This window comes from Zingiber officinale, chromosome 9A, assembly GCF_018446385.1.
Source record: "Zingiber officinale cultivar Zhangliang chromosome 9A, Zo_v1.1, whole genome shotgun sequence".
NCBI classification, from domain to species: domain Eukaryota; kingdom Viridiplantae; phylum Streptophyta; class Magnoliopsida; order Zingiberales; family Zingiberaceae; genus Zingiber; species Zingiber officinale.
The window spans coordinates 47,049,650-47,121,738 of NC_056002.1; the positions used below are offsets into that span (position 1 = coordinate 47,049,650).

At 38.7% G+C, this 72,089-nt stretch overlaps 1 long non-coding RNA gene across 1 annotated transcript; it reads left to right on the top strand.

Moving 5' to 3' along the window:
• The first annotated feature begins 14,620 nt into the window (after window positions 1-14,620).
• On the top strand, window positions 14,621-32,413 carry LOC122021351. Its single transcript, XR_006122514.1, has 2 exons — window positions 14,621-14,678; window positions 32,210-32,413. It is a non-coding gene; the product is annotated as an uncharacterized LOC122021351 (long non-coding RNA).
• The last annotated feature ends 39,676 nt before the right edge of the window (window positions 32,414-72,089 follow it).

Consider the following 72,089-nt stretch of genomic DNA (forward strand, 5'->3'; position numbering starts at 1 on the left):
AGCCTCCCCACTGACAGCTCTTACCAGAAAGAACAGAAAATTTCAGTGGACAGAGGACTGTGAGAACAACTTCAGCGAGCTGAAAAGAAGACTGACCAGTGCACCCACTCTAGCTCTACCAGAGGACACATACAACTTTGACATTTATAGTGATGCCTCTAAATTGGGATTAGGAGCAGTACTGATGCAAGATGGCAAGGTAATCGCCTACGCCTCCAGAAAACTCAAGGACTATGAAAGGAATTACCCTACTTATGATCTTGAGCTTGCAGCAGTCGTGTTCGCTCTCAAAATTTGGAGACATTACTTGTATGGAGCTCAGTGCAGAGTGTATACAAATCATCAGAGCCTGAAGTACTTCTTCACTCAGAAGGATCTGAATATGCGACAACGTAGATGGCTTGAGCTAGTCAAAGACTACGATATAGACATCCTCTACCACCCAGGGAAAGCCAATAAGGTAGCAGACGTACTTAGCAGAAAGTCCAGTGCTACCTTACTATCTCTAGCAGCCATGTCACCACCCCTACAGAAAGAGATCACAGATTTCAATTTTGAACTCATAGTTGGGCAGCTCTCTACTATGACATTAGAGTCTACCTTGCTTGGTGACATCCAGACAGCTCAGGAACAGGATCCTGAAATTCAGAAAATCAAGCAAGGGATAGCAGAATCAGAAAGTGGAGAATTCAGAGTATCCGATAGTGGGGTGTTGTATTTTGGCGATAGACTTTGTGTTCCAGATCAGGAGGAACTACGAAGAAAGATCCTAGATGAGGCACACAGGACTCCTTATGCGATGCATCCGGGTTCTACCAAAATGTATGAAGACTTAAGAAAACGTTTTTGGTGGCCTGGGATGAGAAGGGACATCGCCAGATATGTCAGCACCTGCCTAACTTGCGAGAGGGTTAAGGCAGAACATCAGAGACCAGGAGGAGTTTTGCAGCCTATTCAGATCCCAGAATGGAAGTGGGAAGACATTTCTATGGATTTCATAGTGGGATTACCCAGAACCACGAATGGTTTTGATACCATCTGGGTAATAGTCGACAGGTTGACTAAATCAGCCCACTTCTTAGCTATCAGGATATCCTACTCCATGGAGCAGCTAGCACAGTTGTATCTCAAGGAGATCGTTAGATTACATGGAGTCCCACGAACCATTATTTCAGACAGGGACAGTAGGTTCACATCACACTTCTGGAAGTGTGTACAGTCAGCTTTGGGCACTAAGTTAAAGTTTAGCACAACCTTCCATCCTTAGACAGATGGTCAGACGGAGCGAGTAAATCAGGTACTCGAAGATATGGTCCGGGCATGTGCCCTAGATTTCAAAGGAAGTTGGTGCAAATATCTGAGCTTAGCAGAATTTGCATACAACAACAGCTATCAGGCCACTATCGGCATGGCACCTTACGAGGCTCTCTATGGGCGGAGGTGTAGATCTCCAATCTGCTGGTATGAGAGTGGTGAACAGAAAGAACTAGAACTTCAGATAGATCTAGTAGAAGACACCACAGCAGCTATACAGCAGATCCGCCAGAGGATAGAGACAGCTCAAAGCCGCCAGAAAAGCTATGCTGATACACGGCGCAGACCCTTAGAGTTTTCAGTTGGGGATTCAGTGTTCCTCAGAGTAGCTCCCATGAAGGGAGTAATGCGTTTTGGGAAGAAGGGCAAACTAAGTCCCAGATATGTGGGACCATACCTTATCACTAGAAGAGTTGGCAAGGTAGCATATGAGCTAGAGCTACCACAGGAGATGTCAGCCATTCATAAGGTATTTCATGTCTCTATGCTGAAGAAGCATATCCCAGATGCCACCCAGATGATTGAGCCCCAGTCGGTACCAGTCCGCGAAGACCTTAGCTATGATAGTCGGCCTATTCAGATAATAGACCGAGCAGTTAAGAAATTGCGGAATAATGAGGTACCATTAGTAAAAGTCATTTGGCAAAATCACTTAGCAGAAGAGGCAACTTGGGAGACAGAAGCTAGTATGAGGCAGAAGTACCCAGTGTTATTCTAAGTTCGAGGATGAACTTTTTATAAGGTATGGGGGATTGTAATGCCCGAAAATTCTCAAAATAATTATTAGAAATATCCTAGTATTTTTCTGGAATTTTAGGATATTTTTACAGAATTTTTAGAGTAGCGGAGGTAGCAAAAATAAATGGAATCGTAAAATAGCCTACGCGGGAATTGAACCTGAGACCTATTGGATCCTACGATTTATAGCGGACTCCAGTAACCAAGTGAACCCAGCAGGGCCGTGCTGAAAGGAAAGGGGAACAATTATATTTATATTTGAGTTGGGTGAATTTAACCACTTGATAAAAATAGGAAGTTATTAAGTGGGGTTGGATTTTATTCGTGACCTTCCTCCTCCTCACCCTAACCTCACGCCGCCCCCTCCCTCTCCTCCTCCTTCTCTCGGCGCACCAAGCCTAAGGGCTCTAGGAGCACCTTCCGGCGACGACTCCGACACGAGGACGCTTCCCTTCGCGAGAGGAACACGTAGACGCGAGGGAACAGTCGAGAAGATCGTCTCCACCGGAAATCTAACAATTAGAATCGTAAGAAAATTAGAGCAGAAGGTAAGAAACCTCTCACCTGCAGTATAAGTAGCTTCCGTATAAATTTTTATGCTTCAATTTAGTAGTATGTAGACTTTCGGTACAAAGGATGCGAACTAGTGCATACCAAGTGTTCGATTAAATTATTAGCACAGTTAAAATGCAACTTAGACATTTTATTAGCTTAGATAAATGCAATAGAAGCATTTTTACAACTTATTTAGTCTTGCTACAGCCCTTATGGGACTAGATGTCCAATGGGTGGGCTCCCACAGTCGCCTCTAGGTTCAGACAACCTAGCTCTAGTTTCAGATAACCTAGAAAGAGCAAGACAAGCAATAATTAGCTATGTTCAGTATTTTACTTTCTCAGTGGCACTGTACTGGATTAGATATCCATTGGGTTGGGCTCCCACAGTCGTCCCTAGGTTCAGATAACCTAGTAACCCTGCTATATTCGGGACTTACAAACCCGGGTCTAGTTAGGGATACGCGCATAGTAAGTACAGTTGTCGGGCCCAAACAGCAGCATGATTATTATTTTAATCTACTTATGAATATAGTTTTCAAACATCACAAAATAGTTATGTGAGTTTAGTACAGCTTTAGCATCAGATTAGTATTAGCTTAACTCAGCTTTTGTATCAGTTTAGTTTCTGTTGATACAACATGATAGTTTATGCTTAGCTCTTATTGTCATGATCAGTTGCTTAGTCCTATGTGTTGTATGTCATGCCATGCTTAGCATTTTCAGTATGTTTTTTTCCAAATAGCATGTTTTTAAAACATAAATTGCATCGTGTGCATGTTTTAGTGAGGTAGATGGTTTCTTACTAAGCTCTCAAGCTTACAGATACTATTTTCCTTATACTGCAGATAAAGGTAAAGGGAAGATGGACTAGCGGAGGCTGGAGGTCAATGCAATGATGAAGATGTGTGTGGATGGAACTTGGAACAAAGATCTTAGGGAATTGCAGCAAGTTTTGTTTTGAACATTAGAATTGTTAGCATTTTATTATTCCGCACCTTAGTATGTTAAATGCCATGAACTAGTACATTATGCACTCTACCATGCTTAGAACATTGGTTATGTGATGTTAGAATGTTTCCCAGTTGTTTTAGAACTTGTATGTGTGATTGAGGCACGAAACAGTGCTGAAATCAGACTTCTGGTACGAAATCAGAAACCCCAATCGATCGGCCGATCGATTGGAGGCTTCTCAATCGATCGGCCGATCGATTGAGAAGTTCATACCGCGAACAGTAAGCTCCTGGATCGATCAGCCGATCGATCCGGATGCCTTCTGTCGCGAACAGAAAGCCCTGGGATCGATCACTGGATCGATTGGCCAGTCTGGATTGATCAGCCGATCGATCCAGAATATTGCCCGAGCACAGTAGCGTGCTGGATCGATCACTAGATCGATCCAACCTAAGTTCCGCATACAGTAGCATGATGGGTCGATCGCTGGATCGATTAGATCATTCCAATCGATCCATGGATCGATTGGGAGGTCTGACAACAGCCGGAAGACCCTTAGTTCATTTCCTTGACCATGGGGGATGTAAAATATGTCATGAATAGTTTAGATTACACCCCTTAGCACATATAGAATAAAGAAATGATAAGAGCTTAGCAAAGTTTTAATTAGTACAGCTTCCGCATCTAGATTTAGTGATGGTCATGGATGTAGTTTAGTACAGCATAATGTGACGGTCCGGCCTTACAGCTTAGTTAGTAGAAGGCGGGTCGTTACACTTATATCAGGACACGTACACAACATAATGTATATTAAACTATTAATAGCACTGGCATATGGTTTTTTCTTCATTTCGGTTATTTTCTCAGGAGTCTTGGGATACATATTTTTGCTCAAAACAGCATCTCTCGCTATAGACGTCTGCCCAATGTTGCAATCTGATATTTTGAAGTGTTAGAGCATCTTAGTGATATAAGCTTCTTGAGATAAACTCAAAAGCCTTTTTGATCGTTCTCTAATGATTTTCACTTCTAAGATGTACTCTGCTTCTCCGATATCTATTATGTCAAATTATGATGAAAGTCAGGATTTATTTTCTATCACACACTTTATGTTACTTCCAGCTATTAGCATATCATCAACATATAATGATAAAATGACAAACTTTCCTTTTTCTTTTCTTAGGTAAATACAATGATCCTCATTGATCATTTTGAAACCATAAGACAAAATGACTTCATTAAATCTTATGTTTCATTCTCTTGATGTTTGCTTTAACCCATATATAGACTTCACAAGTCTACATAGTCTTTTCTCTTGGCATTCAGCAACGTAACCTTCTGGTTGTACCATATAGATTTCTTTGTCAAGATTACTATTAAGAAAAGTTGTTTCTGTTGGTGCGGTTAACACTAACGACCTAACTCATGTTTTGATAAATGACAAAGTAAGTTAAGTTAGGTTTGTTGTGATCTAACGATCTAACTAACTGTGCAAGAGAAGTTCAGATAGGTCGACGGACTGATCAGATATCTAGCAAGAAATCCAGCTAGGTCGATAGGCTGACCGGATAGCTGGTATGAAGTCCAAATAAGTCGACAGACTGACTGAATAGCTGACACGAAGTCTAGCTAGGTCAACGGGTTGACTGGATAGTTGGCATGAAGTCCAGACAGGTCGACGGGCTGACCGGATGTCTGGTAAAGCTGTAAGATAAGATAAGTCATTAGAGGGGAGTGACTTGGTGAGGACGTGTTCTCCATTTGAGAGAACTGTAGGTGTCAATCCAACTAAGATCCATTTTGGAAATCTAAGTTGAGATCGTGACTAGATTATGGTCTCGAGAATATAGAATCTAATTACTACTCTGTTTTCATTATATTTGTGTTAACTTTTGTTTTGACGGGTAGTATAATGTTTATCGCCTCAGACTAATCTTTTTCTTGCAAGAAAAAGCTTTTGCTAGAAAAAGTGGTCTGGGCGCCCGAAAGGGATCCAAGCGCCCGGAGCTGGTCCGAGCACCTGAAACGAATTCGGCCGCCCAAAACGCAAAAGTTTATCTCGTCGTAAACGTGGAGCGCACTAATTGGTTGGGCCGACGTCACAGTCCAACCACCCGGAAGGGATTCGGGCGCCCGGAGCTACCTATATAAAGAGCCCTCCACCTGGAGCAAAAAACATAACTTCATCTACGATTGCTCTCTTGTGCGCTGCTCCAAAGACGCTCTTGCGACGCTACGAAGCTCCTCTGACAACCTGCGACTCAGTTTTATTTTCCTTGTTGTCAGTACTTCTTTTATAGTTCGTGTACTAAATTGTGTAATACTTTTTTGTGAATTATTAGTGATTGCCCAACGAAAGCACTCTCATGTGCGGGCCTTAGAGTAGGAGTTGACGAAGGCTCCGAACCAAGTAAAATTGATTTGTTAGTGTTGCTTCAATTTTTCTCTTCCGCTACATACTCGATTTTATTTACGATTTTCGACGGTCGCTATTCGCCGCCCCTAGCAACTTTATGATCCAACAGTTTTTACATCCATTTGATGTAATTCCATGTCAAATTGTGCTACTATAGCTAGAATGACACGTATTGACACAAACTTCACAACTAGGGAGAATGTTTCTTCAAAATCAATATCATCCATTTAGGTATATTCTTTCGCAACTAATCAACCTTTGTATCTATTAATCGATCCATCTGTTTTCCTCTTTACTTTGAGAATCCACTTATTCCCAATAGCCCTTTGGCCCTGAGGAAGATTAACTAAATCCCAAACTTTATTCTTTCTCATTGATTCCATTTCCTTAGCCATTGCAATTTTCCATTTTTCTCTTACTGAGCTTCTCAAAGCTTCCTCAACTATTCGAGGTTCCTCATCATCAATTGGGAGAATCATCAATACCTCATTCTCAATGGAAAATTGAGAATAAACCTTCTCTGAGAAATAATCTGACAACTACTTTTTTTATAGATTAGATTGTTGAAAACTGACTCATTCAATGGCAAATTACTCCCACTAGGTTGACTAGATTCAGGCATCTCCTGATTTGTTGATAAAGGAACATTATCCTCCTCCTCCTCTATCTCATACAGAGAAATTGTCTTATCAACTTCACCTCGTGTCGGGAATTCAATTTTAAGAAAAGTAACATCTCTTGACTCTATTTTAGAGATGATTCCATCTTGTCGTTCACCAATGAAAACATAATCCTTAGAAGTCTCAGAATACCTTATAAAGATACACTTCTTACCTCTGGGTCCTAATTTTTCATATTCATGAGTCTTATCATGAACGTAGGCAGCTAACCCCCAAGTCTCAAATTACTCAAATCCGACTTTCTGCCTATCCAACGTTCATGTAGAATAGATGGAACTAACTTTGAAGGTACTTTGTTAAGTATATAGGCCACAACTAATAATGCATCTCCCCAATAGGAGATTGGCAAATTAGCATGCACCATCATAAATCTAACTATTTCAAGAAGAGCCATATTTCTTCTTTCAACAACCTCATTTTGTTGTGGTGTTCCAGGGATAATTAGTTGTCTAATAATCCTTTTCTCATTACACATTGTATTGAACTGATCAGACAAATATTCATCTCCATGGTCAGTGTACAAGGTTTTAACCTTATATTCTAATTGATTCTCAGCTTCGTTCAAGTAACGAATGAAGCAATCTAATGCTTTATATTTATGAGAAATCAAATACACATGACCAAAACGAGTGAAGTCATCAATAAATATAATGAAATAAGAACTCCCATTTCTAGCCTTTAGATTCATTGGACCACAAATATCTGAATGAATCAATTACAATGGTGATTCATCCCTAATAGCCTTACCAAATGATTTTATAGTTACCTTTCCAACAAGGCAATACTCACATATAGACAAGTTAATCTTAGCATGAGTACCTAAAAGACCCTCCTTAGCCAATCTGTTCATTTGTTCTTATCCTATATGTCCTAGTCTAGCATGCCAAATTTCATCATTAATATTAGCATTACTAGTAAGAGCAATGTTTGAAAAACAACCATCATTATTATTTGGTTCTACATCAAGAACCATAAAAATATTTATTACATAACCATGCTCAATTAACACAAAGTTAATTCGAAGTTCCACACAAAGGCTATAAAAATTTACACAATAATCTAAATCAAGAAGACAAATGACAGAAACCAGATTTCGTCGAATCCCAAGAGCATACAAGACATCATGTAGAAATAAGGTACACACACCACGTAGGTTGAGCTTATAAGTACCAATTCCTTTGACTTCAATTCTTACATTGTTTTCCACATATATCCATTTGTTATTATTTGGTTCTTACAGTTGAAGCAAGTCAAGTTACTTTTAGGTTTTTATCCATATTTCTTTCCTTTCTTTTTGATTTGGTTTTTAGCAGCAACAACACTAGCCTCCTTTTCTTTCTTAAATCATCTTTTCTTATTCTTGGAACCAGAACCTTCAGCTACAAAAGCTTAATCAGAAATCCTTGCATATTTAATCCTCTCCACCTCAAGTTCTACATGATGTGAGACATCAGTGAAAGTCTTGATACTCTCATTATGGGCAAGATTCTGTTTTATCATTTTTCAAGAATAAGGAAGGGAACGGATAATTGCTTGAACCTGTTGTTCATCGGTCAATGAATGACCAGCAGTCTTAAGCTCTCGAATCATGTTACCCATCTCCTTGAGATGTTGGGTCATGGTAACATTCGAGCATTTTTTATATCTATCAAACTTGATTGTTAGCTGATAGAGCTTACTCAAATTTATTCCACTGTACTTCTCTCTAAGGGCTTCTCAGACAGCATGAGCCGATGGTAATGACTCATACTCAAATATCAGGTCATCAACCATTGAACTAATCAATATTCCCTTAGCAATGGAGTCCTTCCTGTTGGTGCGGTTAGCACTAACGATCTAATTCAAGTTTTGATGAATAACAAAATAGGTTAAGTTAGTTTCGTTGTTATCTAACACTCTGATTGAGTGTGCAGGCGAAGCCCAGACAGGTCGACGGGCTGACCGGATGTTTGGCACGAAGTCCAACTAGGTCGACGGGATGATTGGATGCTGGCACGAAGTCCAGACGGGTCGACGGGCTGACCGGACGTCTGGTAGGTAAGTGAGGGTAAGTCACTGGAGGGGAGTGACTGTGAGGACGCATTCCCGGGTAGGGAACTTAAGCGCCGATCTAACTTAGAACCATTTTGAAACTCTAAGTTGAGATCTTGACTAGATTCCGGTCTTGGTGAGACGGAATCTAATTACTATTCTGCTTATCTATAAATTGTGCTAACATTCTATTTTGCAGGATATAATTTATACTTGCCTTGGACTAACGTTTTCTTGCAAGAAGGAGATTGCTGGAAAACAAGGGTCCGGGCGCCCGGTAGGGATCCGGGTGCCCGGAGGCAAGGTTTATCCCTATCGTCGCCTCGCCACATGGAGCTCGCTGACTGGCTCGGCTACGTTACATTCAGGGCGCCCTGAAGGGATCCGGGCACCCCAAACCTCCTATATAAGGAGGGTGAAGGCTGAAGCAAAGAATAACTAACGATATGCTCTCCTGTGCTCCTGCGACGCTGCGAAGACTCTCTGACAAGTGCTATTTCTTTTTCTATCTCTCTTTTCTCATTGTCGGTTTTGTCTTCTCTGAATAATTTCTGTACTTAATTTGTAATAATTATTCGAATTATTAGTGATTGCCCAACGAAAGCACTCAACGAGTGCGGGTCTTGGAGTAGGAGTCGCCGAAGGCTCCGAACAAAGTAAATCGACCCTTGTTAGCATTGTTGTTGTTTTCACTTTTCCGCTGCTTACTCGTTTAAAGTTTTAAATCGCTATTCACCCCCTCTAGCGAAACTCATCGATCCAACAAGTGGTATCAGACAAGGTACCGCTCTGATTTGGTGCAACCACCAATTAGACAAGGGGTGAAACTTGTTTCTTTCTTTTTTTTCGGTTTTCAGTTTCTCGTCACATTCCAAACTGGTATTGTTACCTTTTTGGAATCTTTTTCGTCACAATTAAACTGAATTGGAGCAACACCAATTTAGTTTTTAGTTTCCTTTTATTTTATTCCGCACTATTAATCCAAGACTGAGTCTTGGGATCTTTGTGTCTATTTGTTTACTTGTGTGCAGATTAAAATATCTCAAATTGAAGGCTTCAGCACAGTACGTCATCCCCTATTCAACGGGGATGATTTTCCGTACTGGAAGAAGCGGATGGAGGTCTACCTAAAGATTGATTTCGACCAATGGTTCAGCGTCACCAGAAGCTACAAGGTGCCGATCGACAACTCCGGAATTCCACTGGACCCGGAACAGTGGACTCCGGACATGAAGAAAAAATCGTCAATATACTTCAAAGAACTCAACACGCTACAATGTGGACTGACGAAGGAAGAGTTGAACCGAGTAGGACCACACCAGAATGCGAAAGAACTATAGGACAAGTTGATCGAGCGACGCCAAGGTAACTAAGCGCGACCTTCTATTAAATAAGCTTTTTAATATTAAAATGCAGGAAGGAGAAATGACGAGTCAACTACATGCAAGGATCAAAGACATCCTCAACGGGCCCCATGCAATAGGCCACCAAATGGAGAATCGCGATCCAATCAGGTATGCATTGAATGCCTTTCCACGTAATACCTTGTGGGCATCTATCGTGGATGCCTACAAGATTTCAAAAAATTTATCTAAGTTAAAAATAGACGAACTTTTTTGCAAATTTGAATTGCACGAGCAAACTAACGTTGGGACCGAGAAAGGTGTTGCCTTGTTTGCAGGTTCCTCCAAGGAAAGGACAAAAAACAAGCTTAAGGTTGAAGATGAGTCTGACCAGGGTTCTGAAGATGAAGAGTACCTGGTGAACCTGGTAAGGAAGATGTTCACCAGGAGGAAGAAGAGCTTCAGCAAGAAAGACCTGCAAAAGATCAAATCCCCAACCGAACTAAGGAATGTGACCTACTTTGGGTGCAACAAGAAGGGTCACTATAAGAACAAGTGCCCGAGATTGAAGAGTGACAAGACGAAGGCATCCAAGAAGAAAGCTCTCAAAGCAACCTGGGACGACTCCTCATCAGAAGAATTGGAGGCCGAAGATCAGAAGCACCAGAGTCACCTCGCGCTGATGGCCCTCGATGAAGAATCGGAGGACGAATCAGAAGACGGGTCCGAACCCAAATCGAGCCACGAGTCCGTACTCGTTTCCGAAGGTCCCGAAGAGGTATTCTTTAATTTGAATAAAAAATTCTTTAAAATTATTGCTTGTTTAAATAGGAAATTAGTTACAATAGAAAATGAAAATGAATTGCTCCTTGAAGAAAATCAAAACCTCAAGGAACAAATAAAAAATGCTAATCCAACTCAAGACTTAACACTTGAGGAGGAAAATTCAACATTAAAAATAGAGATTAATAAACTAAAAGATCTTCTATAAAAATTTACAACAAGATCTAAAAATTTAGACCTTATTTTAAATAATCAAAAAGAAATTTACAACAAAACCGGACTTGGCTACAAGTCAAGTTTGAATAAAACATTTAAATCACTAATAACCCAACATAAACAACAAAGTAAAGCGTGGGTTCCAAAAGCGTGCTTAACCACGCAAGTAGGAATTAACCAGTATTACATGTAACACCCCAAATTTCATGATTTGGAGTCCTAAAAGACCTTATTAAAATCTAGAAATGTTTTAGAAAAATTCTAGAGATTTTTAGAAATTTTTAGAATATTTTTATGCAATTTTTGGAGGTCGTTTGGTATTTTTACTAAACGAAAAAAAGTTTTGACAAAAAATGTCGAATCTCGAACCAGTGACTTTTGATTCGGTCAAAACCATCCTAACCAACTGTGCTAGCGGTCATTGCTGTTAAATTAGGAAGTGAAATATATTTAAGCTATAGTTAGAACGTTTAAAATAAATTGGAATAAAAAGTGCGCGGTGGAGGAATCGAAGCCTAAATCTTTGATTCGGTTAAAAGCAGGCTAACCAACTGGGCTAGCAATTGTTATTTGATTAAGTAAAGGAAGAATTTTATTTAAGTAATAGAAGTTAATAGCAAGAAATAATAGGGAGAAAATAGATTGCAGCCGGGATTCGAACCATTGCGCCGGGCCTTAAGTAGAACGCAGCCCACCAACAGACCAGCGAACTTTTCTTAACTAAATCTATATTGAAATATATTTAAGTAGTATTAGTTAACAGAAATATGAGAGTATTAAAAGGAGAACTTAGGTTTTAGCCGAAACCAAATTTCTCCTCCTCCCTCACGCGCGCGACGGTGATCGGCGGAACCGCAGAAAAGCTAGGGCTTTGTTCTCCGACGTCGGCGAAGCACTTTTTCCGGCCGGTCTTTACAAATTCGAGGTTCCCTAGTCGAAGAGAGCTCGTGGGCACGAGGAAGGGTTGAAATCTCGAGGTTTGAAGCTTCACCGAACCCTAGACCTCCTTCCTCCTCTCGGTTGTAAGTCCAAGCAAACAAGGGGTGAGTTGCTTCTCACCTGCAGTAGGAGTTGTTTCGAGCTTTGATTCGTTTTCATGGCTTTCGGATTCTTGTTTTCTTTTGGATTTCGAAGCAAGTTTGAGGGGTTTTGTTTTTGATGCTTACTGCCATGAACCCTAAAGAAAGAAGATTGGGAATTCATGTTTTCTGCCATGTACCTCATTCCAGTTGGTTAGATAGGGGAAAAAGAATGATGGGTTTAATTTGGATGATACTTGTCATGTTTCTTCTCTTGTTTTTGGTAGATAAGGACATTACCAGTGGATTAATCTGTGAGGAACTTGTTATATCTTCTTTTAGGATTTTCTAGAAATTTACTGGTAGTCATCAGTAGATTAGGATTAAATGACAGATGATTATGTTTCCTCATGTTAGCTTTTAGGTTCACAGATAGCTATCTGGTAGGGCAAAATGGGATTAATCTGAGAATTAGTGATGCTGTTAAGGAATCAAAGGCTTCTAACGTTTTAGATGGAAAGGAATGAATTTGGATTGTTTCATTAAGTATTTGGTTTAGGTATATTTGACTTCCCTACAGGCTTAAAAATGCTGAAAAAGGTAGCAGAGATTTGATTACAGTTCTATAATTAAAGAGGTATGTTTGAAGTTTTAATAGGCACGAAATTTCAAGAGGTATATGAACAGTTGGCTTCACATAAGGTGTGAAATAAGCTTTAGAGCAATTCTCACGACAAGAACAGCCACAAGGTGCATGAACAAGTTTATAGTGCAGTTTTAGTTTTAGTTTAAGCTTGTACGCAGAACTTCAATCATAGAGCAGATTTTGTAAGCTTATAGTGTAGTTTTATTAAGTATTAGTGTGCAGATTTGATTAAGGATTAGTGCAGATTTCATTGTGTTATTAGCTGGACATAAGCAGTTTCCTTTGCAAAATTTAAAGTGCAGATTTCATTGTGATGTTAGCTGGACATAAGCAGTTTCCTTTGCAGAATATTAAGTGCAGATTTAGTTTAGTTCTTTAGCAAATGCAGATTTCATTTATGCTATTAGTAGAGCACGAGCAGTATTTCTCATTGGCTATTGGAATGACATGAGCAGTCCTATTTTTATAACATGCAGATTTTTATAAGTATGTAGATTTTTGATAGGCTTAATATGCAGATTTTTGTTAAGCTTTGCTTGTAGATTTAGGTTGAGCTTTGTATACAGATTTTCAGTACGCAGGGTGTGTTCTAGTGCACACCAACTGCTTGATAAAATGCTTAGCTCAATATAATGCTACAGTAGGCATTTTAATAGCTCAGTTAATGTAGTAGAAGCATTTAAAATAACTTATTTAGTCTTGCTTCAGCTTATATGGGACTATGGTCCAATGGGTGGGCTCCCATAGTCGCCTCTAGGTTCAGATAACCTAGTTCTAGGTTCAGATAACCTAGTTAAAGCAAGGTAAGAAAATTAGCTATGAAATCAGTATTTTATTTTCAGCAGTGGCACTGGATTAGATATCCATTGGGTTGGGCTCCCACAGTCGTCCCTAGGTTTAGATAACCTAGTAAACCCTACTAGACTCGGAACTTGCAATCCCGGGTTTAGTTAGGGATGCGCGCACAGCAAGTACAGTTGCCGGGCCCATCAACAGCATGATTATTATTTTAATCTATTATGTAAATAATTTTCAAAACTTCACAAATTAGTTATGTGAATAAAAGTTAGACTCAGTTTAGCATTAATTAGTTTAGCTTAGGTATCAATTCAGTTTCTTATTGATACACATGAATGTTCTACGATTAGCTTTACATGTTAACTTTTTAGTTAGTTCCTTTGCTATTTATGAGCATGATTAGCTATACATGTTTAGTATTTCAGTTAGCATGATATGATTTCTTTGCTATTCATGAGCATGAGTAGCTATACATGTTAGTTTTCTAGTTAGTTGATTTCTTGGCTATTTATGAGCATGAGTAGCTTTACATGTTAGCATTCAGTTTTAGCATGTTTTTATTTATATACATGCATATCGAGATTTTGTGAGTAGGATAGCGCTCACTAAGCTTTTAGCTTATAGATACTATTTTCCTCCTACTGCAGATAAAGGAAAAGGAAAAGTATAAGAAGGAAGGCGACAAGGAGATGCTGTGACAGTGTGTGTGATGCCAGGACTATGGAGAGATCCAGAGTTCGCTAGTGAATTTTCAAGACCTACCTGTTTAGAGTTTTAGTTTATGTTATTATGAAGTTGAGATTGTAATTGAGTTTATTTCCGCATTGTAGTTTGATACCTCCTATTGTTGGAGTGATATGGTTGTTTGCCATTGCTAGAGTAGTTTCATATTTTTATTGTGTTATTATACTGCGTGGTTGTGAAATTATATGTTCCAGCCGCCTGTGGCTGAGTATACATGTTATGTATCCCAGTTTGGGGTCACCGGTACAGGGGAGACTCTGCCGAAATTTTTTGGTAGAGTTTCTACGTGATTTTTAATCATACCGGTTAAGTAGAGTTAGTAAGTCAAGTAACGGTCGTCCTTAGAGTGTAGTAGTAGTAAGAAGGGTGGTCGTTACAGTTGGTATCAGAGCAGTTCCCATTCTCTAACATCACACATCAGCACCATCCTTGCCGTCTTCAAGTAAGAAAGTATTTAATTTTCTTTTATGCTTTCTTTATTATTTGCAGTATAGAGTATCTGCTTATATGTACTTAGGAAAGAAGAAAATTCATGTTTTAATTTTCTATGTTTTGATACATATGCTTAGAAAGAATAGAGATAATTTTAGTTTTGTTTCTCTTGTATTCATATACATAAGTATGTTTAGAAAGGATAGGGAAGATATCAAGTCTTTCAAAGACCACTAATGGGTACGATGTGAGATAAATGATAGAGAACCGAGAAGTTAAGAGACTAAGGAACAAAGAGTATCATTAGTGGAAGTCATTTAGAACCAGAAGCATGATGAAGTTACTTAGGAGCGTGAGAATAGTATGAGATAGAAATATTCGGAATTATTCTAAGTTCGAGGACGAACTTTTTATAAGGTAGGGAGGATTGTAACACCCCAAATTTCATGATTTGGAGTCCTAAAAGACCTTATTAAAATCTAGAAATGTTTTAGAAAAATTCTAGAGATTTTTAGAAATTTTTAGAATATTTTTATGCAATTTTTGGAGGTCATTTGGTATTTTTACTAAACGAAAAAAAGTTTTGACAAAAAATGTCGAAGCCGAGATTTGAACCAGTGACTTTTGATTCGGTCAAAACCATCCTAACCAACTGTGTTGCGGTCATTGCTGTTAGATTAGGAAGTGAAATATATTTAAGCTATAGTTAGAACCCTAAGAAAAAATGAAATAAGGAAACTGCTAGAGTAGTTTCTCTATTCTAACACATCCATCAACTCAGTATGACGAGTCTACTCCTCTTAAAAACTGGAGACGTCCTGTCAAAGGCTTGTCATGGATGCCTTGAGTTAGTAACTCTGTCATCTAGAGTACGAGGGACTAGAGGCGCGGGCAACCCAAAAAGATTAGCAATGAACTCATGTATCTCTACCTCCTCTCCTGGAGCTGGGTCAGGCTGAGCCTGGGTCGCGGGGTCAGGCTGGGGTTGGGTTGCCGGGTGAGGTGGCGGCTGGGTTGCTGGGTCAGGCGGATGCTGGGCTTCTCTCCTCCATGACAAGGCGCCCTCATTATTTATATGTATACCAGCTAAGGACAGGTTCCTAGCACCTACTATATCAAACTCATTTGGGACTCTAACATCACCCGTGGTGACATCAATACCCAATGATGCTATGTAGGCGGTTAAAATATAACAATAAGGCATATGAACCCGCTGATTGGTGGCAATACCTGCTGATAGAGCCGTCAATTTGGGTTGGGCCCGTCGGGTTGGCCCACCCCGCCAAATAATTTAAGCGGGTTGGGTTGGAATTTTATCAACCCAAGTCCGTCGTGGGCCGACCCGCCTAGGCCCGCGACCCGCACGGATCAGCCCGCTCGGGCTTAGGTTGACCCGCGGGTTGAAAAACATATGTAAGTTAAGTTTTAGGTCAATTTATTATCTTTCTTTGTTATAATTTTGAAATAAAAATAGTAATTTTCATCCAACATAAGTACTCGTTTGTGTTCATTTATATTTAAAATACATGTTTATTTATACATTTAATTGTAGAAAACTTTTTCGAAGTAAAATGTTGAAGGTATGAAATATTTTTTAATTTTTTAAAAAATTTTTTATGGGCCCACGGGTTGGCTCGCCAAACCCGCAACCCGCCTTAGAATGGGTTGGGTTGGAAATTTTCCAACCCGTCAAGTTGGCCGGTTGGCCCGCCCCACCCCGCCAAATGATTAGCCCGCCACGAGCCGACCCGTCCCGCCATGGGTTGGCCCGTCTGACAGCTCTGCCTGCTGAATAGATGATGATATGAAAGATATGCAAATTGATATCTACATTTAACCTCTGATATAATGCATAGAGAAGGAATGAATGGAACAAACGCATCATAGCTACGTCGCGGGTAGTCAAAGGTAGAATGCATGTAACTAAGATCCTATACAAGACATAGTCCTGGACCCTAAGAGTGACAGATCTAAATAGAGTTACAGTAGGTACTCGCTGAACCCAAAAAAAAAAATAAATATATCATATCGAGTGTGATATACGAATAAGGATCACCAAATACATGGTGGATCCCTAGGCGATAGCACTAGAAAGGGTATGCAGAGGATCGTAATAAAAATTCACGAATAATAGTAGGGGATATCGTAATATCGATATCGAAGACCCCAGTGGAATAGGTAAGATCATTAACTTTAACTAAGTTGTTATACAGCTCAGCACACATACCTATATTGACTGAACTAGAACAATAAACTAAATGCTGCAAGCTGTAATAGTCAATAACCTCTACAGAGAGAATACATGATCACATGACGAAATGCCTATCTAAATATCTAGAAAGTAAAGGAACATATATAGTGGAGGAAAATCTAATCCTAAGTTCATCAGTAGGAAACCTAGGGTTCATACTAGCAGTCGAGGGACCAACACTAAGATTTGGTAGTTTCCTAATTAATAGAAAAACAATCCTAAAAATGAAATTGTAAATGAAACTAAAAAAAATAAAGTTTAAGATTAAAATATTACCAATGCATTGTAATATTTATAAAAGAACTAACGGCCTCGGTTGAACTCCAACAACGCGACATGAGGACTGAAATGAAAAAAAAAATTAAGAAAATTTCCTTTTTTCCTTTTGTTTTTTTGCTTTTGTGTTAAAGCCCGTTTAAGAGCCTTTGTAAAAGGGCGAAAGGGAAAAGGTGTGAGGGAAGGGGGCACTCGCTATCCCCCTTACATAGTTTGGTTCGAGTGCCCAGACTGGGTCTAGGAGTCTGGACACGAAGATGAGGTGAGGCGGGGCACCGGGAGCTTGTTCGAGCGCTCGAAGCCCTATACCACGGGCGGACGCCCCTGGTTTTTATTTTTTTTTTTTTGTTTTATTATTTTTTTTAATAGTTTAAAATAATTTAATCTTATTGAAAGTTGAGTTAACAATTTAATTGAGCTGTTGAAAAATTAATTTAAGTTAAAAATTATGTTATTTTAAAAATTAATTTAAGTTTAAGTTAAGAAAGAAATTAATTTAGTTGTTGAAACATTAATTTAAGTTAAAAGTTGATTTTTGAAAATTAATTAAAGTTACAATTTTATTTAAGTTAAGAAAGAAATTTAAAAAAATTAATTAAGTTGTTTAAAAAAATAATTTAAGTTAAGAATTAATTGTTAGACCCCGTGGTTGTTTTAATGTAATCAACCAAGTTGGTTAGGTCCTTCTTTGTGTTTGATCTCTATGTCTGAGTGTGCAGGAGCTTAGGAGCGCAGGAAGTTGAGCGGAAGACGCAGCTAGCGAGAAGGACGACACGGGAAGGGAGCTGACGAGCTTGGTGCGTCCGAAGGACGAGAGAGCTGCAGAAGAGTACACTGGTGGGCGAGAAGAACGTGCGCGGCGTTCGAGGGACGTTAAGCCGGGGAGGAAGGATGCTCGAGGAGAAGGTCAAAAATTGGGTTCGGGTAAGCCTTATTTCGGTTGGTTGAAATCACCCTAGCAAACGGAGCTTCGGAAGTAAAAGCGAAGAAGAAAGGAGTCAAAAGAGGCTGGAAACTATTTATACCATGCAAGCAGGAAGGTATTTATAGCAGGAACCTTGAAGGCGCCTTAAACATGCATTGAAGGCGCCTTCATTGCTTGTTGAAGGTGCCTTGATCCAGGTCAAAATGACCGTTGAGGTTCGGATAGAGTTCTATCCGAACAACTCATTGGAGGCGCCTTAGACCTACGAGATAGAGTTTCCAGAGCCTATAAAAGGACCCCTGGACCTAGGAATTAGATATCAATTGTTCAATCAACTCTATATTCATTCCTAGCGATAGTTCTAAGCTGTTAGAGTATAAAAGGCTTCTCTGCCTTCAGTAAAGGAGACTTTTTCTAGTGCGCTTTTCATCGCCCTGGATTAACAACCTTCTTGGTTGTAACCAGGTTAACTGCTTAGTCTCTATTTTATTTCTGTTTCTTTATTTCAGTTATTTTATTATTGCTATTGCATTTTTTAGTTGAAAGCATGAGTAGGGTATAGTTTTTATTTTTCAGGCAATTCACCCCCCTCTTGCCGGCCTCCGCTGCACCAACAAGTGGTATCAGAGCCCGAGACCTTCAGAAGGACTAATCACCGACTGAAGCACAAAGATCAGGACGATGGCCAGCACGAACATTCATCCCCCGAAGTTCGACGGAGACTTCGCTACTTGGAAGCAAAAAATGGAGGTATTTTTCAAAATTGAATTTGATATACTGTTAATAATGAAGTATGGATATGCAGTGTCAAAAGATAAAGAAGAGTGCAACTGGACGAAGAAGGAGTAGGTTGATTGCGTGGCCAACGGAAAAGGCCGAATTTCACCTGCTCAGTGTTCTGCCGCCCCAGGAGGTAAGTCGGATCGGAAGTTACGACTCCGCCAAAGACCACTGGGATAAATTCCTAGAGCTCCACGAAGGCACCTTAGAAGCAAAGCTAGCAAGGCGCGACATCCTTCGGACCCAGCTTATGAACCTCCGGATGAACAATGGAGAGAAGGTAGCGCAACTCCAAGCAAGGATTAAGGAGCTAATAACTCAACTAAGCAACCTTGGAGAAGAAGTAACAAACTGAGACTCGATCCGGTACGCGCTCAACGCCTTCCCGAGAACTCCCAAGTGGGCCTCCTTAGTAGATGCGTACTACATCTCTAAGGACTTCGAGGTAAGTACTTTAGAAAATTTATTTTCAAATTTTGAACTTCACGAATCTCGGATTGCAGAGCCCAATGAAGTGGAAAAACAAGTTAGAACATTGCCTTAAAGGCAAGAACAAACGATTCTGACTCTGAAGCCTCGATCGATCAATCGGAAGCAGCACTACTAGTAAAGTGTTTCAATAAGTTTTTTAATTCTAATAAATTTAGATCGTAGACAAAGAGGCATGAGCGAAAGAGAAGAACGGTTCATTGCTACAACTGCAACGAAGAAGGGCACATCAAAGATAGCTGCCCAAACTTGAAGAAAAAGGGAAAAGGAAAGGAAAAGCGACAATCTTCCTCCAAACAGAAGAACCTGAAGGCCACATGGTTAGACTCATCCTCCGAATCAGACGTCGAAGAATTCTCAGGGCTAGCGCTAATGGCTAACCATCAGCTGGAAAAAGAGTCGAACTCAGAAATGAGCATAGATGAAGGGAGAGGAACATCAGAAGAATAAAGCTGCAATGAAGGGGGAGCATCACCAAGTCAGGTAAGTCAGGTGTGTAATCTTACCCCTACTCAGTCCTTTTATTTTATTAAAGCCCTTTCTAAAGAGTTAGATAAATTAGAAAAGGAAAATGAACATTTGAAAGTAGAGAATGCAAAATTGAAATATGAAATTGAAAAATCGAAGACTGATGCATGTTTTAAAACAAATATTTTTCAAAAGTCAAAACTTAAGATTTATGGAAAATTAAACTGGTATGTTAAACATCATCAAGGTCAACTTACGAAAATTCCCAAGAATTATATACCCCCTAAGTTTCTAATTAATCCAGTAGGAAGGAACCTCTATTGGTTCCAAAAGACTTATTAGAATAAATTTCTTTTATTATTAAAGCTTCCAGCAAGAAAATTAAACGTTAAAATTTCTTTATGAGACTTTGTCTAAGGAAGTGGTTGTTGCTCCAATAACCAAGAAGGCCTAGTGTCTCGCCACGACCTGGAAGTTGAAATATTGAAATAAAATGTTTAATTAACTTTCTGAAAAAGTATTAAAACTAGAATTAAATAATGCTTTGAAAGTTTTTTGAAAATTCTAAAAACTCATTTTACTTGGAATTTTTTTTTAAAAAATTCATATTCTCTTATTATTACCCCGTTTTTGCTATGATCAAAGGAGGAGAGATAGGTACAAGTGTAGGGGAAGAGAGTTTTTTTTAATAACTCTCAGTTTTAAAAATATTTTTGAAAAATTCTGTTTAACTCTTAATTAAATAGTTGTAATTTTATTTATTACAAATTTATGCTTAACATGTTAGTTTAATAAATTCCTTTAAAATTACTGTTTGTCTATTTTTACCCTAACTTGAACTTGGGTTGATGCACATCAAAAAGGGGGAGATTGTTAGACCCCGTGGTTGTTTTGATGTGATCAATCAAGTTTGTTAGGTCCTGCTTTGTGTTTAATCCCTGTGTTTGAGTGTGCAGGAGCTTAGGAGTGCAGGAAGTCGAGCGGAAGACGCAGCTAGTGAGAAGGGCAGCACAGGAAGAGAGCCGACAGGCTCAGTGCGTCTGAAGGACGAGAGAGCTGCAGAAGAGTACACCGGTGGGCGAGAAGAACGTGCGCGGCGTTCGAGGGACGTTAAGCCGGGAAGGAAAGCTGCTCGAGGAAAAGGCCGAAAATTGGGTTCGGGTGAGCCCTATTTCGGTTGGCCGAAATCATCCAAGCAAACGGAGCTTCGGAAGTCAAAGCGAAGAAGAAAAGGAGTCAAAAAAAGCTGGAAACTATTTATATCATGCAAGCAGGAAGGTATTTATAGCAAGAACCTTAAAGGCTCCTTAAACATGGATTAAAGGCACCTTCATTGCTTGTTGAAGGCGCCTTGAGCCAGGTCAAAATGACCATTGAGGTTCAAATAGAGTTCTATCCGAACAACTCATTGGAGGCGTCTTGGACCTCTATTGGAGGTGCCTTAGACCTACGAGATAAAGTTTCAAGGGCCTATAAAAGGACCTCTGGACCTAGGAATTAGATATCAATTGTTCAATCAACTCTGTATTCATTCCTAGCAATAGTTCTGAGCTGTTAGAGTGTAAAAGGTTTCTCCGCCTTCAGTAAAGGAGACTTTTTCTAGTGCGCTTTTCATCGCCCTGGATTAACAACATTCTTGGTTGTAACCAGGTTAACTGCTGAGCCTCTGTTTTATTTCTATTTCTTTATTTCAGTTATTTTATTATTGCTATTGTATTTTTGAGTTACAAATACGAGGAGGGTATAGTTTTTATTTTTCAGGCAATTCACCCCCCTCTTGTTGGCCTCCGCTGCACCAACATTAATTTCAGTTTAGAATTAACTAAGTTGTTTAACAATTAATCAAGAAATTAATTGAATTGCTTTAGAATTAATTTAAGTTAAGAGATTAATTCAGTTAAAAATTAATTAAGTTTTATTTTTTTTATTTTGTAGGAATTAATTTAACTAATTAATTTAAGTTAAAAGTTAATTAAGTTAAAAATTAATTAAGAAATTAATTTAAGTTAAAATTAATTAAGGTTTTTAATAAGTAAAAAATAGTTAAATTGTTTAATAATTAAAAATTAATTGAAGTTAATAACTTAATTTGAGTTAAAAATAAATTAGGTTGAAAGTTAATTAAATTGTTTAATTTTAACTACGTAAAAATTAATTAAGTTGTTAAGAACAATTTAATGTAAAAAAAACTTAGTTTAAAAGTACTCATCTAAAATTGGTCCTTAAATACCTAACTTTTAATTACTAACTAACTACTAGAAGATAGCAGTATTCATCCGGTTAGTCAAGTTAAAAGTATTAATATCCAATTAGAATTTGCTAAAAAAATGACTACTTAACTTGATCAATATACTGTTATATTTTTCGCTTAGACTTATGCTAATGCACTAATATAAGCATCTGAAATCTAAGTAAAAGACATACACATCTCATGTCATTCTATGTTTATGAATGCTCAATTAAGGTAAACCTAGTGTGTTTATGAGATACTCAATTCCTAGATCTATCGGATCCTATTTGTAATGGGTTCGATCGAGACTAAGGCAAAAATAATTTTGAAATTCTAAGAAAAAGGAAATTTTTAGGAAAAGTAAATAGTTTTTCTTAGAATTTGAAAATTAACCAATAAATGTCCTCCCCTTAATCTAAGGTCTTAGTTTTCAAAATAATATGATAAGTTTAAAGGAATTGATTATTAAATTTTAGATTGATTAATTAAAATTATTTATAATTGAATTTCATTTTAATTTAACTTTATTCATCTAACCCGTCTAAATTTTTAAACAAAGGGATCGTATGATTTTGTGAGATGAGTTAGATTGAATTTTAGGGTTTGGTTTAACTTGTTAGATTCAAGTTTAACTTTGGGTTCAATAGACAAATATTTTTTGGATAAACTTCTAAGCTGTGGTGAGTCACTTGGACTTCATTAGAGTAATCACGCCTTTCAAATTTTTTAAATAGTCCTATCCACTAAACTTAAAAACAAAACTTTGGTCTAACCAGCTAGGATTGGTAAGAGACAGTTTCAGTTAGTTCCACTAAACCAAATGCACTAGGTAAAAACCATACCTTCCAAGGTATGCATAGACATAGTTTCCCTAACCTACTATCATCCAAAACTTTTCCAATGTTGTTTTTCAAGTTAAACTTTTATCTTTTTTTAATCTAATCCTAATTACCCGACCGGGTAAACTATTATTTTGAAAGTGCTAACTAATTTAGAGTCTCCTCTTAAATTATTGAGCTTTTAGGTTTATGTCGATTTTGTAGTTATAATAAACTTTATGGTAATTTGAATTTAACTTAGTTTTATAGTTGTTTAATTTAAATTTATTTTTTCGATTTGAATTTGGTTTATTTTTATGTTTTAGGTTGGGATTAACTGGTTAAGATGAATTTGGTTTTACGTAATGAATTTCATTTTTGGGTATATAGAATTGATTGAATCCTACTTGCGTTGTTAGGCACGGTTCTAGTGTTGGTTGCTACTCGGAAAGCCTAGAGGTTCCACTGTACAAAAATTTTGTACAAAGGTCTGAACCTTTTCCTAGCTACCATGTGTTCTTTTAAATTAAATTTTGGATCGCCTGCGGAACTTAACACGTTTGATCCAAAACTTAATCTATTCGTTCTTTTAGGTTTTGACTTGAGTCTCCTGCGGAACTTAACACGTTCGACCCAAATCACCTTAAGTTATTAATTCCATTAAATATTAATTTCCATAATTGGTTCCCAGTACTGACGTGGCGAGGCACACGGCCTTCTTGGATATGGGAGCAACCACCACCGACTAGACAAAACCTTTTATAGAAAGGTAATATTTAATTTCCTAAAATAACTTTAGGTTAACCGAAAAGAACAATCAAATCACAAGGAAAAGAAAAAACAAAAGAACACAACATCGAAAAACATATTTGAAATTCTAGAATCGTAAGCCTCTTGTATTTGGTATTATTTCCATAAATAACTAGCATGATGCGGAAAGAAAAATTTACTAGTTATACCTTTTAGAAAGACCTCTTGATCTTCTACCGTATTCCTCTTCTAACCTCGGACGTTGTGTGGGCAACGATCTTCCGAGATGAGAAACCACCAAGCACCTTCTTCTCCTCCTAGCTAGGTTCGCCCACAAAGAAGCTTCACCAAGGACGAAGAACAAAACACCAACCAAGCTCCAAGGGATACAAGCTTTCTCTTCTTCTTCTTCTTCTCAGTAGTATCCGCCACCACAAGAGCTCCAAGCCAATAGAGAAGGTTCGGCCACCACCAAGAGGAAGAGAGGAAGAGGTTGGCCACAACACCAAGGAAAAGAGGAGAGAAATAATAGAGGTTGTTCACCATGAAGCCTTCTCTACCCCTCTTTTATAATCCTTGGTCTTGGCAAATAAGGAAATTTAATTAAAACTTCCTTAATTCTTTTGCCATGAAAAGGAAAAATTTATTTAATTAAAACAATTTTCCTTTTCTCAATTTACATAAAAGTTACAAACAAGGAGAGTTTTAATTAATTAAAACTTCTAATTTGTCTCGAAATTTATAAAATTTCTTGATAATTTAATCCTTATGATTGGTTTATAAAAGGAAATTTAATAAATTAAAATTCTTCTTTTAAACATGTGGATAATTTCAAAAGGAAAGTTATCTCTAAAATTAAAATCTCTTTTCAATCTACAAATAAGGAAAGATATCAAATCTTTTCTTAATCTTTTAGAAACTAATAAAGAGAATATTTAATTTTAAACTTCTCTTTAAATTATTATCATGGTTAAAAGGAAAGTTTTCTTAAAATAAAATCTCCTTTCAATCTACAAAGGAAAGATTCAAATCTTTTCTTAATCTTTTGTAGAAAGCTTTTAAAAGGAAAGATTTAATTTTAAACTCTCTTTAAATATGATATCCACATGAAATAATTTTAATAAAAATCCTTTTAATATGATGTGGTCGGCCACAACAGAAGCAGCATAAACTTGGCCAACCCTAAGCTTGAGCTTCAAGCTTAGCTTGGTTGGCCCCTATTGGTTGGGTAAGAAGGTGGGTATGTGGTGGGTATAAATCTCTATATACAAGAGGCTACGATAGGGACCGAGAGGAGGAATTGGTTTTGGTCTCCCGATAAAATTAAGCATCCCGTGCTCGCCCCGAACACACAACTTAATTTTATCAATAATAATTCATTCCACTAGAGAACTATTATTGAACTACCGCACCAATCCCAAATTACATTGGGCTCCTTCTTATCATGAGTGTGTTAGTCTCCCTGTTTAAGATATCGAATGCCCACTAATTAAGTGAGTTACTGACAACTCATTTAATTAATATCTTAGTCCAAGAGTAGTACCACTCAACCTTATCATCATGTCGGACTAGGTCCACCTGCAGGGTTTAACATGACAATCCTTATGAGCTCCTCTTGAGGACATTATCAACCTAGTATCTCTAGGACACAGTTTCCTTCTATAATCAACAACACACACTATAAGTGATACCATTTCCCAACTTATCGGGCTTATTGATTCATCGAACTAAATCTCACCCATTGATAAATTAAAGAAATAAATATCAAATATATGTGCTTGTTATTATATTAGGATTAAGAGCACACACTTCCATAATAACCGAGGTCTTTGTTTCTTTATAAAATCAGTATAAAAGAAACGACCTCAAATGGTCCTACTCAATACACTCTAAGTGTACTAATGTAATTATACAGTCAAGATAAACTGATACCTAATTACACTACGACCTTCTAATGATTTGTTCCTTTCCATTTTGGTCGTGAGCTACTGTTTATAATTTATAAGGTACTGATAACATGATCCTCTGTGTGTGACACCACACATCATGTTATCTACAATATAAATTAATTGAACAACTACATTTATCATAAATGTAGACATTTGACCAATGTGATTCTTATTACTAGATAAATGATTATACCAAAAGCTAGGCTTTTAGTATACACCCTAACAGTTCTAGAACCTAGGCTTTGGTTAATTTCTTGTTTTGACTTATTAAAGAGATAAAAAATTTATTTGTAAAGCTGGATTTATATCCAAGCCTGAACTTATTGTTGGATCTCGTGGTTATTTTGATGTGATCAATTAAGTTAAGTTAGGTTATGTTTGGTTTTGATCCCTGTGTCTAAGTGTGCAGGAGCTTAGGAGCGCAGGAAGTCGAGCGGAAGACGCAGCTAGCGAGAAGGACGGCACAGGAAGAAAGCCGACAGATTCGGTGCGTCCGAAGGACGAATGAGCTGCGGAAGAGTACTCCGGTGGACGAGAATAACGTGCACGACGTTTGAGGGATGAGAAGCCGGGATGAAAGTCTGCTCGAGGAGAAGACCGAAAATTGGGTTCGGGTGAGCCCTATTTCGATTGGTCGCAATCACCCAAGCTATCGGGACTTCGGAAGCTAAAGTGAAGACAAAAAAGTGTTGGAAAAGTAGCTGCAGGTGCCCTCAACAACTATTGAGGCGCCTCCGCCCTCACCAGAGTGAGGGCGCCCTCAACTACATTGAGGGTGCCCTCAACAGCATTAAGGGTGCCCTCAATGCCTTTGAGGACGCCTTCAACTGGGTCAATCTGACCGTTTGCACGCGGATAAAGTTTTATCCGCTTATCCACTTGGAGACGCCCTCAACCCCTTTGGAGGCACCCTCAAGACTCGAGATAGGATTTCCAGAAGTTATATAAAGGCCCCTAGAGCTAGGAAATTATTCATTCAACTTTGTATTCAATTCCTAGCAACATCTGAGCTTTCTCAGTGTGTAAAAAGGCTTCTCCGCCTATAGTGAAAAATACGTTTCTAGTAGAGCTGTTCAACCGCCTTGGATTAATAACCACCTAGGTTGTAACTAAGTCAAATCCTTGAGTCGTCTTTCTTTCCTTTCTTTTATTTTGTTTTTATTTTATTGTTTCTATTTTAGAGTTGAAAGCACGAGGAGGGTAGTTCTTATTTTGCAAGTAATTCACCCCTCCCCTCTTGCCGACCTCAATGCACCAACAAGTGATATCAGAGCCCAACAACCTCAGAAGGACTAACTGCCGTCTGAAGCAACAAAGATCAAGACAATTGCTGGTGCATGTATTCATCCCCCGAATTCGACAGAGACTTCGCAACATGGAAACGTCGAATGGAGGTATTCTTCAAACAGAATTTGATATTCTTCTAATTATAAAATATAGTTTTGCAGCCCCTAAAGACAAGGAAGAATACAACTGGACGAAAAAGGAGCAAGCTGATTTCGTGGCCAATGGAAAGGCAGAATTCCATCTGCTCAGCGTCCTGCCATCCCAGGAGGTAAGTCAGATCGGAAGCTACGATTCTGCTAAAGACCCCTGGGAAAAATTCCTGGAGTTCCATAAAGGCACCTTAGAAGCAAAGTTAGCAAGGCGCGACATCCTCCGGACTCAGCTGACAAATCTCCAGATGAACAACGGTGAAAAGGTAGTGTAACTCCAAGCAAGAACTAAGGAGCTGATAACGTAACTAAGCAATCTCAGAGAAACGGTAACAAACTGAGACTCGATACAATATGCACTCAATGCCTTCCCAAGAACTCCAGAATGGGCGTCCTTAGTAGATGCATACTACATCTCTAAGGACTTTGAGGTAAGTACGCTAGAAAATTTATTTTCTACATTTGAACTTCACGAGTCTCGAATTGCAGAGCCTAAACAAATAGAGAAGTCAAATCTCAATGTTGCCCTACAAGCCGAGATGGACGATCCCGATTCCGAAGCATCGATCGATGAAAATGAAGCTGCGCTATTGGTAAGGAAATTAAATAAGTTTATTAAAACTAATAAATTTAGACCACAGTCGAGAAAGCATCAACGCAACAGAAGGATAGTCCGATGCTATAACTGTAACGAGGATGGGCACATCAAGGATGACTGCCCAAAGTTGAAGCAAAGGGACAAGGAGAAGTCTCAAAGACCAATGTCCACTAAACGCAAGAGTCTGAAGGCTACATAGGATGAATCATCATCCTCCGAATCTGAAGTCGAAGCCTTCTCGGGATTAGCACTTATGGCCAACCATCAAATAGAAGAAGATGAGACCAGCTCAGAAATGAGCATAGATGAAGGGGGAGGATCATCAGAAGAAGAAAGTTGCGACGAAGAGGGAGCATCAGAAATTGAGGTAAGTAAGGTATGTACTCTAACTCCCAAACAATCCTTTCAGTTCATTAAAGTGCTTACTAAAAATTTAGTTAAATTAGAAAAGAAAAATGATGAGTTAAAGTTAAACTTAGCAAAAGCTTGCCCTCTAGAAATGTACGATAATCTAAAATTAGAAAATGAAAAATTAAAAATTGTACAATAGTAACAATCTCAATTAAAGAAATCTTAGTCATCTAATCATAATATCTCATCTAACTCCCTAGTATCATCATGAATACTGTAAACCAAAGGGGTCAGAATCAAGTAGTCATGGATGTCGGTCCAAAGAAGATAATCTAGTGGAATACTCTACTACTCTACTAGGATATGATATATATCATATATAGGTAAGTATAGCCTCATTGACATATATATCATATATCTAGTGGAATACACTTGCATAAGTATACACAAGTATGCTCATATGTACAAGCCTAAGTGTATAACTAGATATAATGTAAATGGACGAGTATTAATTTGTAACTATAATATGGTCTAGTAATATAATATATACCCGAACAATACATGCGCAAAGACAAATGAGACTGTATAGATATCAAGTAGATCAAACAATGAAAAATCAAGCTCAAGAAATTAAATAACATAGAGTACATATTAAGATAAAAATAACTACTATACAATAAATGTAAATAACAGAGTTATACACTAAAGTCAAAGATACTATAAAAGTTTAAGCAAGAGTTACCCACCTCAAATATAGATTGTGCTACCTGTCTTCAAGTCTGAAGGTCACGCCGAGCTTGAATTCTAAAGTATAGGATGCAAAGCCAATCTAAATACAAGAGAAATTCTATTAAAAATTTAGTTAACTATCAAGTTAATTTAACTAACGAGTTAACTCTTAATTGATATATAATTAATTATCCATTTAATAATTTGATTAACCCGAAGTGAGTCAATTAATCATTAATTAATTAATTAAATCAATCAACTATTTATGTTATCAATTAAATAGTTAATCATCCATTTCTAAATAAACTAATTAATATCCAAATTAATTACCTATGTTATGATTTAGTTGGATTACTCCTCAATTAATTGTTAACTATTAAACTGATTAATATCTTAATTAAATCACTTAATCATCTAGTTAATGTAATCACCTTAACTAATTAAATTTATCAATCCATCTATCAATTAGTATCAAATCATGAATTTAATACCAAATATTTAAATCATCAATGATTAATTAATCAACTTACTTAACAACGATAAGTTATCAATTTAATCACCCAATTTTGAGTAATTAATTAATGATTAATCTAATTAAATCATGTAAAACTAAATTTAACGTATGCCTTATTGTTTATCATCCGATGGCGACGATGACTCCCGATGATTTGTTGCTATGGTATGAAACGGTGACAACAATAGATGGTTGACAAACGTTTGAGCACCGTCAATGTGGGTTCATCGGCGTGAGGCGACGATGGTTCGTGACCACTTGATGGTCGATTGGGGCTGGAACTGCCCGTGGCGACGATTCTATGGCCCAAAATCAATGACGATGACAGTGGTGAGGTATGCTAGCAGGGAAGAGCAACGTTGGCGGTGGCTCGTAAGCATACGATGCTACGGGGCATCACTTGTGCGCGAAGAGGTGGGTAGCGCGGCTACTATGCGCCTGCAAGAGGTGCAGGTAGAGATGCAGACGTTGGCTGTGTAACGACCCAATTTTCCCTATTTCGAGTTCTAAATGTCCTCAAAAATATCTGGAAATGCTTTTAAAATGTTCTAGAGATTTTTAGAAATTTTTAGAGTATTTTTACACAATTTTTGGAGGTCGTTTGATATTTTTACAAAACGAAGAAGTTTAGACAAAAATTGTGTAAGCCGAGATTCGACCCGTAGACCTCAGACAAGTCATAAGCCTTAAGCAAAGCGAGGCAACCAAGTGAGCCGCTGGTCTTTTGTGAATATATATGGAACGAAATGTATATATGCAGTAGTTGGAACATTTAAAAGAAATTCAAAAATGAAGGCGTGGCTGAGGGATCGAAGCTGCGATCTGTGGCTTCGGTTAAAAGCCGGTTGACAGCTGTGCCAGCGAGTTTTGTTAATTAAGGAAAGAATGGGAATAATTTAAAGGATAGTTGATAATAGAAATATTGGAGTTATAAAAGGAGAACTTAGGGCTTGATTTCCCGTGACCTAATTTCTACCTCTCTTCTTCCTCATGCGTGCGCGGCGCCGGCTCCTCTTGGGCGGAATTGAAGAACGAAGCTAGGGCTTCGTCTCGGTGGCCGGCCAGGGGTTCAATCCAAGAAGTTCTTCCTATCTTCACGAACCCTCGTCGAAGAGAGAACGGAGGATGCAAGGAGCCGCTGGAATTTGAGCTGGCCGAACCCTAGATTTCTCTTTTTCGGTTGTAAGTCCAAGAACAGCGAGGTGAGTTGCTACTCACCTGTAGTAGGAGTGGTTTTCGGATTTTGTTTCTCCTTGTTTTTGAATTGTGTAGTAAAGGTTGTTGTTTGGAACTTGCTGCAGTGTACTTCAAAGAAGGGAAAAAAAAGATATAGTATGGGTTAAGTATGTGGTTTAGATCTCTTTAGTTTCAAACAGAGCAAAGGATTTTGTGTTTTGAATTAGCTACCATGAATCACAAGGGAAGAAAGTAGTAATTCAATTTTTCTTGACTAAAATTCCTGTTTGTCACCTTATTTGGCATGTTCGGTTTATACAGTGCCCTGCAAGTTCGGATTTTGTGCTAAGCAATGAACATAGAATGGGTTAGATAATTTTTTTTTAGCATGTAGTTTGGTTCATTGTCATTGCTTGGTTTCAGTTTGGGTTGTTGCTAACAGTGAGCATGAGGTGGCTGGATTTTGAGCATGTGTGCCATTTTCGTGGGTTGCTGTTGTTATACCAATTGATCAGGCTTAAGAATAGTTTCAAGATTTCCTTCTCCCTTGCAATTTCGGCCGAAACATGCTTAAAGATTTATGTCACCCTAAAAAAAAAAGTAATAGCTTAGAGCAAATGAAATAGCTTTAGTTATGGAAACGTTCAATTGGATTTCTTTCTTCCTTGCTAACGTTACTGCTGTTGGGTTTTGAACAGGTTTTGATTGAAGCATGAGTAGATTTATCTTTAGTTTTCATTTGTTATTTTAATAAGCAATGAACATAAGATAGCTTGATTAAATTTTGAGCATGTAGTTAGTTTTCTTTATTGCTGTTAGATTTAAGTTTGAACATCCCTTATAGTTAGCATTTCAGATTTAGATTTCCTGATTTAGATTTCCTTGTTATGCTGCCATGAACCTCAATTTTAGATTTCTGTTAAGCATTAGTGCAGATTTATGTTTATTGTAGCATACTTAAAGAGTTCAGATTTGTTTTTCCTTTGTTTTAATTCTGTTGTAGCATGCTTAAAGAAGTTAGATTTGCTTTCCTTTGATTTATTCTGTTGATACATGCTTAAAGAATTCTGTTGCCATGTATTTTAGTAGAATGATTAGGTGTTCTATTAAATCTTTTTGAGGATTATGAGTAGCTATAAGTAAGAAAGGACCAAGGACTTGATAGGATCCCTAAACCTTAAGAATTGGGATCAACAAGACGCCAAGTGCTCAAGGAAATGCCAAGGCATTTTATTATAAGAGAATTAAAGAATAACATGTATAAGGAAGTAATAGTTAAAAAGAAAATAAGTATTTTACTTTTAAATGGTATGTACCGGACACAAGGTCCATTGGGTGAGCTCCTAGATCGCCCCTAGGCACAAGATCGCCTAGAAGTACCTTAGTACTTTCGGGATTAGCTACCTCGACTCTTATTAAGGATGCGCGCAAATTGGTACAATGCCGGGCCCAAGAGAAGTTTATTATTATTTTGAAGTATAAAAGTATTAAAGTATAAGTATTAAACAAGTGAAACAAGCTTCACATATGTTTAGAATCAGTAAGTTTAGTTCTTTTTATTGCTAGCATGCAGTATTTCAGTTAGTATGATTCCTTTATTGGTTTATGAGCATGATTAGCTATACATGTTTAGTATTTCAGTTAGTATGATTCCTTTGCTATGTATGAGCATGAGTAGCTTTACATGTTAACATTCAGTTTTAGCATGTTTTTATTTATATACATGCATATCGAGTTTTTTGTGAGTTAGATAGCGCTCACTAAGCTTTATGCTTATAGTTTGCATTTCCTCCTACTGCAGATAAAGGAAAAGCCAAAACGATATGAAGGAGGCGACAAGGGAAGACTTGATGGGCGTGTGATGTTTGGACTATGGAGTGATCTAAGAAGTTGTCAAGAATTTATTAAGAGTGTTTTGGTTTAATTGTTTAAAGTATTTAGAACTTGTACATGTTACTTTTTGGATTGTTTTGTCGTGTTTTGTTAGAGTTGGTTTCCTTTGGTATTTTGCTTCTTTTTGTTATATATAAACTGCGTGGTTGTTTGAAATAAGTTCCAGTCGCCTGTGGCTGCGTATATAGTGTTTGTATATCAGTTTAAGGTCACCAGTACAGGAGAGATTCTGCCGAAATTTTTTGATAGGGTTTTCATGTGGTTTTTAATTATACCGGTTAAGTAGAGTTAGTAGTTAAGTAGCATCCACCTTTAGAGTAGTAGTAGTAGTGTAGAAGGTGAGTCGTTACAGGTTGTTCGCCTGAACGGAGGCGACAGTCGTTCGCTAGTGGGGTTGGGTTGGCGACATCGGACGATCGAGCGACACAGTAGCACGAGAGGGAGAGGAGTCACATGAGATATAAAATGATTTATTTAAAATTCAAAAAAATACTAGTAAATTCCTAAAATTCATATATACTCTTTTATATTTATTTATTTATTAATATTAATTATTTTATTTATATTTTTATCTATAAATTTTATTATATTAAATTTTAATTGTTTTAGGGGGTGTTTGGTTATTTCCTAGGAATAGGAATCGGAATGAGAATCATAGTATTGTGGAATAGGAATGGGTATGAGCATGAATATCACTCTTAAAAGCAATGTTTGGTTAGTTGAATATTTTTTATCGGAGTAAATTAAAATTTTTTTTTTACCCTTAAAGAAAAATAAGAGAAAAAATTAGATGTGAGAGAAAGTTGAATGTGAGAGAAAAATATGATGAGAGAGAAAGTATGATGAGAGAGAAAGTGTGATGGAAAGAAAGAAGAGAGAGAAAGTATGATCAGAGAAAATAAGAAAAGAAAGTATGATGGAAGAGAGCATGATGATAGAAGATAAGAGAGAAAATATGATGAGAAATGATGAAGAGAGAGAAAGTGTAATAAGAAAAAATGAGGAGAAAGAGTGTGATGGGAGAGATTAAGGAGAGAGGAAGTATGATGAGAGAGAAAGTGTGATGAGAAAAAATAGGAAAGCAAATGTGATGGGAGAGATTGAGGAGAGAGAAAGTATAATGAAAGAAAAAGTGTGTTGAGGAAAAAGGGAGAGAGTGTGATGAGAGAGATTGAAGAGAGAGAAAGTGTGATGAGATAGAAAATATGATGAGAGAGAAAGAGAAAAGAGAATGTGATGCGAGGGATTGATGAGAGAGAAAGTGTGATGAGAAAAAAAAGAGGGAAGAGAGTGTGATGGAAGATATTAAGAAGAGAGAAAGTCTGATGAGAGAGAAAGGGTAATGAGAAAAAAAAAGAGGAAAGAAGATGTGACGAGAGAAATTAAGGAGAGAGAAAGTGAGTGTTAAAATGAGAAGAGAGGAAATATGATGAGAGAGAGAAAGTGATATAAAAGAAAAATAAAATAAATATATTTTGATATTTGATATTAAGGGAAAAAAATTTAGTTTTGGGTCAAGGGTATTTTTGGAATAAGGGAATATTTTGATTGTTGAATATAGAGTAATGACTCATTGAAGGGGAGACATGGGAATGAGTCATTACCCAATTATAATTAAGAATTCATTGCCTTATTTGTATTTTCATTCCTATAATCCAAACATCAACAATGATAATCAATGATTGTTATTTAATTATATCTCTAAAATCAAATGCCCCTTATTATATATATATATATATATATCTAGTGAGAGAGAAGATAAAATAATTGTTTCACCAAGCAACTTTAATATGGCCATGTAAAACTTTTGACCAAAATGATTATATGGGAGTTTCCTATCAAATTGTCGAAACGAATAGATAGATGTTTAAGAAGACCATTGGAATCCATTCATATTTTTATAGAGATCAAGCGATTGATAAATGACTTTGTTGATGTTTTGGTTAAAACTAGGCCAACGCTGCTGCTTGAGTTTTCTCTTCAAATTTTGTATTGAAATATATAAATGTATTTAAAGAGACTATTAGAATTTACCCATGTTTTTAAAATGGCCAACGACTAAAAATAGTCAATTTTTACTAAAAGTGTTACTTGAACCTAAACTGATTAAAATTTTTTTTTTTTTATTTTTTTTTTTTATTAAGTCTTAGCTCAACTAATTCTTGTGTGGGATGGCCTTCCTCTTACTTCATCAATTGAGTAAATTAAACTTGTCACTATTGAAATTTAATAGCTTAGATCTTTATGGTAGTTTTGGTCAAATGTTCAACATAACCTTAAGTTAAACAACAAAGCCAAGGGCATGGCCCCGAGTGCACAATTGAGTTGGCTATATTGGGGATAGATATTGCTATTGTTGTGCAAAGAAGGGGGTAGCACCTTTCAACCTCTAAAGTGGAAGAAGAGAAAGAGAAAAAGAGATCGCACGGAGTAACAAGACAAAGACACACAAAAGGAGAGCAAACATGAGGAAGGAGAAGAAGAGAAAGAAGAAAAGTTATCATAATTCGACGACGTGTTTACTGCACAAAAAAGGCTGAACCTTTATTAAAATTCTCTCTACACAAGAGAATCACATTACATAATTCTTGTGATTGTTGTTGTACAATAAGTTTACAATGATCCCTATAAATAGTACATGAACTCCAGATCTGGTAAAATCATAATAGAATTTTGTTATGAAAAATCGCACCAGAATTCTGTTATGAAAAACAGTAATAGAATTCTATTATATAAAATTATAATCGAATTTTATTACGAAAAATCTTAATATATTTTTCTTTCATATGATCCATTGCATTGGCCTTCATCCAAATATGAGTCACTCGTCAACAATCTCTACCTTGACGAATATTCTCCCATTCAAAGAACAAGAGTATCTAAATAAATCTTCATCTGAATTTCTGGGTTTGGACTTCCTGATAGATCGAATGGGTGCGATAGAGGGGGGGGGGGGGTGAATATCGCGCCTTTTTAAAAACTTCTCTTTTCCTTTGAAATCTGAGTCGTGCACAGCGGAAAGTAAATAGACACGTTTGTTTATTTCGTTCAGAGTCTAGGTCGACTCCTACTCGAAGGCTCGCGGTCCTTGACCGCACCGATGAGCAATCCACTAAGATTCTTCTTCCCGAAAATCTCGGAAAGAAGAAATGCTACAAAATACAATGATATAAGATAGTAACAACCTATTATATTATATAAGATTAAGTGCAATATAAAAACAATAAAGTATATCGACTGTGTGTAGGAGTTGAATCTTGGTCGACACTTGTTTGTGTGTAGAAGAATTGTAGAGTAGTCGCACGAGCAGCACTAGCACAGAATTGAACCACAACAGATTGTCTTTTTAACCTCAGACCTCCAGCTTCAATTTATAAGATCGTCGATGTTCGATCGACCAATCCTTGTGTTCGGTCGACTAAACCAGCTCCCTTCCTTCCTGGCTGAGATCTGATTGTTAATTCGATCTTCGGCATTAATTGTCCATTAAGGGTTCGGTCAACCGATCCCTTTGTTCGGTCGACCGATCCCTTTGTTCTGTCGACCGAACAGGTTCCTTCCCTGTTCGTCGAGATTCGCATTTACTGTGCATTTAATATTGATCGTTCGATCGACCGATCATCCAGTTCGGTCGACCGATCAGTGTAGTTTCCTTCTGCTCTTGATCGTTGTTGTCTGTGTTGAGTCATCAGGGTTCGGTCGACCGATCATGGCTTGATCAGACTCGGTCTGTTCTGGTCTTATCAAAACACTGCTTTAATCTCTTCTTGTTCGGTCAACCGATCCTCCGGTTCGGTCGACCGATCCAGCCAGACCTACAACACAGTGTTAGATAGAAAAGAATCCTGCAAAACATATGTTAGTATAGTAATAATATTATAATGCATGAGTAATATAAAAGATAGTACAACTGTCTTGATCTCAACTTTGAAACCTTCTCGATTTCTTCAGTTGGATCAGCGACCTTAAGTTGTTCCCTTCAAGAACCCGGCCTCATTGTCGCTCCTCCAGTTATTTACCTCAACTTACCTGCCAAACATGGTCCTCCAGACATGTTTCAACTTTGTCTGCTCAGTGTTTGATCACTTAATCCACTAAGACCTTTCCTGCAATACTATATTAGCCAACAGCAATAATAGTAATACATAATATAATGGTAAATCTAATCCTAGATTTATCGAGATCCGTTGGTCCAGTTGACCGCGCGCGGCCGACCGGAAACCATCCGAGCAACCTTGCTTAGAGTTCACTCCTCTAAGACTTCTCGTTACCTAAGGTTATCTCCCCCTAGGATTTTCACCACTTGGCTTCACTCACCAAGACTCAGTATTCGGTTACCCAGGGATCAGGTCCTCCAGACCTATCCACCTGGTTTCCACGATATACCGAGATTTCTCTTGTCTCAGTATTCGGCTACCCAGGGATCAAGTCCTCCAAATCTATCCACCTGACTTCCACGATGTACTGAGATTTCTCTTGCCTAGCCTCCAACTAGGATTTCCCTTGATTAAGCTCCATACTTAAAGATACTTAAACATATTTGTCTGACATTAAAACCTTGGAGATCGATTGCACCAACAATCTTCCCCATTTTGATGTTTGACAAATATGTTTAAGTTAGGTCTATTCATAAGATTTAGATTTCTAACTTAAACCATTCTTCTCCCCCTTTTGTCATACAACAACAAGAATCTTTCATAAATGTATTTTATTTATAAGGCATTTCCTAAGTTTTGCACCAACAATGATGTAGTACCTTAAACATTCCCAGGATAGTCCTTAAGGTATTCCCTCACTCTTTTGAAAGAGAATAATAAGATGTATAATAGGTTTTAGAACATGCATCAATTATATTTTGAAAAATATTAATGCTTAGTGTCAAAAATTCGTTTGAAGAAGTGTTCAAAATCATTATCAAAATAAAGATTTTTCAAAAAGTATGAGTTTGAAAAATATAATTTTGAAAAGATAATGCTTGAAAAATAATTTTGTAAAAGTAATTTTTAAACAGTATTTGATTAAGAGATTTTAACATAATTTTAAAAAAAAAATTGTAAAGAAGTTTTATCAAGCATTTTTCAAAGAGTGTTTTGAAACATTTATCAAAATATGTTTTTAAAAGTAAGATTTTGAATAATCCATGAAAAATATTTAAAAATATGTCCTTCAATAAAGTCGCTCCCCCTTAACCAGACACTCTTTTTAGATATCATTGTTACCCACAAGGAAGATATTCCTAGATGTATCTAAGGGGCATGGTTGACTTAAAGATCTAAAAACATAGGTGGTGAATTACAATAATTTATATATATAATATATCCAATCAATCATCAATCAAAATTTGAAAATATTTCTTAATAAAATAGATATATAAGTTTTCAAAACATGTTTAAAAATATTTTAAATTTTAATTTTCTTAGCATTTCACCCCTTCTAAATTTTCAAGTATGGTAATCCTATAATTGCGTGAGATGACTTTATTGATTGTGAGTTTAATTGCAATTAAGTTAAAATTGAATTTTAGTTGAACTTTGATTTTGTTAAATTAATTTTGGGTTAAAATGGATCATTAATTAATTTGATATTAATGATAACATTTATTTCTATTTTGTGAATTAATTGAATTTATAAATTAATTTTAGAAATTATAAAGTTATAGATAATTAACTAATTAATAAAAGATTTAATTTAGGGCCAATTAAGTTGATTTATAATTTAATGATCACATTAATTGTAATTGTTATGGTTATAGGTTGAATTTTTTAGATTAATGATCCAGTTAAATTTAATTTTGAATAATTCAAAGTTAATTTCGAGTTTAATTTAGTATGATTATTAATTAAGAATTAAAAATTTGATTTATAATTTTTAGATTATTGCTTATTTCAATTAAGTTTCATAATTAATAGTTATTAATTGATTATTAATTTAATTAGTTTCTTAGGAATTAATTAGGTAAAATTTTAGAATTGGTTTAAATTAATTTTATTTAAGGTTAAAGTACTTTATTTGTTGATTAAAGTTATGATTTCAAGTTGAAATTCATTAATTAAGTGTATTAAGTTAAGTTAATGATTAATTTAATTAAGTTAAAGTTATGAATTATTGATTTATTTATTGAAGTCATTAAAGATTAATTATGTCTATTAAGGCAAATTGATTAGGGTTAATCAATTAATAATTAATTTAGTTTTATTTTTTAGTTTGCATTTAAAGTACACTTAATTTAAGTTTAAGTTTAGTTTAAATTTATTTTAATTTTAGTTTAGTTTTTTTAAAGAAGTTTGAATTAAATTTTGATTAATCTAAAGTTATAATTAATTTTAGATTTTAAGTTATGTTTTTACATTTTAGTTTACATTTAAATTAAATTGGGTTTTCATAATTAGGTTTAATATTTGAATTAAATTTGAATTAAAGTTTTAAAATAATTTTGATTAAGTTTAAAATATTTTTAATTAAATTTAATTTAATTGAATAAGTATTTTGAAAAAGGTTATTGAACCCATGTTAGATTCAAACTTAGCTTTGGGTTAATCAAACAGACTTTCTAAGGATAAGTTTTCAGTTCAGTGGCGAGGCAAATGACCTTTTTGTGTATCAACGGTGGACCACTTGCTGAAGACTTTCCAAACTGTTTCCGCTCAAAAAACTTAATACTAAATTTTGGTCTAACTAGCTCATGTTTGACTGGGGTAGGTTCGGTCAGATCCACTAAGTCTAGTGTACTAGGTAGAATACACAAGATTCAACCTAGACATGCCTTCGACAAATTTTCCTTGACGTACGATCATCTCAATCCATTCCGATGCTATGTATTTAGGGTTTGGTAAACTTTTTTAACTAACCGTTCTAAATTAAGAGAAGATGCATGACATATTATATAACAGATAAGTATGCATGATCATAACAAGTCAAACAAGTCATGCATGATACAAATTGTTTGTGTTGTTGATGTTATTGTTGTTTTATTATTATTTATTAATATTATTGTTGTTGTTGTTTTAATATTATTATTTTATTGTTATTGTTAATATTATTATTGTATTGTTGTTGTTTTAATGTTATTATTATTATTATTTTATTGTTATTGTTAATATTATTGTTGGATTGTTGTTGTTGTTGTTTTAATATTATTGTTTTATTGTTATTGTTAATATTATTGTTGTATTGTTGTTGTTTTAATGTTGTTATTATTATTATTATTATTTTGTTGTTATTGTTAATATTATTGTTGTATTGTTGTTGTTTTAATATTGTTATTATTATTATTACCAATATTGATTAGTTTTATAATTAAAGGGTACATGATTATAATTAAGTTTATGAAAGTTTTGTTTTAGATTTGATTTTGATTTATAACTTAAATCTAGATTTTGTGAGTTAATAAAATTATTAATAATATTTTTTAATTTATCAATTTTATTTTTCAAAACATTATTTTATTTTTCTAGTTTTCTTAAATTTGATTTTGTATTTAATTTATAGTTTTGTTTCTTATTTTTATTTTTTAAATTTTTAGTTAAGTTCTGTTTATTGTTAGTTAATTTTAGATAATTATTATTTTGATTTAAATTCAAATTATCATGAATAAATGAATTTTGATTAACTAGATCTAGGTCTTGATTATTGTTTGGGTTGGTCTTGATTATTGTTTGGGTTGAATCGATTGATTTTAGTTACATTTAAATTAATTAAGTTTTTATTAATTAAATTAGATTTGTTAAGTAATGTAGGATTTTCATACTTTTTAAAATTCATAGTACAATTCGAACAAGAAGGATCGAAAGCATATAAATTTTCAAATAATTTAAATTTATTTACCATAATTACTCCCCCTGAATCCTTGGGTCTTCTCTCAAGACATTGAGATTTGTAGTGTCCCATCTTTTTGCACTTGAAACATTCGATGTGGTCCTTCGTTTTCCGGACTCTAGGCATTGGTTCCTCCTTTGCCTCCGGTTGTGCAGATCGATTCATCAGACATTTATTTTTATAGTGTCCTTTTTCACTGCATTTAAAACATGTTATATGAACCTTAAATTTAGAATTGACAATTTTACCTTCTGAATCCTCATTAGGATTTGTAGGTGATTGGACAGCCGGCTTGAAGGGGAGTTGGATAGACGGCACCCCCCAAATCGATTGATTTTCCTACACTTATTAGTATGCGCAGCGGAATATACAAAACAAACCAGCTAAAGGAAATTAAACTACAGACAAGAAAGAATGCAAACCAAGCTACACGATCATTCACATGGTTTGGAGATAAAGCTCCTACTCCATGGCGTGTCCTTGAGGTGGACGATCCCTATCCATCGGTGGATTACTCCCGGAAGACCTCCGGCTAGCTCACATAGCTCCTTGTGGGTGGAGAAACCTCACCACTGTTAGAGCAATCTAGGTGCCCTAAGTTTTGATGTTTGGGCAAAGGTTTAAGTTAGGTTTATTGTTGTATTTGATATGCATTGTGAGTGTGCAGGATACAGGTACAACAAGGAAAGTCCAAGGGTGAGTCTTGGCGATGTAAGTCCAAGCATGTAGTCTTGGCAACGTAAGTCCAAGTGTGATCTTGGCAAAGGAGGAAAGTCCAAGGATGAGTCTTGGCGGTGTAAGTCCAAGCATATAGTCTTGACAATGTAAGTCCAAGTGTGACTTGGCAATGGATGAAGTCCCGGAGGCGCGATCTCTTGGCAAAGGAAGACCCGACAACAATGACAAGGCCGATGGAAGCTCCATAAGGCAAGACGTGAAGGATGGGGAGGCATCTGAGGGACGCAAGGCTGATGGAGGAGGCTAGAAGGCTAGGTCTAGGTTGGTCGGGCGAGAACAAGTGTTGAGTGAATGTACTCGAGGTAAAATCCTAGAATTAGGGTTTACTGTAGCGTTACTGTAGTAGCACTGTAGCGTTACTGTAGCGGTACTGTAGCAGTCGACTGGTGACTGTAGCAGTCGACTGATGACTGTAGCAGTCGACTGGTGCACTGTAGATAGCCATTGAGAGAGCCGTTGGGCTGACACCAGTCGACTGGTGCAAGGACCAGTCGACTGATAACGGGCAAATCAGCTTACTGATTTGTTCCAAGCTCTATAAGAAGGAGCTTGGGATGGCCGGCCAAGGTGACGAAATTAGACTTGGTTAAAGCCTAATTAGTAGTCACTAAAGTGCTCAAGGATCTCTTGTGTCCAAGTGTTCTTGGTTGAAGTTGTGGTGAGGTTTCTCCACCCACAAGGAGCGGTTTGAGCTAGCCGGAGTTTCCGGGGACTAATCCACCGACGGATTGAGGGATCGTCCACCTTACGGACAGTCGTGGAGTAGGAGCATCATCTCCAAACCACGTTACATCGACGTGCATTGGTTTGCTTGTTCTTTTCTTTATCTTTAGCTTTCGTATTCATAATTTGTATTGTATTATTCCGCTTGCGCACTAACGAATACGTAGGAAGCCATCGATTTGGTGAGACGCTATTCACCCCCCCTCTAGCGGGCGTCAAGGTCCCAACAAGTGGTATCAGAGCGAGGTCGCTCTTCTACGGACTAACCGCCAAGAGAGCAAGAAGCTAGAGGAAGAAGAAGATGGAGTCCGAAGGACCGCTCGGATGGGATATCCGAATTCCACCTCCGTACGACAAAGAAGACTTCAATTATTGGAGGAAGCGATTGGAGACATGGTTCCAAATGGATTGGAACCAATGGGTTGTCTTGAGTGACCCATTTGAAGCTCCTACAGACAAGAAGGGTAAACGCCTCCGACCTCGGCATTGGATCGAAGAGCAACGAGAGCAATCGGAGGCGGACAAGGAGGTAAGAAGAATTTTGCATAATTTACTACCTTCTAATATTTTGTTGAGTGTAGGTGAAACCACGAATGCAAGTGATCTTTGGAAAAAGATCATTGCCTATCATGAAGACCCTATAAAAATCCAAGGAGTGGAAGAGCTCAAGGAGAATGGCTCATTGGTCCAAGAAGAGAAGGACCAATCCGATGTTGACAAGAGGTCAACATTCGAGGAGGAAAAGGAAGAGGAGGAAGAGAAAGAGAAGGAAGAGGTGGAAGAGGAGAGATCTTCCACATCCTCAAGAGATGAAGAAGTGGAAGAGTCCACATCTTCAAGTGAAGAGGAAGAAGAGCAATCCAAGGAAGAGGAGATCTTGGAAGCTCAACCCTCCACCTCAACTACCAAGAAGAGCACAAAGGACCACATCAAATGCTTTGAGTGTGGTAAGATGGGGCACTACAAGAGTAGGTGTCCTTCACTCAAGAAGGTAAAGGAGGTAAACCCTAAACTCACTAAAGTTAATTTAGAAACTAATGTGAGTTGAGGAAGAAGAAGAAGAAGGAGAAGAAGCACATTAGGTGCTTTACATGTGGTGAGTGGGGTCACTACCACACAAAGTGCCCAAGGAGAGGAGAGCTCAAGAAATTGGTGCACTTGAAGAAGTGGGAAAAGAAGAGAGCTTCAAGGATAAGGGAGGTAAACCCTAACTTGAATGCTAGTTCAAATTTAAATCGTTATAATGCTATTTATCATGAAAATAGAATGCATGATAAATCTAAGGATAAATATATCCCTCCTCATGCTAGATTTATCACACCTAAGGCTAGGAAGGTAAATAACAATTTAGGCAATAACTCTAAGGATTATAGATATATGCCTAGATATATAAATGCTCATAGGGGTCAAGAAAAATCCAAGTCTATGGATTCAATGACGGAAAATCAAGTCTTGAGGTCAAGACTTGATAATTTAGAAAGAACCCTAGCAAGAATGGAAAATATTCTTAGGGGTCAAAATGAGCATAACCTAGGAAAAGCTAGACAAGAGCCATCCAATGGCTATATAGGTTTGGGATACAAACCTAAAGCCAAGAAGGATGTGACTTCCTTTCATAGGGTTCCATATAGTTATGGGACCAACCCTAGGTTTAGTGGTCAAGCTAAAAGTACAAGGGAAGTTGTCCCTAAGAGTACTTTTGCAAAGACCAATGTGACTAAGACTTCTAAGAAGTCTAATAATGTCACAAAGAAGGTCACAAGGGAGGTCATCCCTAGAGTTGACTTAGTAAAGGTGACTAAGGCTCCAAAAAGGCCAAACAAAGTCACAAATAAGGTTACAAGGGGAGTTAGCCCTAGAAGTGACCTAGTGGAAGTGACCAAGGTTTCTAAGAAGCCTAGAAAGGTCCTTAGGAAGATATCTATGGAAGCCATCCCTAGTGAGTACCTAGAGCATCCAAGGAGCACCAATAGGTTTTGGGTTCCTAGGAGCATATTCTCTACACCCTAGATAGGTTAGAGAGTGTCAACTCCAATTGGAAAGGTAGTTAACCCAACCTTTGTAAAGTTGACACTTGAGAGCATTTTCAAGATTATTGTTAACCTTTGAAAAAGAAAAAGGTTATTGGGTTACTCTTTGAAAGAGTAATATATGTGTCAAAATTTGAGGAGTTAAATATAATTTAAATTGACACACTAGAGAGAAGCAAAAGTAATGCCAAATTTGGAATTCGACATTTTCTTATGGAATTAAGGGAAATGCAAACCTTAATCCAAATTGTCACTCTTGGAAAGAGTAACATGTGCCAAATCTTAAGGAATTATGTTTGAATTAAATTGGCACAATGTGGAAAAACATAAGAAATACCAAATTGGGGGTTTGGTATCTTCTTAGGGTAATTAAAGGAAAATCTAGGTCCTAATGTAAGATGTTTACTCTTTGGAAGAGTAAAATGTGTCAAACTTTGAGGTTTTGAACTTAATTTAAATTGACACATTTAGAAAAGGATAAGAAATGTCAAGTTGGAGTTTTGACATTTTCTTAGAAGGTTAAAGGCAAATCTAAGTTTTAATTTGATTTCATTTACTCTTGGAAAGAGTAAAATATGTCATACTTTGAGGAATTTGTTTAAATTAAAATGGCACAAATTTAAAATGAAATTAAAGAAATGTCAAGTTGGGGTTGGACATTTTCTTGATAAAATTAGGCAATCTAGGGTTAAATTTTGAGTTAGCTAGGGTCAAGAATACTTAGATAGGTAATCTAGGTAAATTTTACTTATGCTAACTTGCCATGATTGTTTGCCCATCATATGTCATGACATCATATTTAGCATTCACATTTTATTATGAAAAATACAAAAATACCATGTCATGTCATACATACACCATGTAGCTATAACATGCTTTGCTTTTGAAAATTGCTTATTTTGATGTATGTCATTAATCATCATGCAGTATGTCAATTTCCTTGTGATTAAGGACAAAAGGCATTTATTATGTATGGAAGTGTTCCAACAAGAGGGATCATATCAAGTGACATCCTAGATGGATGATCATGATTTTTACAATGCCTAGATAGAGATGCATTATCCCTTAGTTTAGGGCAAGACCAAATATACATCTCACAAAGAACTATAAGGTGACTTGGATGTGTTTTAATACACGTTAGATACAAGTGAGATGTTAAGATGGTGAACAAAACTCAAGATGTTGATCTAGTGCATCTTGTTGAGTTTTAGGTTCATCAAAACACATAGTTATGTGTCTTCCAATCATTGGGAAAGCTAATGTACAAGTCATGTGCATTGAGCCCAAAGAACGTGGTTGGATATTGGTTTTGAAAATGATTTCAAAATACTTTTGAAAAACCTTTGTGAAGACCATCTTTTGATAGTAATCATCATTGAAAAGTTAGACACACATTAGGAGAAAACATTGAAGTTTTCAAGAGTTTTCAAATTTGTGTCAATCTTTGAAAATAGAAAGTATTTTCATAGAAAACTATTTTTCCCTGATAAAGTATACCCTAAATAATGTCTACATGAGTTTTCATGATGAAAACAAGTATGAATTGGTTAAGAAAAACTACAGTGAAGTTTCGGTTGAAGTTTAGTTTCATTATTGAACTTTGAACTTCAAAACTTCAAGTTTTGGTTTTCCTAATTATTTAAGAACCCCAAGTCATTGTTGGTGCAATGATAGAAGTTTGACCATATTTTTAGAGGGAGTTACTATTTGAAAACATAAAAATCTTTTCCAAGACCAAAAGGAGGTCAAGTGTTAAGGTAGCATATGACATTGGTAGGAGAGGTGTTACCAAGGACAAGGGAGAGTCATCCAAGGTCAATAAGAAGGAATATGCTAGGGTAGCATATAATTATAGCAAGGATGAGGTGTCCAAGATTAAGGACAAGAAGAAATTAATCAAAGACAAGGTGTCTAAGGTTAAGAATGTGAGTTTAGTAGTCCAAGTGTCACCCGAGGTGCATCGAAGTGGCCTAGCCATAGTGGATGAGTCACCAAGGGAGGTGACTAAGGTTAAGATTCTTAAGGATAGGAAGAGCTTTTGGGACCCATGATATATGGGTTATCAAATGTGCCAAGTGGTTAGGAGACAAACTTAAGTCTCTAACCTAGTGGGTTGGCACAATTAGGATGTGTTTCATGCATGAAAATATGACATTAGGGGTCATATTGCATAAAAATTAGTTTTTGATGTATATATGTCATATAAACCCATGCTAGGGACGTATTGTGATTTAGTATGGGCAGATACATCAAGAGGAAGCCAAAATTAGGACTTTAGGTCAATGTTCAATTGAACTATTTAGCTAGTTTTGAATTTTATGTCAATCTTTGGATTTGTGATAAATATATTTTTATATATATTTTTCCCATGTAGACAAGGGTACAATAGACCTCTCCACAAAATTTGGGGATTTTTGGAGGTCTAGGGAATTTCTGGTGTATTTCTGAAGTTGGCCTGAAAAGGCTAATTTTTGCAGAAATAGGGTGCCAGTCGACTGGTGCAGATACCAGTCGACTGGTAACAGTGTTTTTGAGCACAGAATGTCTCTGTAAGCTCATTTTTTTGATACCAGTCGACTGGTGATGATACCAGTCGACTGGTAACAGTAGATTTCGACCACAGAATGCTTCTGTAAGGTTCTGTCGAAGGGGCAGTCGACTGGTACCTAGTTCAGTCGACTGATACCAGCCTAAAAATGTTTTTTTAACGTTGTTCTTGACCGTGTCAACTCGTTTAAATGTATGAGATCCATGGAGGATAAATACATGAGTTTAGGGTCAATTTGGATGACATGTTTTCAACAATTGGGATATTGTTGGAGCTCTTTTTTATGTATGGCAAAGGGGGAGAAGTCTAGGTTTAAGTGGGAAACATATACACCTTTGCAAGAAATCCTAACTCGAGGGAGAGCTTAGGTGAAGGGGGAGCGATTGTTTAGGCAAAGGGGGAGAAGTTTACCTTTGCGGGAAATCCTAGCTCAAGGGGGAGCTTAGGTGAAGGGGGAGCCTAGAGATTTAGGTTCCATTATTTATGCATGAGTTGATTTGCATATTTATTTGCATATGTATTACATTTATGTTTCCCTAACTTAAACAGGTTGCCAAACATCAAAAAGGGGGAGATTGTTAGAGCAATCTAGGTGCCCTAAGTTTTGATGTTTGGGCAAAGGTTTAAGTTAGGTTTATTGTTGTATTTGATATGCATTGTGAGTGTGCAGGATATAGGTACAACAAGGAAAGTCCAAGGGTGAGTCTTGGCGGTGTAAGTCCAAGCATGTAGTCTTGGCAACGTAAGTCCAAGTGTGATCTTGGCAAAGGAGGAAAGTCCAAGGATGAGTCTTGGCGGTGTAAGTTCAAGCATGTAGTCTTGGCAATGTAAGTCCAAGTGTGACTTGGCAATGGATGAAGTCCCGGAGGCGCGACCTCCTGGCAAAGGAAGACCCGACAATAATGACAAGGCCGATGGAAGCTCCAGAAGGCAAGACGTGAACGATGGAGAGGCATCCGAGGGACGCAAGACTGATGGAGGAGGCTAGAAGGCTAGGTCTAGGTTGGTCGGGCGAGAACGAGTGTTGAGTGAATGTACTCGAGGTAAAATCCTAGAATTAGGGTTTACTGTAGCGTACTGTAGCAGCACTGTAGCGTTACTGTAGCAGTCGACTGGTGACTGTAGCAGTCGACTGATGACTGTAGCAGTCGACTGGTGCACTGTAGATAGCCATTGAGAGAGCCGTTGGGCTGACACCAGTCGACTGGTGAAAGGACCAGTCGACTGATAACGGGCAAATCAGCTTACTGATTTGTTCCAAGCTCTATAAGAAAGAGCTTGGGATGGCCGGCCAAGGTGACGAAATTAGACTTGGTTAAAGCCTAATTAGTAGTCACTAAAGTGCTCAAGGATCTCTTGTGTCCAAGTGTTCTTGGTTGAAGTTGTGGTGAGGTTTCTCCACCCACAAGGAGCGGTTTGAGCTAGCCGGAGTTTCTGGGGACTAATCCACCGACGGATTGAGGGATCGTCCACCTTACGGACAGTCGTGGAGTAGGAGCATCATCTCCGAACCACGTTACATCGACGTGCATTGGTTTGCTTGTTCTTTTCTTTATCTTTAGCTTTCGTATTCATAATTTGTATTGTATTATTCCGCTTGCGCACTAACGAATACGTAGGAAGCCATCGATTTGGTGAGACGCTATTCACCCCCCCTCTAGCGGGCGTCAAGGTCCCAACAACCACAACCCTCACCAAGGACTCTTTACAAGCTAGGGCACAGGTAGACTACTAATAGAGATTAACTACCTCTCTTTCATCAATTATAACCAAGCTCTCAAGCTTTGGTTATATAGGCCGCGGGTTGAAAACCTCGCCTACCAGTCGATTGTCAAAACATGCAGTCGATTGCCCTCTGTGAAAATTCGATCGTTACATCCCAACGACTTGATACCAGTCGACTGCTAAAACTTGCAGTCGACTGATCCACACTGACCGAATGAACAGAATCATTCTGTTCGCACTCAGTAGACTGCTCGGTCGACTACACCAGTCAACTGCTAAAACATGCAGTCGACTGCTACAGTAACGCTATAGTAAAACCCTAAAACTAAGATTTTACTCCGAGTACAATCTCTCGTGCACTCGTACCTTCACCCTTATGACTCACTTGATGCTTCTTTGCAGCCTTGACCTCTTGCCTTCAAGCCTACTTCCTTTGGCTCTCGTCCCTCTGATGCATTCAAGCCCGCGGCTCGTCCCCAATGTCATCCTTCGCGTATGCCTCGAAGTCGCTTCCCTCGGCCTTTGTCCTCGCTGTTGGAGCAATCTGGGTACCCTAGGTTTTGATGTTTGGGAAAAGGTTTAAGTTAGGTTTAGTGTTGTATTTGATATGCATTGTGAGTGTGCAGGATACAGGTACAACAAGGAAAGTCCAAGGGTGAGTCTTGGCGGTGTAAGTCCAAGCATGTAGTCTTGGCAACGTAAGTCCAAGTGTGATCTTGGCAAAGGAGGAAAGTCCAAGGATGAGTCTTGGCGGTGTAAGTTCAAGCATGTAGTCTTGGCAATGTAAGTCCAAGTGTGACTTGGCAATGGATGAAGTCCCGGAGGCGCGACCTCCTGGCAAAGGAAGACCCGACAATAATGACAAGGCCGATGGAAGCTCCAGAAGGCAAGACGTGAACGATGGAGAGGCATCCGAGGGACGCAAGACTGATGGAGGAGGCTAGAAGGCTAGGTCTAGGTTGGTCGGGCGAGAACGAGTACTGAGTGAATGTACTCGGGGTAAAATCCCAAAATTAGGGTTTACTGTAGTAGTACTGTAGCGTTACTGTAGTAGTACTGTAGCAGTCGACTGGTGGTTTCATCAATCGACTGGTACAGTCGACTGGTGCAGTCGACTGATAGCGAGCAGAGGGTTGGTATCGAGTCGTTGGGCTACAACGGTCGAATTTCCACGAAGGGCAGTCAACTGCATGTTTTGGCAGTCGACTGGTAGGCGGGGTTTTCTAACCTGTGGCTTATATAACCAAGCATTGGAAGCTTGGTTGAAGTTGACAAAATTAGTGATGGTTAACCCTAATTAGAGTCTCCAAGTGCCCAAGTGATCTAGCGTGCTTGTACGAGGTTGTGGCGAGATTTCTCCACCCACAAGGAGCTACGCGAGCTAGCCGGAAGTTCTCCGGGGAATCATCCACCAACGAATCGGGATCGTCCACCTTACGGACAGTCGTGGAGTAGGAGCTTTATCTTCGAACCACGTTAAATCAACGTGTTAGGTTTGCTTTCTATTATTAGTGTTTATCTTGTATTTCCGCTGTGCACACTAACCATTGTAGGAAGCGACGATTTGGGTGAGACGCTATTCACCCCCCCCTCTAGCGGACGTCGAGGTCCCAACAAGTGGTATCAGAGCGAGGTCACTCTTCTACGAACTAACCGCCAAGAGAGCAAGAAGCTAGAGGAAGAAGAAGATGGAGTCCGAAGGACCGCTCAGATGGGATATCCGAATTCCACCTCCGTACGACAAAGAAGACTTCAATTATTGGAGGAAACGGTTGGAGACATGGTTCCAAATGGATTGGAACCAATGGGTTGTCTTGAGTGACCCATTTGAAGCTCCTACGGACAAGAAGGGTAAACGCCTCCGACCTCGGCATTGGACCGAAGAGCAACGAGAGCAATCGGAGGCGGACAAGGAGGTAACGAGAATTTTGCATAATTTACTACCTTCTAATATTTTGTTGAGTGTAGGTGAAACCACAAATGCAAGTGATCTTTGGAAAAAGATCATTGCCTATCATGAAGACCCTATAAAAATCCAAGGAGTGGAAGAACCCAAGGAAAATGGCTCATTGGTCCAAGAAGAGAAGGACCAATCCGATGTTGACAAGAGGTCAACATTCGAGGAGGAAGAGAAAGAGAAGGAAGAGGTGGAAGAGGAGAGATCTTCCACATCCTCAAGAGATGAAGAAGTGGAAGAGTCCACATCTTCAAGTGAAGAGGAAGAAGAGAAATCCGAGGAAGAGGAGATCTTGGAAGCTCAACCCTCTACTTCAACTACCAAGAAGAGCACAAAGGACCACATCAAATGTTTTGAGTGTGGTAAGATGGGGCACTACAAGAGTAGGTGTCCTTCGCTCAAAAAGGTAAAGAAGGTAAACCCTAAACTCACTAAAGTTAATTTAGAAACTGATGTGAGTTGTAGGAAGAAGAAGAAGGAGAAGAAGCACATTAGGTGCTTTACATATGGTGAGTGGGGTCACTACCACACAAAGTGCCCAAGGAGAGGAGAGCTCAAGAAATTGGCGCACTTGAAGAAGTGGGAGAAGAAGGGAGCTTCCAAGGTAAAAACCAAGGTATCATTTAATGAATCCATTCCGTTGACACATGATAAAAAGCATGCTAGAAATAACTCTTATCATCTTAATGCTATTTATCATGAGAATAGGAGGCATGATAACCTTAAGGATAAATATATTCCTCCTTATGCTAGATTTACCACACCTAAGGTTAGGAAGGTAAATAACAACTTAGGCAATAACACCAAGGATTTTAGATATAAGCCTAAAAATAGAAATGCTCAAAGATTAAATGAAACCCCAAAATCTAGGGATTTATGGAGTGAAAATCAAGTCTTGAAGACAAAACTTGATAATTTAGGAAGGACCTTAGCAAGAATGGAAAACATGCTTAGGGGTCAAAATGAGCATAACCTAGGAAAAGTTAGACAAGAGCCATCCAATGGCGATAGGGGTTTGGGATACAAACCTAAAGCCTAGAAGGATGTGACTTCTTTTCATAGGGTTCCATATAACTATGGGGTCAACCCTAGGTGTAGAGGTCAAGTCAAAGATACTAGGGAAGGAATCCCTAAGAGTACTTTTGACAAGACAAATGTGACTAAGACTTCTAAGAAGTCTAACAAAGTCACAAAGAAGGTCGCAAGGGAGGTCATCCCTAAAGTTGATCTAGTAAAGGTGACTAAGACTCCAAAAAGGCCTAATAAAGTCACAAAGAAGGTTACAAGGGAAGTTATTCCTAGAAGTGACCTAGTAGAGGTGACCAAGGCTTCTAAAAAGCCTAGAAAGGTCCTTAGGAAAGTATCTAGGGAAGTCATCCCTTGTGAGTACCTAGAGCATCCAACGAGCACCAATAGGTTGTGGGTTCCTAAGAGCATATTCTCTACACCCTAGATAGATTTAGAGAGTGTCAACTCCAATTCGAAGGGTATTTAACCCAAACTTGTTAAAGTTGACACTTGAGAGCATTTTCAAGGTTATTGTTAACCTTTGAAAATGAAAAGGATTGTAGGGTTACTCTTTGAAAGAGTAATATATGTGTCAAAATTTGAGGAGTTAAATATAATTTAAATTGACACACTAGAGAGAAGCAAAAGTAATGCCAAATTTGGAATTCGACATTTTCTTATGGAATTAAGGGAAATGCAAACCTTAATCCAAATTGTCACTCTTGGAAAGAGTAACATGTGCCAAATCTTAAGGAATTATGTTTGAATTAAATTGGCACAATGTGGAAAAACATAAGAAATACCAAATTGGGGGTTTTGGTATCTTCTTAGGGTAATTAAAGGAAAATCTAGGTCCTAATGTAAGATATTTACTCTTTGAAAGAGTAAAATGTGTTAAACTTTGAGGTTTTGAACTTAATTTAAATTGACACATTTAGAAAAGGATAAGAAATGTCAAGTTGGAGTTTTGACATTTTCTTAGAAGGTTAAAGGCGAATCTAAGTTTTAATTTGATTTCATTTACTCTTGGAAAGAGTAAAATGTGCCATACTTTGAGGAATTTGTTTAACTTAAAATGGCACAATTTAGAAAGAAATTAAGGAAATGTCAAGTTGGGGTTTGACATTTTCTTGATAAAATTAGGCAATCTAGGGTTAAATTTTGAGTTATCTAGGGTTAAGAATACTTAGGTAATCTAGGTAAATTTTATTTATGCTAACTTGCCATGATTGTTTGCCCATCATATGTCATGACATCATATTTAGCATTCACATTTTATTATGAAAAATATAAAAATACCATGTCATGTCATACATACATCATGTAGCTATAACATGCTTTGCTTTTGAAAATTGCTTATTTTGATGTATGTCATTAATCATCATGCAGTATGTCAATTTCCTTGTAATTAAGGACAAAAGGCATTTATTATGTATGGAAGTGTTCCAACAAGAGGAATCATATCAAGTGACATCCTAGATGGATGATCATGATTTTTACAATGCATAGATAGAGATGCATGATCCCTTAGTTTAGGGCAAGACCAAATATACATCTCACAAAGAACTATAAGGTGACTTGTATGTGTTTTAATACACGTTAGATACAAGTGAGATGTTAAGATGGTGAACAAAACTCAAGATGATGATCTAGTGCATCTTGTTGAGTTTTAGGTTCATCAAAACACATAGTTATGTGTCTTCCAATCATTGGGAAAGCTAATGTACAAGTCATATGCATTGAGCCCAAAGAACGTGGTTGGATATTGGTTTTGAAAATGATTTCAAAATAATTTTGAAAAACCTTGGTAAAGACTATCTTTTGATAGTAATCATCATTGAAAAGTTAGACACAAATTAGGAGAAAACATTGAAGTTTTCAAGAGTTTTCAAATTGGTGTCAATCTTTGAAAATAGGAAGTATTTTCATAGAAAACTATTTTTCCCTGATAAAGTATACCCTAAATAATGTTTACATGAGTTTTCATGATGAAAACAAGTATGGATTGGTTAAGAAAAACCAAAGTGAAGTTTCGGTTGAGGTTTAATTTCATTATTGAATTTTGAACCTCAAAACTTCGAGTTTTGGTTTTCCTAATTATTTAGGAACCCCAAGTCATTGTTGGTGCAATGATGGAAGTTTGACCATATTTTTATGGGGAGTTACGCTTTGGAAACATAAAAATCTTTTCCAAGACCAAAAGGAGGTCAAGTGTTAAGGTAGCACATGACATTGGTATGAGAGGTGTTACCAAGGACAAGGGAGAGTCATCCAAGGCCAATAAGAAGGAATATGCTAGGGTATCATATAATTATAGCAAGGATGAGGTGTCCAAGATTAAGGACAAGAAGAAATTAATCAAAGACAAGGTGTCTAAGGTTAAGAAGGTGAGTTTTGTAGGCCAAGTATCAACCGAGGTGCACCGAAGTGGCCTAGCCATAGTGGATGAGTCACCAAGGGAGGTGACTAAGGTTAAGATTCCTAAGGTTAGGAAGAGCCTTTGGGACCCATGGTAGATGGGTTATCAAATGTGCCAAGTGGTTAGGAGACGAACTTAAGTCTCTAACATAGTGGGTTGATACAATTGAGTTAAGTTTCATGCATAGAAATATGAATTGGATTCATATTGCATGAAAATTAGTTTTTGATGTATAGATGCTATATAAACTAATGCTAGTGATGCATTATGGTTTAGTATGGGCAGATACATCAAGAGGAAGCCAAAACTAGGACTTTAGGTCAAGGTTTAATTGAACCATTTAGCTTGTTTTGAATTTTATGTCAATATTTGGATCTGTGATAGATATATTTTTATATATATTTTTCCCAAATAGGTATTGATATAATAGACCTCTCCACAAAATTTGGGAATTTTTGGAGGTCTGTGGAATTTCTGGCGCATTTCTGAAGTTGGCCAGAAAATGCTGATTTTTTCATGAATAGTGTACCAGTCGACTGGTAAAGTTACCAGTCGACTGGTAACACTGTTCACAAGCACAGAATGTCTCTGTAAGCTCGTTTTCATGGGGGCGGTCGACTGGTACTTCTTGCAGTCGACTGATACGGTCTGAAAATGTTTTTCAAGCATTAGAAAATGACCAAAAGAGTGGTGAACATGTATGTAATCTTATGGGGGATTAATACATGATGTTTATGGTCATTAGAGGTCAAAGAGTCCAATAATTGGGATATTGTTGGAGCTCTTTTTGATGTATGGCAAAGGGGGAGAAGTTTAGGTTTTAGTGGGAAACTTACATACCTTTTTGCAAGAAATCCTAGCTCAAGGGGGAGCTTAGGTGAAGGGGGAGCGATTGCTCATTTATTAGCAAAAGGGGAGAAGTTTACCTTTGCAAGAAATCCTAGCTCAACGGGGAGCTTAGGTGAAGGGGGAGCCTAGGATTAGGTTCCATGATTTATGCATGTGTAGATTACATATATTTATTTGCATATGTATTGCTATATTGTTTCCCTAACTTAAACGGGTTGCCAAACATCAAAAAGGGGGAGATTGTTGGAGCAATCTGGGTACCCTAGGTTTTGATGTTTGGGCAAAGGTTTAAGTTAGGTTTATTGTTGTATTTGATATGCATTGTGAGTGTGCAGGATACAAGTACAACAAGGAAAGTCCAAGGGTGAGTCTTGGCGGTATAAGTCCAAGCATGTAGTCTTGGCAAAGTAAGTCCAAGTGTGATCTTGGCAAAGGAGGAAAGTCCAAGGATGAGTCTTGGCGGTGTAAGTCCAAGCATATAGTCTTGGCAACGTAAGTCCAAGTGTGACTTGGCAATGGATGAAGTCCCGGAGGCACGACCTCTTGGCAAAGGAAGACCCGACAACAATGACAAGACCGATGGAAGCTCCAGAAGGCAAGACGTGAAGGATGGGGAGACATCCGAGGGACGCAAGACTGATGGAGGAGGCTAGAAGGCTAGGTCTAGGTTGGTCGGGCGAGAACGAGTGCTGAGTGAATGTACTCGGGGTAAAATCCCAAAAGTAGGGTTTACTGTAGCAGGACTGCAACGTTACTGCAACAGTACTGTAGCGTTAATGTAGCAGTACTGTAGCAGTCGACTGGTGGTTTCATCAGTCGACTGGTAACGAACAGAGGGTTTGTATCGAGCCGTTGGGCTGCAACAGTCGAATTTCCACGAAGGGCAGTCGACTGCATGTTTTGGCAGTCGACTGGTAGGCGGGGTTTTCTAACCCATGGCTTATATAACCAAGCATTGGAAGCTTGGTTGAAGTTGACGAAATTAGTGGTGGTTAACCATAATTAGAGTCTCCAAGTGCCCAAGTGATCTAGCGTACTTGTACGAGGTTGTGGCGAGGTTTCTCCACCCACAAGGAGCTACGCGAGCTAGCCGAAAGTTCTCCGGGGAATCATCCACCGACGGATCGGGATCGTCCACCTTACGGATAGCCGTGGAGTAGGAGCTTTATCTCCGAACCACGTAAAATCAACGTGTTAGGTTTGCTTTCTATTGTTAGTGTTTATCTTGTATTTCCGCTGTGCACACTAACCATTGTAGGAAGCGACGATTTGGGTGAGACGCTATTCACCCCCCCTCTAGCGGACGTCAAGGTCCCAACACTCGTTGCCTTGTCCACGGTCCCTCGGATGCTCTATCCTTCACCGGACCCAAAGCCATCAACCTGAGTCACATGTGTATCCTGTAAACCTGCACAACTCAAATACACATATCAAATATAAGGGTGAATCTAAATTAAACCCTTTGCCCAAACACCAAAACACATGGTCGCACGGACCATTGGGATTGCTCCAATAATTTCCCCCTTTTTGATGTTTTGGCAATACGTTTAAGTTAGGGAAAATAATAGCAAATAAATATGCTAAAACAAATGGACTTACGTTGCCAAGACTACACACTTGGACTTACACCGCTGAATGGACTTACGATGCCAAGGCTACACACTTGGACTTACAACGCCGAATTAAAAATGCAAACATGCATTGGAACCTATCCCAAGGCTCCCCCTACACCTATGCTCCCCATTGAGTTAGGAATTTTTCATATAAGGCTTTTTAAGAACCTATCACAAGGCTCCCCCTACACCTATGCTCCCCAATGAGCTAGGATTTAAGAACCTATCATAAGGTTCCCCCTACGCAAATGCACTAAGGTTTTCCCAACTAAACCTTTACTTCTCCCCCTTTGCCTAACATTCAAAAAGCTTTCAAACAATATCCCAATTATTGAAAACTTATCATCCAATTGACTCTAAACTCATGTATTTATCTCCCATGGATCCCATACATCTATACGAGTTGACCCGGTCAAAATCCAGTGCTGAAAACACTTTCAGACTGGTATCAGTCGACTGCAAGAAGTACCAGTCGACTGCCCCCATGAAAATGAGTTTATAGAGATATTCTGTGCTCAAAAACACTGTTACCAGTCGACTGGTAACTGTACCATTCGACTGGTAACTGTACCAGTCGACTAGTACACTATTCATGCAAAAATCAACCTTTTCTGGCCAACTTCAGAAATGCACCAGAAATTCCTCAGACCTCCAAAAATTCTCAAATTTTGTGGAGAGGTCTATTTTATCAATGTCTACTTGGGAAAAATATATATATATATATAAATATATTTATCACAAATCCCAAAATTAATACAAAATACAAAACTAGCTAAAATGGTTCAATATAACCTTGACATAAAATCCTAGTTTTGGCTTCCTCTTGATATATTTGCCCATACTAATCCACAATGCATCCCTAGCATTGGTTTATATGACATCTATACATCCAAAACCAATTATCATGCTATATGACCCCAATGTCATATTTTCAAGCATGAAACACAACTCAATTGTGTCAAAACCCTAGGTTTGAGACTCAAGTCCGTCTCCAAACCACTTGACACATTTCATGACTCAATCTAAACTCCCAAGTAGTACCCACTTGAGATCCATTTTCCATGGGTCCCAACTTGACTCTTAGAGCTCCCCCTAGAGCTCTTAACCTTAGTCACCTCCCTAGGTGACTCATCCACAATGGCTAGGCCACATCGGTGCACCTCTGGTGACACTTGGCCTACAAACCTAACTTTCTTAACCTTGGACACTTTGTCCTTGGTTAATTTTTCCTTACCTTTAAATGACTTTCCCTTGCCATTTATTGGCTTCTCCTTGCTATAGTCATATGCAACCTTAGCATAAGACTTTCCCTTAGCTTTGGAGGACTCTCCCTTGCCATGATCATTTGTCACCCTAGCATATGATCTCTCATTAGCCTTGGAGGGACTAGATCGGTATCCCAAGCCCGATCTATCATGGTTGGATCTTTGGCTACCCAACACCATATTTAATTTCTTAGATCCAACTTTGAGTTTCTTAAGGAATTGTTCTAACTTATCAAGCTTTCCCCTTAAGGCTTGATTCTCATTCTCTAGGTTCCTAACCTTAGAGTTAATTTGTCCAAATTGGACATTCCTAGAGCTACCCTTTCTAAGCATATGTCTCATCTTCTTGGAATTAATGCCTTGGGTCTCCTTAGGTCTACCATTTCTAGATTTTTCATGAATGGGTCTCCTAGGGTTTTGATCTACAATTAACCTACTCCTATCATGATATTTGAAACCAAAATTTTGCATGGTCATATAATGATTAACATTATTTTTCCTAACATGCATGGAGGAATTTAAATTTGACTTCAAATTTAAATTAGGGTTTACCTTACCCTTTACCTTTGGAGCTCCCCCTTGACATGAGCCTCCATTCTTCCTCCACTTCTTTTCCCACATCCTTAAATGCCCCAACTTTTTGAGTTCTCTCTTCCTTGGGCATTTGGTGTGGTAGTGCCCTATTTCACCACAAGTGAAGCATCTAATGTGCTTCTTCTCCTTCTTCTTCTTGGCACCATCATTCCTACAACCCAAATTAGTATCTAAAATAATTTGAGTGGGTTTAGGAGTTACCTTCTTACCCATTGGACATCTACTTTTGTAGTGTCCCCTTTCATTGCATCCGAATCACACAATGTGATCTTTTGATTTTGCTTTAGTGGAGGTGCTCACTAGGTTGATTTCCAAGACGTCTTCTTCTTCTTCACTTGTCTTAGATTCTTCTTCAACCTTTGAGCATGTATCCTCATCCACACTAGTGGATGACATTTCTTTATCCTTCTCCTCTAATGTGATCAAATTCACTTCCTCTTCTTCTTTTGATGTTGAATTGATCTCCACATCCGATTGATCCTTCTCTACTTGAGCTTCTTTATCCGTTTCTTCGGATTTTTCCTCCTCTTGTATAGACAAAGGTTCTTCCCATGGAACCTTCTTTATCTTGCTCCATAAATCATGGGCGTTCTCATATTCACCTACACGACTCATCATGTCATTAGGTAAAATATCAATTAAAATTGATATTACCTTTGAATTTGCCTTTGACCGTGAGGTTTGCTCCTCCGTCCAATGACGCGGTCGGAGTCTCTTTCCCTTCTTGTCCTTCGGAACTTCGAACGGCTCTTAGACCACCGTCATGGTGTCCCAATCCGTGTTGAAGAAGACATCCATCTTCATCATCCAATATGTGAAGTCCCATAAGCCTCCGCCTTCAAACTTTGGCGGTTCTATCAAGCCGGTCATCTTTTCTTCCTCGGCGATTAGTCCGACAGAGAGCAACCTCGCTCTAATACCACTTGTAGGTGATCGGACGACCGGCTTGAAGGGGGGTTGGATAGACGGCACCCCCAAATCGATTGATCTTCCTACACTTATTAGTATGCGCAGTGGAATATACAAAACAAACAAGCTAAAGGAAATTAAATTACAGACAAGAAAGAATGTAAACCAAGCTACACGATCATTTACATGGTTCAGAGATAAAGCTCCTACTCCACGGCGTGTCCTTGAGGTGGACGATCCCTATCCGTCGGTGGATTACTCCCCAGAAGACCTCCGACTAGCTCACGTAGCTCCTTGTGGGTGGAGAAACCTCACCACAACCCTCACCAAGGACTCTTTACAAGCTAGGGCACAAGTAGACTACTAATAGAGATTAACCACCTCTATTTCGTCAACTATAACCAAGCTCTCAAGCTTTAGTTATATAGGTCGCGGGTTGAAAACCTCGCCTACCAGTCGACTGCCAAAATATGCAGTCGACTGCCCTCTGTGGAAATTCGATCGTTACATCCCAACGACTCGATACCAGTCGACTGCTAAAACTTGCAGTCGACTGGTGTAGTCGACTGCTAAAACATGCAGTCGACTGATCCACACTGACCGAATGAACAGAACCATTCAGTTCGCACCCAGTCGACTGCTCGGTCGACTGCACCAGTCGACTGCTAAAACATGCAGTCGACTGCTACAGTAACGCTACAGTACTGCTACAGTACTGCTACAGTACAATCCTAAAATTAGGATTTTACTCCGAGTACAATCTCTCGTGCACTCGTACCCTCACCCTTATGACTCACTTGACGCTTCTTTGCAGCATTGACCTCTTGCCTTCAAGCCTACTTCCTTTGGCTCTCGTCCCTCGGATGCATTCAAGCCCGCGGCTCGTCCCCAATGTCATCCTTCGTGTATGCCTCGAAGTCGCTTCCCTCGACCCTTGTCCTCGCTGCCTTGTCAACGGTCCCTCGGATGCTCTATCCTTCACCGGATCTGAAGCCATCAACATGAGTCACATGTGTATCGTATAAACCTGCACAACTCAAATACACATATCAAATATAAGGGTGAACCTAACTTAAACCCTTTGCCCAAACACCAAAACACATGGTCGCACGGACCATTGGGATTGCTCCAACAGGATTCTCCCCCTTGACCATTGCCATTTCGGATTCAGGCTCGAGAATTTGGTCGGACATAGGTTCGGGTTTGGACACATGTTTTGACTTGAGTTCTGATCCATCAGCCTCTTCCTCAACCACTAGTGCGATAAAGTTGATTTGGTCTTGTTCTTCTAGATCTGGTTCTGAGGATAGCTCTCAGGATTCTAACTCGGATTCGAACTCACTTTCGCCTTGATCTTCTAGTCTCGACGGAGTCTCGTGAAGCTCGATCAATTTGGTCCACATCTCGAATGCGTTGTTGTAATTTTCTAATTGACACAAAACTTTATTAGACAAAATACTAATTAAAATTTCTATTACCTTTGTGTTTGCTTCTGAGTTTTGAGAAGGTTGTCTCAGTGCGATCCAATTGTCGAAATTGTTGCTTTCAATAAAGCATTCCATCATTTGCCTCCAGGAATTGAAGTAGACTTGATCGTACGGTGGAGGGTCGTAGATACTTCACCCTTCTTGACATGACATCGACATTCTTGCAATCAAAGAATTAAAAGAAAAATATTTCCAAGACTTTCGTCTTGGAATTAGTAGTGCGGGAAAAAAGATAATGAAAGAAAATTCAAAAAATAAATAAATGAAAGAAAAGTTTTAAAAGTGCTTTGAAAAACGGTTAAGTAATTTCAGAGCTAACGAGACTCTGATACCAATTGATAGATCGAATGAGTGTGATAGAGGGGGGGGGGGTGAATATCGCGTCATTTTAAAAACTTCACTTTTCCTTTGAAATCAGAGTCGTGCACAGCGGAAAGTAAATAGACACGTTTGTTTACTTCGTTTGGAGTCTAGGTCGATTCCTACTCGAAGGCTCGCGGTCCTTGACCGCACCGATAAGCAATTCACTAAGATTCTTCTTCCCGAAAACCTCGAAAAGAAGTAATGCGTACAAAATACAATGATATAAGATAGTAACAACCTACTATCTTATATAAGATTAAGTGTAATATAAAAACAATAAAGTATACCAACTGTGTGTAGGAGTTGAAGCTTGGTCGACACTTGTTTTCATGTAGAAGAATTGTAGAGCAGTCACACGAGCAGCACTAGCACAGAATTGAACCACAACAGATTGTCTTTTCAGCCTCAGACCTCGAGCTTCAATTTATAAGATCGTCGATGTTTGATCGACCAATCCCTGTGTTCGGTCGACCGAACCAGCTCCATTCCTTCCTGGCTGAGATCCGATTGCTGATTCGATCTTCGGCATTAACTGTCCATTAAGGGTTCGGTCGACCGATCCCTTTGTTCGGTCGACCGAATAGGCTCATTCCCTGTTCGTCGAGATTCGCCGAGATTCGCATTTACTGTGCATTTAATATTGATCGTTCGGTCGACCAATCATCCGGTTCGGTCGACCGATCAGTGTAGTTTCCTTCTGCTCCTGATCATTGCTGTCTGTGCTGAGTCATCAAGGTTCGGTCGACCGATCTTACTGTTCGGTCGACCGATCATGGCTTGATCGGACTCGATCTGTTCTGGTCTTATCTGAACATTGCTTTAATCTCTTCTTGTTCGGTCAACCGATCCTCCGGTTCGGTCGACCGATCCAGCCGGACCTACAACACAGTGTTAGACAGAAAAGAATCCTGCAAAACAGATGCTAGCACAGTAATAATATTATAATGCATGAGTAATATAAAAGATAGTAAAACTGTCTTGATCTCAACTTTGAAACCTTCCCGATTTTTTCAGTTGGATCAGCGACCTTAAGTTGTTCCCTTCAAGAACCCGACCTCACTATCGCTCCTACAGTTATTTATCTCAACTTACCTGCCAAACATGGTCCTCCAGACATGTTTCGACTTTGTTTGCTCAGTGTCTGTTCACTTGATCGACTAAGACCTTTCCTGCAATACTATATTAGCCAACAGCAATAATAGTAATACAGAATATAATGGTAAACCTAATCCTAGATTTATCGAGATCCGTTGGTCCGGTCGACCGCGCGCGGTCGACCGGAAACCATCCGAGCAACCTTGCTTAGAGTTCACTCCTCTAAGACTTCTCGTTACCTAAGGTTATCTCCCCCTAGGTTTTTCACCATTTGGATTCACTCACCAAGACTCAGTATTCGGCTACCCAGGGATCAGATCCTCTAGACCTATCCACCTGACTTCCACGATATACCGAGATTTCCCTTGCCTTAGTATTCGGCTACCTAAGGATTAGGTCCTCCAAACCTATCCACCTGGCTTCCACGATGTACCAAGATTTCTCTTGCCTAGCCTCCAACTAGGACTTCCCTTGATCAAGCTCCATACTTAAAGATACTTAAACATATTTATCTGATATTACAACCTTGGAGGTCGATTGCACCAACACTTCCTTCCTCTAACATCTAAAGATATGGATTAAGTTCAAGTAATGCTTGAGTTGGCTACTGGGGATAGATATTGCTATAATGAATAGGAGGTTAAATCTCGGTGAAATCGTAAAAAATGTCCTTTACTGCAGTGGTCAACTAAAACTTTTTGATTTATCTTCTCAAGATGGTCGGGGGCAGCCGTGTGGGGCCACTAGGGTGGTAAATTTCACCTTTTTAACTATAAAAAAGCCAAGGGCATCCATGTAGTCTGTAAACACCCATAGTTTGAATCTTAATTATGACACATTGTATGACATTTTCCTTCAGTAGAATGATAAACTTGGGATGTTTGTTGGTGCAATATCCCTCAGGTCAAGGTTGACCTGGGTAACCAAGCTGAGTCTTGGTTTGGGTTTAGATGTTTGACAATAAGATATTGATTGAAGAAGAGTCAAGTAGGTCAAGGTTGACCGGATACTTGACTGGGAAGTCCTAACTGGGATGTTAGGCAAAATGAAAGACCTAGTGAGTGAAGCTAGGCAGTATGAAAGTCCTGGTGAGTGAAGCCAGGCAGAAGGAAAGTCCTGGTAAGTGAAGCTAGGCAGAAGGAAAGTCCTGGTAAGTGAAGCCAGGCAGAAGAAAAGTCCTGGTGAGTGAAGCCGGGCAGAAGGAAGTCCTAGTGAGTGAAGCTAGGTAGATGGAAATCCTGGTGAGTGAAGCCAGGTGAAAGTCCTAGCGAGTGAAGCTAGGCAGATGGAAAATCCTAGTGAGTGAAACTAGGTGAAAGTCCTGGTGAGTGAAACCAGGTGAAAATCCTAGTGAGTGAAGCTAGGTGAAAGTCCTGGTGAGTGAAACCAGGTGAAAACCCTAGTGAGTGAAGCTAGGTGAAAGTCCTGGTGAGTGAAGCCAGGCAGAAGGAAAACCCTAGTGAGTGAAGCTAGGTGAAAGTCCTGGTGAGTGAAGCCAGGTGAAAGCCCTAGTGAGTGAAGCTAGGCAGATGGAAAACCCTAGTGAGTGAAGCTAGGTGAAAGTCCTGGTGAGTGAAGCCAGGCAAGGGAAAATCCAGATGGATCAAGGATGATCGGACATCTGGTGTTGGGAAGTCCAAGTAGGTCAAGGGAGTGACCAGATACTTGGCATGAATAGAAAAGTCTAAGTGGGTCAAAGGAATTGACCAGACACTTGGTGGGAAGTCCTAGCAGGTCAAAGGAGTGACCAGATGCTAGGCATGATGTACCAACAGGTCAAGGTTGACCGGATGTTGGTTTGAGAGGCTTGGAACTTGGTTTTGGGCAAAAACCAAGTGTTGGATCGATCGGTGGATCGATCCAGAGCTGGATCGATCGTGGATCGATCCAGCCTTCTCCGAACAAAGAGCCTCGGATCGATCCATGGATCGATCAGAGTGTACTAGCTGATCGATCCGCGGATCGATTGGAATGGCCGGATCGATCCGTGGATCGATCCAGGCGCTTTTCCAGAGCACAGAGGCGCTCTGGATCGATCCGTGGATCGATCCAAAGCCTCCCCGATCGATTGGGAATATTCGAATCGATCGGGATCCGACCGTTGGCGTCGTTTATAGCTGCAGGCGTGTGATGGCTGCGGCATCTCTTCACGGTTTCATCTCAGATCTTCGCCAGCTCCTCCACAGCACTCTCAAAGCTCGTGATCGCCAGTTCTTGAAGGTTCTTGGAAGCTCTCCGAGTCAAGAGGCGGATCAAAGGCAAGAAGAGAAGCTAGGGTTAGGGTTTTCTGCATTCATTGTAAGCTTTGTGCTTGTATTTTGTTTCCCTTTTCTTCTTCTTGTACCGAGAGTCTTGTAGGGCTTCTCCGCCCTCGGTAGTTACCGAAAAGGAGTGTTTCATAGTGGAGGGTGCGTGCGTGGTGTGGATCCTTGGATTAGTCACCTCCTTTGGAGGTGGATACCAAGTAAAATCCTAGTGTTAGCGTGGTTGTATTTGTTTCTGTATTTTCCGCTGCATATTCTTGAAGAAACAAGCAACGCCAAGCACCGAGCGAACGCGACGAGCTATTCACCCCCCCCCTCTAGCTACTTTTGGTCCTAACAAGTGGTATCAGAGCAAGGCCGCTCTTCACCGGAATCATCGCCGGAAGGGTCAAGCATAACAAGAAAAGCTAGAGGGGTGAAGAAGTTGGAGCAAATTCTTCAAGTTCAAGATTTTATCAAGCTCAACTTCAAGATGCAATTCCAAGATGGACTTGGATTTGACACAAGGGTGGCTCCACCATATTCATCTACAAGCTTCGATTCTTGGAAATCAAGAATCGAAAATTTTCTTATGATGGAGATAGAGCAATGGTTTGCTCTCATGGAAGGTTTTGAAGCTCCCACAAATTCCAAGGGCAAAGTACTCAAAAGGAGCAAGTGGAGCAAAGACCAAATCCAAAGATGTGAGGCCAATGACAAAGTGACCAAGCTTTTGGTCAATTTATTGCCAAGCAACATCTTGGAACAAATTGGAGAGTTTGAAGATGCCAAGGAGCTTTGGAGCAAATTGGCAAGAATTCATGAGATCCCCTCCACTGTACCAGATCAAGGAGAATCCAAAGAGGGCGACTCATTGGATCAAGACCAAGAGGAGGACTCCGAGGTTGAGAGATGCTCAACCTCCGAAGAAGAAGTTCAAGAAGAAGCTTCATCTTCAAGGGAATGCAACGAAGGGAACAAGGAGGGAGCATACTCCTTGTTTCATATTCAAGATGATGAAGCCTCCACCTCTAGGATTGAGGGGGAGCAATCCTTGGTGACACCGGATCAAGAAGAAGGAGAAGCTTCTACATCCGGGTCAAGAGATGAAGAGATTGAAGAAGCTTCTACCTCCACGAGTCAAGAAAAATCAAATGGAGGAGAATCAAGATCGGATCAAGAGGAAGCTTCTACCTCCGGATCCAAAGGGAAAGATGCCACCCCTACAAGCAAAGGTATAAATATTTCAATTAAAAATAAAAATCATATTATATGCTTTGAGTGTAGGGAACATGGGCACTACAAGAGCAAGTGCCCTAAATTGGCCAAGAAGAAGGGCCAAGTGGCACAAAAGGGCAAGGCGAAGCCCAAGGAGATCATCCCCTGAACAAAGAAGAGCAAGGAGCATATTATATGCTTCTCTTGCAATCAAAAGGGGCATTACCGAAGTCAATGCCCCAAGGGGAAGAAGGTGGTCAAGGCTCAAGGAGGCACTAGTCAAGGGGGAGCCTCCAAGGTAAAGAAGAAGGTAACATTTATTGAGCCTACCCCTTTACATTATGGTAAAAAGCATGATAGTTCTAACTTATATCATTTTAATGCTATTTACCATGAAAATAGAAAGCATGATAGCGTTAAAGAAAAACATATAGCTTTTCATGCTAAAACCACTACACCTAAGGCTAGGAATGTAGGTAAAAGTCTGGGCAATAACTCTAAAGATTTTAGATACAAGCCCAAGAACAAATATGCTCATGAATCAAATGAAAAATCTAGAACTAAGGACTTAGTGATAGAAAATCAAGTCTTGAGGTCAAGGCTTGATAAAATGGAAAGGACCCTAAAAAGGATGGAAAATATCCTAAAAGGGCAAAATGAGCATAGCCTAGGTCTAGGAGCACAAAGGTCATCTAATGGCCATAGAGGTTTGGGATACAAACCAAAGGCTAAGAAGGATGTGCCCTCTTACCATAGAGTTCCATATAGTTATGGAACAAACCCTAGGTCTAGTGGTCAAGCCAAGAATACTAGGGAAGTCATCCCTAAGAGTATTTTTGCAATAAATGTGACTAAGACTTCTAAGAAGTCTAAGAAAGTCACAAACAAGGTCACAAGGGAGGTTATCCCTAGAGTTGACCTAGAAAATATGACCAAGGCTTCTAAGAAGCCCAACAAGGTCACTAGGAAGGTATCTAGGGAAGTTATCCCTAGTGAGTACCTAGAGCATCCAAGGAGCACCAATAGGTGTTGGGTTCCTAGGAGCATCTTCTCTACCCCATAGATGGGTTAGAGAGTGTCAACTCCGATTAGAAGGGTAGTTAACCCAACTTTGAGGAAATTGACACTCAAGGAGCATTTTCAAGGTTTTAGTTAACCTTTGAAAATGAAATGGAATTATTGATTACTCCTTGAAAGAGTAAAATGTGTCTAATGGTGAAAAATTGATTTTATCTTAAAATGACACAAATTGGGAAAACCTTGAGAAATACCAAGTTGGGATTTTGGTATTCTCTTGAAAATTTAAGGCAATCCGGGCCTTGATTTATGTAATCACTCTTGAGGAAAAATGGAATATGCCAACATTTGAGGACATGTTTATTTTCAATTGGCATACATTAAATCAAGGAAATTAGAAATGCCAATTTAGGCTTTGGCATTCTCTTGTAGCACTTTAGGGCAATCTAGGTTTAAGGTGTAAGTTTAGCTAAGACTTTAAGGATACTTAGATAGTTAATCTAGGTATATTTTATTTATGCTAAATCTTGCCATGATTGTTTGCCCATCATATGCCATGACATCATGTCTAGTTTTGCATTCATGTTTTATTATGAAAAATCCAAAAATACCATGTCATGACATTCATACATCATGTAGTAATAGGATATTTTCTTTTGAAAATTATTTTCTTTTGATGTATGCCATAACATAATCATGCATTAAGTTTAATTCCTTGTAATTAAGGACGAATGACATTTAACAACAATTATTGACAAGTGACATCCTAGGTGGATGTCTAATATCTCTAGAATGCCTAGATAGATATGCATGATCCCTAGATTAGGGCAAAAACCAAAATCTACATCTCACAAAGACCATAAGGTGACTTGTATGTGATTAGTGCACATTAGATACAAGTGAGATGTTAGGAAGATGAACAAAACTCAAGATGTTGATTTAGTGCATTCTTTTGAGTTTTAGGTTCATCAAAACACATAATTATGTGTTTTCCCATCATTGGGAAAGCTAATGTACAAGTAATGTGCATTATGCCCAAGGAACATGATGGGATATTGGTTTTGAAAATGTTTTTAAAATGTTTTTGGAAAACCTTGGTGAAGGCTATCTTTTGATAGTAATCACCATTGAATAGTTAGACACAACCTTGAAGAAAAACACTAAAGTTTTTACAAGTTTTCAAGTTTGTGTCAATCTTTGAAAATATGATGTATTTTCATATAAAGCTATTTTTCCATGATTAAGTATGCCCTAAATAATGTCTACACGAAATTTCATGATTTTTGGATTTTTGTAGAATTTTCTAGGGGTTTCTGAAGTTGACTGAAATGGAATTTCAGCAACTATCAGAGCTCCGATCGATCCATGGATCGATTGGAGTGCCCGAATCGATCCGTGGATCTATTCAGAAGGCAAGTCTCCCGCGAGCAGAAGCTCGCTGGATCGATCAGCCGATCGATCCAGGTAGTCTGAATCGATCGGTTTCATAAAGGTTCAATCGATTGGAACCCAACTCCAATCGATCCAAGTTGCTGATTTTGGCTGGGAAGGCTTGATTTCAGCATCTTTGAACCTCTTTGAGTCTAGGTAACCATTCCAAACCCCTAAAATACATTTGTATACATACAAAGGGTGTTTTCATGTGAAAACAAGGATGGATTGGTTAAGGAAGGCTTCATTGAAGTTTAGGTTGAGGTTTGTTTCAAATTTTGAGTATTTGAACCTCAGAACTTCTAAATTTGGTTTTCCTAAAGGTTTTAGGGATTCCAAGTCATTGTTGGTGCAATGACAAAAGTCACCACCATGTCTTTAGGGGGAGGGACTCTTTAAAGACATGAAAAATTATTTTTCATGAACCTTGGAAGGTGGTTAACCTTCTGTTGTGAACTTGCTCAAGGTTGAGCATTTAAACTTGAAATGGGGAGAAATGGGGAGTGGATATCCTCATTATTTCAAGTGGACACTCAAGTGGTTGAAAATGCTCAAGGTTGGGTATTTGTCAACATTGAGGGAGAAGTTAAGGTGATAATGACGGGTATGGGATCTCATTATCGGGTGATCACAATGAGTGAAGTTGTGATCACGATAAGCAACTCTTCAGGGGGAGAGTCTTCAACAAATGGATTTGTTGAAGTGTGCCCAGAATTGGAGCATAGGTTGATGTGTGTCCAACGATGGGTTGATGTGTGCCAATAGGGGGAGAATGTATGGTTAAGCTTAGGCCTTCATTACCTATGGGAAGGTCATAGGGGGAGAATGAAAGGACTCATGAAAGGGAGTAAGTTAGACTTTCATTACCTAGAGGGAGTTTGCCCTCTTAGGGGGAGAATGAAGAGCTTAATTTATGCTTTCATTACCTAGTGGCATGAAGAAGGAGGCTATGGGATTAGCCTAACTTACATATGGGATTGTAAGTGTTATTGTGGTATTGTCAAACATCAAAAAGGGGGAGATTGTTGGTGCAATATCTCTCAGGTCAAGGTTGACCTGGGTAACCAAGCTAAGTCTTGGTTTGGGTTTAGATGTTTGACAATAAGATATTGATTGAAGAAGAGTCAAGTAGGTCAAGGTTGACCGGATACTTGACTGGGAAGTCCTAACTGGGATGTTAGGCAAAATGAAAGACCTAGTGAGTGAAGCTAGGCAGTATGAAAGTCCTGGTGAGTGAAGCCAAGCAGAAGGAAAGTCCTGGTAAGTGAAGCCAGGCAGAAGAAAAGTCCTGGTGAGTGAAGCCAGACAGAAGGAAGTCCTAGTGAGTGAAGCTAGGCAGATGGAAATCCTGGTGAGTGAAGCCAGGTGAAAGTCCTAGTGAGTGAAGCTAGGCAGATGGAAAATCCTAGTGAGTGAAACTAGGTGAAAGTCCTGGTGAGTGAAACCAGGTGAAAATCCTAGTGAGTGAAGCCAGGCAGAAGGAAAACCAGGTGAAAACCCTAGTGAGTGAAGCTAGGTGAAAGTCCTGGTGAGTGAAGCCAGGTGAAAGCCCTAGTGAGTGAAGCTAGGCAGATGGAAAACCCTAGTGAGTGAAGCTAGGTGAAAGTCCTGGTGAGTGAAGCCAGGCAAGGGAAAATCCAGATGGATTAAGGATGATCGGACATCTGGTGTTGGGAAGTCCAAGTAGGTCAAGGGAGTGACCAGATACTTGGCATGAATAGAAAAGTCTAAGTGGGTCAAAGGAATTGACCAGACACTTGGTGGGAAGTCCTAGCAGGTCAAATGAGTGACCAGATGCTAGGCATGATGTACCAACAGGTCAAGGTTGACCGGATGTTGGTTTGAGAGGCTTGGAACTTGGTTTTGGGAAAACCAAGTGTTGGATCAATCGGATCGATCCAGAGCTAGATCGATCGTGGATCGATCCGGGCTTCTCTAAGCAGAGCCTCGGATCGATCCGTGGATCGATCAGATGTTCAATCGATCGGGATCGATTGGGACGCTGCTTTGCGCGATAAGCGCTAGATCGATCCGTGGATCGATCCAGCGCTTTCGCGAGCGCTCCGGATCGATCCGTGGATCGATCCAGCCTCCCGATCGATTGGGAATATTCGAATCGATCGGGATCCGACCGCTGGCGCTGTATAAAGCCGTATGGGCTGCGGCATCTCTTCACGGTTTCATCTCGGATCTTCGCCAGCTCCTCCACAACACTCTCAAAGCTCGTGATCGCCAGTTCTTGAAGGTTCTTGGAAGCTCTCCGAGTCAAGAGGCGGATCAAAGGCAAGAAGAGAAGCTAGGGTTAGGGTTTTCTGCATTCATTGTAAGCTTTGTGCTTGTATTTTGTTTCCCTTTCCTTCTTCTTGTACCGAGAGTCTTGTAGGGCTTCTCCGCCCTCGGTAGTTACCGAAAAGGAGTGTTTCATAGTGGAGGGTGCGTGCGTGGTGTGGATCCTTGGATTAGTCACCTCCTTTGGAGGTGGATACCAAGTAAAATCCTAGTGTTTGCGTGGTTGTATTTGTTTCTGTATTTTCTGCTGCATATTCTTGAAGAAACAATCAACGCCGAGCAACGCCAAGCACCGAGCGAACGCGACGAGCTATTCACCTCCCCCCCCCTCTAGCTACTTTTGGTCCTAACAAGGCTGCTGGGTCGTTCGTTACGGACACTTTCAAATTCACCCCTGATAGCTAATGGAAAACTTTCATAGAATTGAACAAATTATCCCTTAGATTAGTTAGCTCGAAGGACGGAATACCTAATGCTAGCTAAAAATAAACCTAATGATTTTAAAGGAATATAATCGAGGGATTATCTTTGAAACTTGAATAGTTTGATTTCATTTCACATTTTAGCCAATGCTCCTATGTGCACATAAACTAATAAAAATTATTAAATTAGATATAAAATGATTTTATAAGTTCCAAAATCACAATAAGGGTTTCTTTACGAATTTAGATAGCTCAGATATATATGTAACACTTTGGTCAAAATTATCAACCCCCAAGTTTAGACAATTTAATCTATCTTACAGTTTTAACTCAAATTATTTTTATAAAATTAAACTACCTAAAATTATAATAATAAGGTAAAAAAATAATTGAAGAGGTTTATTTGTTTGTAGGCCCATCAATTTGGGTTGGACATATTGAGATGGTCTATTTCATCAACTAATTTAAGTGAGTTAAGTGAAAATTTTATTAACCTTTTAAAAGGAGAGTCTAGACAGGCCAGTCCATCTGGGCTAATGACCTGCATGAATTGTTCCGTGACGAGCTTAGGTTGACTCGTGGGTTGAAGAAAAAAATCCCTAAAATTTAAAACTAAACTAGAAAATTAAATGGGCTCGTGGGTATGGTTTAGTCATCTCTGATACTTTCATCTTATTGTTGTTCTGGTGTAATCTATTTTAAATCTTTGGCATCTTCTTCCATGGATCTTGAACAAGCAAAGAAAGAATATAACTCTCAACCCTATGCACCCATTCCACCCCTTTCAAATTTTAACTCATTCAACTTCACCTCAACTAACTCAACATTTATCTTAATTGTAATTACTATCAAATCATTTAAATATTTTAGCCTTACGGTTTAACAGGATTTACCAACCTTATATTAACTATAATTTAATTATAAAATAGTCCACCCTACATGTGATTTTCCTTGTTTCTAGTTTGGTACCTAAATTACATGTAACTTATATTAACTACAATTCAATTATAAAATAGTCTATCCCACGTAAACTTTTCCTTATTTTTTCGTTCGGTATCTAAATTACATATAAAATATTTTTAAATCTCTATGGAAGAATTGAAATTCATTTAGAATTTAAACTAGATTTTTATTAAACCTTTAAATATTTTGTTAAATATGTGTGAATAGAGAAGAGATGGAAGATGATAGAAGCTCTATTGTGAATAAGATTTTAGTCCCACTTTGGGAGCTTCAAGCCATGTTGGTTAGTTTATATTGATTCACATGTATTGAGGAAGTGAATAAATGCATGAGGAGAGTTTCTCTCTCACGTGTGGGTGCGTAGGCCCTGCAAATTCAGGGCTCGGATTGCACTGAACTATGTTGACTCATGTGCGGGCATGACCTGCGCGTGTCAAATGCCGGACCGGTCATAAACCTTTTGCTGCTGTGTAACGGAAAAAGCAACAAAAGCTCTCCACATGTGTTCCCTCCTCCTCGATCGGCGTTTCACTACTCTAATCGATCATTAACGTTACCGTTGTATCCTGGGAAACAGACGACTCTAGTAAGTCTCGAAGCATAGTCAGAGGTGGAGCGAATCTGTTTCAAGGAAACTGCGACTCTCGCAAGCTTTAGTCAGCTCACCCAGTCGCTTTGCGCCGCCCAACCGTACTTCCTCGTCGGTCTCTCTGATTGGACGGTTGTGTAGGATCGAAAAGAATTTAGATATCTCCATAATGGCATGATATTGTCCACTTTGGGCCTAAGCCCTCATGGTTTTGCTCTTGGGCTCTACCCAAAAGGTATCTTTTCTCTTTATAAACCCATGATCTTTCCCATGTGTTTCCAATATGGGACTATGTTTGCAACCTTGCAACCCCAACAATCCCCCACTCAAACAAAGGACCATAGGCTTCCTACGTCCGATCCTCGACCCACCAGGTCTTCCTGCCTCTCGGTCCACCCGACCTACTAGGACTTCCTGCCTGGTGTCTGGTCCTCTTGATCCGAACATAGGAGCCCCCACTTTCTTTGTTCGAGGTCAA